This window comes from Erithacus rubecula, assembly GCF_903797595.1.
Source record: "Erithacus rubecula genome assembly, chromosome: 33".
Taxonomy (NCBI): Eukaryota; Metazoa; Chordata; class Aves; order Passeriformes; family Muscicapidae; genus Erithacus; species Erithacus rubecula.
Window position 1 is genome coordinate 1,386,843 of NC_136683.1, and position 71,570 is coordinate 1,458,412.

The window sequence follows — 71,570 nt, forward strand, 5'->3', positions numbered from 1 at the left end:
GATTTTTTGGGTGGGGCTGGTAAATTTTGTTGGGTGGGACTGGCAGATTTTTTTGGGTAGGGCTGGCAGATTTTTTTGGTGGGGCTGGCAGATTTTTGGGTGGGGCTGGTAGTTTTTTTGGGGCTTGCAGATTTTTTGGGCTGGAATATGTTTTGGGTGAGGCTGGCAGATTTTTGGGTGAGGCTGGCAGATTTTTGGGGCTGGAATATTTTTTGGGTGGGGCTGGCAGATTTTTTTGGGGAGTGGCAGATTTTTTGGGTGGGGCTGGCAGATTTTTTGGGTGGGGCTGGCAGATTTTTTGGGGAGTGGCAGATTTTTTGGGGAGTGGCAGATTTTTTGGGTGGGGCTGGCAGATTTTTTTGGGGAGTGGCAGATTTTTTGGGTGGGGCTGGCAGATTTTTTGGGGAGTGGCAGATTTTTTGGGGAGTGGCAGATTTTTTGGGTGGGGCTGGCAGATTTTTTGGGTGGGGCTGGCAGATTTTTTGGGGAGTGGCAGATTTTTTGGGGAGTGGCAGATTTTTTGGGTGGGGCTGGCAGATTTTTGGGGGGAGTGGCAGATTTTTTGGGTGGGGCTGGCAGATTTTTTGGGTGGGGCTGGCAGATTTTTTGGGGCTGGCAGATTTTTTGGGACTGGCAGATTTTTGGGGCTGGCAGATTTTTTGGGTGGGGCTGGCAGATTTTTTGAGGCTGGCAGATTTTTGGGGCTGGCAGATTTTTTGGGGCTGGTACATTTTTTGGGGCTGGCAGATTTTTGGGGCTGGCAGATTTTTTGGGGCTGGTACATTTTTTGGGGCTGGCAGATTTTTGGGGCTGGCAGATTTTTTGGGGCTGGTACATTTTTTGGGGCTGGCAGATTTTTGGGGCTGGCAGATTTTTTGGGGCTGGTACATTTTTTGGGGCTGGCAGATTTTTTGGGACTGGTACATTTTCTGGGGCTGGCAGATTTTTGGGGCTGGCAGATTTTTTGGGGGGGCTGTGACCCCCAATTTGGGAAGGCTGGTCTTTCCCAGGGCATGTCTAACCTGTTTTTTTGGGATGTTGCTCCAGGGTGAGCTGATACTGGGAAGGGGGACAGAATTTGGGATTCACCCCCCCAGGGTGTCAAATTTTTGGTGCAGAGAGGAGGAGTTTGGCAAGGAGGAAGAACACAGGGTGTGGCTCAGGTGATGTAGGTGCACACCCCAGGAGGAAATTTTGGGATGGAGCAAGACCCTAAATAATGGATCAAACCCAAATGAATGAGCAGGGCACAGTGATGGGGGTGAGCAGGGGGGGACAGGGTGACCCTGCTCAGCGTTTTTGGGGTCTGGCCTGGCTGTGCTGGATGTCTGAAGGAGGGTTTGGTGCTGGGCTTGTGCTCTGGGAATCTCTCAGGGTCCCTTGGGCTTGTTGTGTGTTTTGAGGTCACTGCCAGGGTTGGGGGGTTGGGGGGCAATGGGATTGTTCAATCCAGATCTGGGGGAGAGCAGGGTGAAGAGGAAACATGTTCCCTTTTTCCTTCTCCTTTTTCTCACTCCCCTCTTCCTCTCCAGAATAAATGCAGCAAACCCAGGGAAAAAGCAAATGTAAAAAAAAAAAAAAAAAAGAATCCATATTTTCCTTGAAAATTTTCAGCTTTTCCTCCCCTTCTGTTGTTTGGTTGGGGTGTTCCCCCATAATTTTGGGATTTCCCCCGTCACTTTGGGGTGTTCCCCCATCACTTTGGGGTGTTCCCCCATCACTTTGGGATGTTCCCCATGAGTTTGGGGTGTTCCCCATCACTTTGGGGTGTTCCCCCATCACTTTGGAGTGTTCCCCCATAATTTTGGGATTTCCCCCATCACTTTGGGGTGTCCCCCCATCACTTTAGGATGTCCCCCATCACTTTGGGGTGTCCCCCATCACTTTGGGATGTTCCCCATGAGTTTGGGGTGTTCCCCATCACTTTGGGGTGTTCCCCATCACTTTGGGGTGTTCCCCCATAGTTTTGGGATTTCCCCCATCACTTTGGGGTGTTCCCCATCACTTTAGGATGTTCCCCATCACTTTGGGGTGTTCCCCATCACTTTGGGGTGTTCCCCATCACTTTGGGGTGTCCCCCCATCACTTTAGGATCTCCCCCATCACTTTGGGGTGTTCCCTCATAATTTTGGGATTTCCCCCATCACTTTTGTCACCACTTCTGGGGGAATGGCCGTGGACTGTTGCATCTCCACCACCCAAAATGGTGAAAATTTGTCTGTGGGAGAGTCTCTAACAGCTTCACCTGAAGGTTTGCTCTGCTTTCCCTTTCCCGTGCTCATCCTTTTATTCCACTTTCCCCTCTCACTTCACTTTTTATTTTTTTCCTCTTTCTTTTCCACAAAAAAAAAAAAAAAAAAAAAAAAAAAAAAAAAAAACCCAACCAGACCCATAAATCAAGTATTATATTTTCACTACCTCCATCCATCACCCTTGTCCAGTGCAGGAAGCCACACTAGGGATGCAAGAGGGCCTTTCCCCCTTTATTTTTGGTTTTTTTTTCCCCTTTTCCCCTGGCAATTTTGTCTCCCTTCTGTCCCTCTGCCCCTCCTCTCTCTGATCTCTCACCTGTAGTATTTTACCTGGCTACTGTAACTGTAAATAGCAAGTTTCAATCTGTTAGCAAATGGTAACAGTACAGAAAAACTGGTTTTGGGGCTTGTTTTTTTTTTTTTTTTTGGGTTTTTTTTTTTTTGTTGTATTGATATGAAATGAGATTATATTTTTGTCAGAGTATATTGTAATAATACTGACTTTGGACATGGCCGAGTTGTACAGTGATTTCTTGTTTAACCCTTTTGGCTCTTCCTGTGCACCCCCTCCCCAGACCCTCCCTGCTCCCCAAATTTCCACATCCCAGATTTTTGGACAGAAGCAGCCACTTGGCAAAGGTGGTTTTTTTTTATGCCAGGGCTGTTCCCCCAGCGTGTCCCAGTGGCTCTGGAGAGGTCCCAGCACCCAGAGTGAGTTTTGGGCAGGTGCCAGCCCAGGTGTGCAGGGATTCTCTGGCTCCAGGCAGGTTTGTTCAACTCACCTTTTCTCCCAAGAGAGAAATCTCAGTTCTCTCTCTGTCTTCTCTTGTTTAAACCAGAAGAGGGTGGTGTGGCTCAGGCTGTGCCAGAGCTCTCTGAAAGGCTGCGATGGTTTTTTTGGGTTTTTTTTGGTTTTTTTGGCAGCAGAGATTGAGGATTTTTCCCCCACAGCATGTTTTTTTTACTTCAGGTGGGTTTTCTCAGCCAGATTTTCTTCTGCTGCCACTGAGATGTAGAGATTGGATCAGATCCTCCCTCTCTGGGTGTGAACCCACCAAAAAAAGCCAGAGAACATCTCTGCTGTGTCCTCCAGGGCTGAGCAGCCCCTTTGCAAATATTTTCAGGCAGATCAGGTGTTGAGGAGATTGAAACCATCGTGATTTGGGGTCGTGTCCTTCTCCCCCCTCCCCTTTGCTCCCCGTAGCTCAGTTAAGCAGGTAGGTGTTAAACTCTGGGGTGTCCGCAAAAAAAAAAAAAATTAGAATAGATCCTTTAAATGCACTAAAATTAAACAAATAAAATGCGAAATGCCCCCTGTCAGCTCCTCCGTGTGTGGATGTTCCCTCTCAGCCCGTCTGTACCGGCACAGGCAGCTCTGCACCTTCCCCAGGGTGCTGCACAGGTAGAAACAAAACAGGGCGTGCACTCCCCCCCCCCTCCCCGAGGAGTTTTATTTATTGTTTTGAGAAGCAATTTAAAAGGGAAAAGAAAAAAAAAAATTAAAAAAAAATTCTGTATCTATAATATATATATATATACATATATATATATTTTTAACCTTTTTTTTTTTTTTTTTCCTGATGCTCCTCCACCCGTGTGCGTGGGTGTGTGTGTGTGTGTGTGCGAGTCCAGCCCTCGGGGCGATGCAGCAGCAAGGGGAGGGCAGGGAGGATTTCTACCGAGAGCTTGTGGTATTTTAACCGGGATATTTGATAAATTCCACCTTTCTCTGGAGCGTTTGGACCCTCGGGGGGTCTGCGACCCTCCCGCGCCCTGGGGACACCATTCCCTCTCCTTATCCCCATTCCCTCCCCATTGACAATCAGTGGCTCCTTCCCAGGGACTGCAGCACGTGGTTGAGACGTCTATTTCGTTTTTTCAATATTCCTTCTTTTTTTTTTTTTTTTTTTTTTTTTTTTTTTTTTTTTTTTTTTTTTTTTGTGCTGTATGGTGATGCGTTATTGTATATTCCACAATAAGAAAAAAAAATATATTAAAAAAAAATGATGATAATAATAATAATTACCATGAGAAATTCTTAATGAGTTTTGTTTGGAAACTCTTTCACTATATTTGTTGTAAAGAGGTTTACTATTAAAAAGAGAAAAAAAAAAAATACACGTTTCTGATAATTTTTCCATGCCTCTGGCTCTTTCTTTCTCACTCTCACCATGGCAGGGTGATGCACCTGAGCACCCCAAAACACCCCAAAACACCCCAAAACACCCCAAAACACCCCAAAAACACCCCAAGCTGAGGCTCCCACAAGCTCTCCCAGCCTCCCTACAGGTCTTTGCCTTTCCCACCCAAAACTTTTCCTGGCACTGTTGGATCATCCCCAGGTGCCCAGTCAGGGGGATCTGAGGGGTTTTTTGGGGTGGATGCTCTGGATTCAGGATTCTGTTCTTGCAGGTAGAGCAGCATCACCTGTGTCCCAAGTCCTGAATTAAATTTTGGGCTGTTTGAACATTAAGGGGCTGGAGTGTGTCCAGAAAAAGGAGCAGAGCTGGGGAAGGATTTGGAGCCCCAGGAGCAGATGAGGGAGCTGGGAGAGGCTCAGCCTGGAGAAAAGGGGGATCAGGGGCTCTGCACAAGCCCCTGACACAGGGGACAGCTGAGGGTCGGGCTCTGCTCAAGGTGACAAGGGGAAATGGCCTCGAGTTGCAGTTTTAGGTGGGATATTAAGAAAATTCTTTCATAAATAAGGTGGTCAGGCACTGGCTGTGTTGGTGTCGCTGTCCCTGAAGGGATTTAACAGATTTTGGATGTGGCACCCGGGGACTTGCTGGGGGAACTCGGTGACCTCTTCCAACCTTAAAAATTCCACGTTCCTATAATTTCAACTAAACCATTCCATGTCATTCCCTACAAAAATCACCTTTACACCCCAAAACTGAGGCAGGGCAGGGGCAGATCCCGTTCTCTCCTGGGAGAATAAAATAAAATAAATAAAGCAGCGATGCTTTATTTATTTCCTTGGATGTTCTGAAAGCCGAGCTCCTCCCGGTGCCCCCGGTCCCGGTCCCGGTTCCGGTCCCGGTTCGGGGGGTCTGGGGGGGTCTGGGTGCGTTTCCCCGGAGCGGCCGCCAGGTGGCGGCAAAGGGCGGCGATGATTGACAGGTGTCAATGGAAATTTGGGTTGGGGGGTTCGGGGGGTTCGGGAGTTCGGGGGGTTCAGGAGGTTCGGAGGGTTGTGGGGGTTCGGGGGGTTCAGGGGGTTCGGGGGTTTGGGGTGGTTGGGGGTTCAAGGGATTCGGAGGTTTGGGGAGTTCAGGGGGTTGTGGGGGCTCGGGGGTTTGGGGTTCAGGGGGGTTGAGGGGTTCGGGGGGCTCGGGGGCTTTGGGGTGGTTGGGGGTTCAAGGTGTTCGGGGGTTTGGAGGGCTCAAGGGGTTCAGGGGGTTCGGGGATTCGGGGGGTTCGAGGGGTTCGGGGGTCTCGGGGGTTTGGGGGGGTTGGGGGGTTCAGGGGGTTCGGGAGTTCGGGGAGCTCAGGGGGTTTGGGAGTTCGGGGTGTTCTGGGGGTTCAGGAGGTTCAGAAGGTTCGAGGGGTTTGGAGGGGTTCAGGAGGTTCGGGGGGCTCGGGGGTCTCGGGGGTTTGGGGTGGTTGGGGGGTTCAGGGGGTTCGGGGATTCGGGGGTTTGGGGGGCTCGGGGGGTTCGGGGTGTTTGGGGTGGTTGGGGGGTTCAGGGTGTTTGGGGTGGTTGGGGGTTCGGGAGGCTTGGGAGTTCGGGGGGTTCAGAGGTTCGAGGATTCGGGGATTTAGGGGGTTCAGGGGTTTGGGGGGTTCAGGCGGTTCAGGGGGTTCAGGGGTTTGGGAGGGGGTTGGGGGGTTTCAGGGGGTTGTGGGGGTTCAGGGGTTCGGGCGAGTTCAGGGGCTTTGGGGCTTTAGGGGGCTCAGGGGGTTCAAGGGATTCAGGGAGTTTGGAGATTCAGGGATTTTGGGGGGTTTGTGGGTTCAGGGGTTTTGGGGGGTTTGGGGGGCTCAGGGGGTTCAAGGGATTCAGGGAGTTTGGAGATTCAGGGTTTTTGGGGGGTTTGTGGGTTTAGGGGTTTAGGGGGCTCAGGGGGTTCAAGGGATTCAGGGAGTTTGGAGATTCAGGGATTTTGGGGGGTTTGTGGGTTTAGGGGTTTAGGGGGCTCAGGGGGTTCAAGGGATTCAGGGAGTTTGGAGATTCAGGGATTTTGGGGGGTTTGTGGGTTCAGGGGTTTTGGGGGGTTTGGGGGTTCAAGGGTTTAGGGGGTTCAGGGGTTCAAGGGATTCAGGGAGTTTGGAGATTCAGGGGTTTTGGGGGGTTTATGGGTTCAGGGGTTTTGGGGGGTTTGTGGGTTCAGGGGTTTAGGGGGTTTGTGGGTTCAGGGGTTTGGGGGGTTTGTGGGTTCAGGGATTTGGGAGTTTTGGGGGTTCAGGGGGTTCAGGGAGTTTGAAGATTCAGGGTTTTTGGGGGGGTTATGGGTTCAGGGGTTTGTGGGGTTTGTGGGTTCAGGGGTTTGGGGGTTTTGGGGGTTCAGGGGGTTCAGGGTTTTGGGGGTGCCAGGCTTTGGCCATCCTGCAGCTGGGGTGCTCCAGCTCCCCGTGCTCTGCCCCCATTTCTCATTGTCTCCTGTGCTTTTTGGCTCGTTCCTCAGCGTGAAATGAGTAAAATCACAGAGATGTTTCTGATACGAGCTGATCTTGTAAATTGGCAGCTCAGAAACTCAACCCTGGGCACATCCAGCAGCAGGTGAGGGGGCCAAACCCTGTCCAAAAGAGAATTTGGGGATTTTGAGGAGCTGGATGTCACCTGGCAGCCAACACAAACAGTCCCATGTGGGGCTGATCCCATAAATCCCCCTCAAGAGGGGGATTCTGCTCCTCTGCTCAGCCTGGTGAGATCCCACCTGCCTCCAGCTCTGGGCTCCAGCACATGGAGCTGCTGGAGTGAGCCCAGAGCATGAGATATTAGAAATAAATTCATTTTTGTGGAGGTTGATGAGGCCCTGGAACAGGTTATCCAGAGAAATTGTGGTTTCCCCATCCCTGGAAGTGTCCAAGACCAGTTGGACACTCACCCTTGGAGCAGCCTGGGTTTGTGGAAGGTTTGTGGAAGGTGTCCCTGCCCATAGCAAGGGGTGGGATAAAGTGAATTTTATGTTCCCTCCCAACCCAACCCATCCCCTGACTGCTGACAGTGACAGCACCTGGGTGATTTCCAACCTGTGAGAGTGAGGAAAGCACCTGGGCCATCCCTGCCCTCCCTCCTGAGGCTGAGTTTGGAGAAACCACAGGGTTCACTCCCTGAGATTAATTCCCCACTCTTGGAAAAAGAGGGTTTGAAGAGTGGGATCAAACCCATCCAACTCTGAGAGGTTTCTCCTTGTGCTGAAAAGGGATTCTGCTCACCAGGGGAAAAGGGAGGAAAGAAAAAAAATCCTTTGCCCTGCTCACTCAGGCTGGGAAGGAGCTGGAGTTTTTCTTGCCTGCATTTCCAAATTTCAGTAACAGAAGAGCTGAAGTTTGGTTCCTCTCTATATTCAGGGTGATCCTTGGTCAGAGCCTCTTCCAGCTCCAAATCACTCCCCACAGCCACAAACTGTTCTCTGTGTGCTCAAAGAACAGTAGGAGAATAGAAAAGGAGTAGTAAAAGAACAGTGAAAAAGTTGTAAAATATTAAAGTTCTATTTTTAAATTTTTGAGATGTGGTTTCAGCACAGGAGAAGGAAGCTGGACTCAGTAATTTGAGGGAATAGAGGTAATTTTAATTTATTTCTGACAGTATTTGGTGTGAGCAGGATGCCTGGGAGAGCACCAAGTTTTTCTCTGTGGATTCCCATGCTTTGCACTCACACCCTGAGACAGTCCAGAAGCTCCAGAGTGTTTATTTTACACCCACCCTCCTCACACTTTGAAGTAGATTTAAGCAACAACAACAAAATTATAGTCCCAGTATAAATCTTTAATCAGAACATGCTTCCCCCTCCGAGCCTGCACTGCTGTGCACAATCAGAACTCCAATCAAAAGAAAGCAGAGTAAATTATTCATTGGGAATCTATTCCTGCATGGGAGACTCAGAGCAGAGTTGGGGTGTGTGGCTGCCTCAGGACTCCTCAGATTCACTCAGCTGAGCTGAGGCCACAGTGCCAAGGCTGGGAAAACCCCAGTCCTGGTTTGTCTGTCATTTTTGGGATTGATCCAAGGCTGGGAAAACCCCACTCCTGGTTTTCTGTGCCATTTTTGGGGGCTGATCCAGGGATGGACAAATCCCAGCTCCTGTTTTCTCAGTGTCATTTTTGGGGTTGATCCATGTCTGGATTGCCTCAGGGATGACAAACCCCTCTCCTGTTGTCTCTGTCCCATTTTTGGGGTTGACCCAGTAATGACAAACCCCACTCCTGGTTTTCTGTGCCATTTTTGGGGATTGATCCATGGCTGGAGTGCCCCAGGATGGGCAAACCCCACTCCTGGTTCCTCTGTCATTTTTGGGGTTGATCCAGGGATGGGCAAACCCACTCCTGGTTTGTCTGTCCCATTTTTGAGGGTTGATCCATGGTTGGGGTGCTCCAGAATGGGCAAACCCCACTCCTGTTGTCTCTGTGCCATTTTTGGGATTGATCCAGGGATGGACACACCCCACTCCTGGTTTCTGTGTCATTATTGGGGGTTAATCCATGGCTGGAGTGCCCCAGGATGGACAAATCCCATCTCCTGGTTTTTCTGTCCCATTTTTAGGGTTGATCCATGGCTGGACTGTCTCAGGGATGACAAACCCCATTCCTGGTTCCTCTGTGCCATTTTTAGGGGCTGATCCAAGCATAAAAAACCCCACTCCTTGTTTTCTGTGCCATTTTTAGGGGTTGATCCATGGCTAGAGTACTGCAGGATGGGCAAACCCCAACGCCTGATTCCTCTGTCCCATTTTTGGGGTTGACCAAGTGATGACAAACCCCATTCCTGGTTTGTCTGTGCCATTTTTGGGATTGATCCAAGGGTGGGAAAACCCCACTCCTGTTTTGTCTGTGCCATTTTTGGGGTTGATCCAGGGATGGACAAACCCCACTCCTGGTTTCTGTGTCATTATTGGGGGTTAATCCATGGCTGGAGTGCCCCAGGATGGACAAATCCCAGCTCCTGTTGTCTCTGTGCCATTTTTGGGGTTGATCCAGGGATGACAAACCCCACTCCTGGTTTCTCTGTCCCATTTTTAGGGGCTGATCCATGGCTGGGGTACCCCAGGGATGGTCAAACCCCACTCCTGGTTTCTCTATCCCATTTTTAGGGTTGATCCAAGGATGGTCAAACCCCTCTCCTGTTTTCTCTGTCATTTTTGGGGTTGATCCAGGGATAACAAACCCCACTCCTGGTTCCTCTGTGCCATTTTTGGGGGTTGATCCATGTCTGGACTGTCTCAGGGATGACAAACCCCACTCCTGGTTTTTCTGTCCATTTTTTGGGCTTGACCCAGTGATGACAAACACCACTCTCTCATTTTTGGGGTTGATCCATGTCTGGACTGCCCAAGTGATGACAACTCCATCTCTGCCTCCTCCAGCACTTCCTTCTCCTCCTCCCCATCCCATGGGATGTTGGTTTCACCTCCCCTCACACCAAAAAGTGTCTGCAGGGATTTACCCTGAGGAAACGAGTCCCCTGAGCCAAGGCAGCATCTCCCCATCCCTCCCTCCCTCCTCCTGCACACACCTACACAGGATATTTGTGGAAAGCCCAGCAGACTCCAAACCACACCTGCCCACCTCCCTGATGGGGCACAGAGGGCTGGGGAGGATCTAAACATTTAGAGTTACTGAAACTGTTTGGAGAATGGGCTTTTGGAGGTGGCATCATTACTATTATTATTATTATTATTATTATTATTATTATTATTCTCACAGTATTTATCCAAGGATCCATCTCTGCTGTGTATCTGACACATTGTTCTCAGCTGTCAGTGGAATCAAACCTTTTTTTTCCCTTTTCATTTTTTAATTTTTATTTCAGACTCACGCTCCACGGCACAAACTACAAAAACACATTTTAAAAACGGCCAAAACAGACAGGTCGAGACCTTCCTGCTAACAATCCTCCACCCCATCCTCGAAATCTAAAGCAGTGAAGGATTTTGCAGGAAAATAATGGATCATTTTCCCATTTACCCATGATTCAAGGATTAATAACTAATCCCATCAAAGGACATCTGCTTAGATTGTTCCTTGTCAGTGAAAGTAAATAGAGCCTTTTAGTCTTTAGACCTAAACTCCTCTGAGGTTATTATGCAGAGGAACCTCCTACAAGCTGCTGCTTTCTCTGGGGCTCCTGCTGTGACTAACCCTGGAGGGAGAAAGCAAACTTTGCAAGTCGCTGGACATAAAGGTTATTTGCTAGAATGGAGGAGATTTTGATGAGCTGAGACCCCGAGGCTGGGCTGGGGCAGGGGGCTGCAGCACGCCCAGCCCTTTGTCCTCCCTGCCTGGAACATTCTCACATTTGCTCTCCTTAAATGTTCCACCCTGTTCGCTGCTTCAGCACTTTGGGGGTTAAATGGGCAAATCGGGATTTGGGTTGGGTGTGGGTGTGAAATGCAGGTGAATTTGGAAATGGGGTTGCTCAGGGGTGGAGAATTTGGGGGGGGGACAGGGAGGGGGTGACATTTGAAGGGTGAAAAAACACCTTGGAACAATGAGCTGCTTAAGATTTGGGATGGAGACACCCCAAAGTGGCTGAGCCAAAATGTGAGAAAATTACCCCAAATGGGAAGAGCCCCGTTTCTTCTCTTGCCCAGCAGCAAATATTGCTGGCAGAGAAGCTCCCAGAGGGGAGATCCCTCCAGGTCACCTGGGGAGAGCAGATCCTGGTCGTGCTTCTCTCCTTCTGCCAACCACTGTTGGAGGGATGCATGTTGTAAGCATTTCAGAACATCTAAAATTAGATTTTTGTCTTTTTTTTCCCCCCTTTTACCAGAACACGGCTGAGTGTCTCATCCACCAACACCAGCTGTGGATTTTTTTTTTTTTTTTTTTTTGCTTTAGAAAAAGCTTCCTCAGAGATCCAGACAAAAAAGAAATGCTGCTCCACCCTCTCCCTGCCTCACACAAAATATGAGAGTAATTACAAACTGAGGCTGTGGGCTTCAAACCCAGACCTTGCTCTGGGGGCTGTTGAGGGAAATCTTTCCAAATCCAAATGGAAACCAGCCCCATCAACCTTTTTCCATGTGGGGAAAGCTGGTCCTGCTGTGCTCAGCCCTCTGGACCTGGTGCTGCCACAATCCAGACTCTGCTCCCAGCTCCAGCTAAAGGAACAATTGCAGGCAGAGCCAGTGGGAGTTCAAAAAGGAGCAATACTGAATTAAACCATGGCAATTCCCCCTGATTTTCTGCTGCTTAAAGGTGCACGCTGGGAATGTTTAAATATCCTTGTTATCCCCCCCTCCCCTCCCTTGAATACCTAGGGAACATTTTTTTTTTTTTTTAACGAGCTGGGCTGTAATCAGCCCAGTGTTCGTGCCAGGCATCTTTTACAAACAGCCATTCTCCAAGCCCTTTGAGGCAGAAAAAAATAAAAATAAAAATCACCTGCTGGATGGAAAGCTCCAGGCTGGGGTAGGTGCTGGGGAGACACTTCACCCAAATTTTTTTTTTTTTTTTTTTACCAAGATGGAATAGAACTCCTTGCCAGTATAGAAAGAAGGAGTTTGGGTATTTAGTTTGGGGTTTGTGGGTTTTCCCTGGTTTGTTTTTTGTTGTTTCATGTTGGTTTGAAGGTGAGGATAAGATCACATCTGAGGTTGAGATGATGTGATAGAAATTAATTTGTTTGTTTTCAGGTTTCAGCCCCTTTTCCCCTCTGTAGCTGTTGAGTTTCTTGGCTTTGAAATCACCAAGTTCTCTTCAGCCTTTGGGGTGAACTATTCAAATATCCTGAATTACTAAAACCACCTGAGGTAGGAAGAACTTGCTGGGAGGAGTTAGGTAGAAACCATGAGACCTTCCAATTTTTTTTTTTATTATTTTTGCAAGGAGGGTTTGTCTTGCTGTGGGTTTTTTGCTTTTTTTTTTTTTTTATTTTGTTTTTTTTTGGGCATTTTCTTTGTCTGGGGAAGGTAGAAAAATGCCATCCATGGAGAGGAGGTTGGCACCAAGACAAAAGGATTTATTGAGAAATTCCCCTTCCCCTGAACCCACCAGCTCTGATCTGCACCCCAGATTTTGAGGTGACAGGGATTAGCTGGCAAAATCTCAAAAAAAAAAAAAATTTGTATTTAATGTCCAGGAGCCACACACACACTCAGAGGTTGTGTGGACACCGCTTGTCTAAAGTGCAAAAAATACTGAAAAACCCCAAAATCCTCTTTGACCCTTATGTGGAATTTCTTACAAACCTCCCACACGGAGTCTCCCTGAGCTGGCAAACAAAAAAAAAGAGGGAATTTCCTTTAAAAACTCACACAGGGAATCTGCTCCCTGCACCCTGTGGAGCCTCAAAGATGCTCAACAGTGTCCAGGGAGCTCCTGGATGGTTTTCCCCGATGGGAAAGGGCATTTTGCAGAGGTTATTTTGAATTTTGCAGAGGTTATTTTGAATTTTCCAGAGATTATTTTGAATTTTTCAGAGGGTGTTTTGCCCCCACAGCATCGCTGTGACTTCAGGGATAAACCCGGGGGGACTCGGGGGTCGTTCCTCCCTTTTCCCCTCGTGCTTACAACCCAAATCTTCCTGCGAGGAGTTTAATTTGGGTTTTCTGGAGGGTTTAAAAAAAATTTTTAATAACTGCTCCGTGCGGGGGAATGGGGGTGCCGTTCCTCCGCCTGCCTCCCCCGGGACACCCAAAAAAATCCGAGGTTCAAAATCCTCCCGGATCAGCCCAGACTGACCCGCCCTCGCAGCCCGGGATTTGTTTTTCAGCAGAAACTCCCTTTAAAAAATAAGTTTAAATCGCCAGTTTTGCGGCATTAACGCCCCTTTTAATGCCCGGTGACAGCGCTTGGCACTGGAAAAATAAATGGGAGATGAGACGGGCACAAAATTCCTGAGCTGGAGGAAAAGGTTGAGTGCCTTCCACTGGAGAGAATTCCGAAAAAAAATGGGATAAATTTCTCTACAGCTCTGCTCCAACCCCTCCTTTTAAAGTTCAGTAGCAGAGAAAATAAAGAGGCGCTTTGAGACCCAAAAAAAAAATGAACATCTGTCCCGACGCCACTTTCTTTTATTGCTACTTTGGGATTAGGAGGGGGAAAATAAGAATCTAATTTTTCTTTTTTTTTTTTTTTTTTTTTTTTTTGAGCATAATCTGGTGGGCGAAGCCGCGGATGGGGAAGTGATGCCAGAGGCTCTCGGGTCTGCAGTAAAGATGGGAAAATGCATTTTTCTGCAGGGAAAAAGGCTCATCCCGTTGGCCGTCGGTAGCTGAGAATTTGCCAAGAGAAGGGGGAAGAGAAAGGGGAATTTTAAATTTTTTCAGTTGCTTTTCCATACAGTGTTTCCTGCGTTTTCAAACTCACGGGATGTTTGCAGAACCGTCGGCTAAAATTAATAATAATAATAATAATAATAATAATAATAATAATAATAATAATAATAATAATAATAATAGTAGAAACCAGGACGTAACACACGGTCGCTGCGGCCGCACATGATGTTCATCAGTTCTGGCCATTGGCAGTAAATAAATGAATTTGTAAAATGTAATAATAATAGATTTTCATTTTAAAAATAGCAACAAACCCTGGTGACTCGGGAATTAAAGAGGAATGGGGCAGAGGAATGAAGAGAGCAGCGACCCGGACGGGGCTGTGAAAAGCGGCTCAGCTGCCGAGGTGGGAATGGAATTGCAGGAAAGGGCTTTTCCCGAATATAAATATATAAAAAATTAGAGTTAATATTTAAAAAATGGAAAGAGGGAAGGGAAGAAACACCCGCAATTCCTTCTGTTTCCACGTCTCCTGCGCTTGCCAGCAGGAATAACTCGGAGCCGGCCGGAGCTGTGCCACCCCCACCCCCGAGGAGGTTTGGTTCACTTTGGGTGTTTCTATTTATATTTTTATCACTTCAACTGAACCACAAAATACTCTCGGTGTTAAGGAATTGATCCCTGATTTTGCGTTCATTCTCGTTGTTTGAGGGTTTGAACGGGCGGGCAGAAAGGAGAAAATGTTATTTATTAAGGGGGAAAAAAAATTAAAATAATTCTGAGTTGGGAAGAAAATAGCTGAACTTGAAAAGGGCGTTATATTTTAATACGCCGTGTTTACGGCTTGTGCAAGGAGGGAAACAAAGTCAATTCCCAAATCGAGGGGGAAACTCCGTCAAATGCCACGGGCGAAAAAGCTGCCCCGAGCGAAAATCCCTCTCCTTGCGCTCCTGACCCCCCAGCTTTAATCAGCATTCAGGAAATGCCAGGGAGATTTTACCCTTAATCTCTGCTTATTTAGCAAAAAAAAAAAAAAAAAACAAACCCAAAAAACAAAAAAAAACACACCCTGCGACCGCAGGTAACTCGCGTGTGCCGGGGATCTCCGCTTGATTTTGTTATTAATAAAATGCAAGAAGTCAGGATTACCTTTAAAACACTCCCTGGGGCCGGGGCAGGAGCGTGTCCCCGAATTACCGGGTTATTCCCGGTGCTGAGGGCACCGAGATGTTTTGGGAGAGGAGGAGGAACTCCCTTCACTCAGATCGCTCCGTTTATATCAAAGGGATGAAAAAAAAAATAAAATAATTTATTGGAATTAAGGAGTAAATTCGGAGCGGCCGCACGGGCCCCAGCCGCGCGTGTCTGCGCCCCCCTCCCAGCATTTTGCGCCCCCGCGGTCGTGCCGATTTCCTTTAAAACCACCCAAATATCCTCAAACAACCTTTTTTTTTTTTTTTTTTTTTTCCATCATCCCCGTTCCCCTCATCCCATCTCCCACCCCCAAACGCTGCGTTTCCCTCTCCCCGCGCCTCGCTGGCTGCGGGAGAGACAGAGAGAGAGAGAGAGAGAAAAAAGAGAGATGTTGCCATATTTGCATATATGGTAATGAGCTCCTAATTGCCAGGCTTGCTGCGCTTTGCTGATCGATTTCGAGCGATTCAGAGGTTAAGGAAGCTTGGAAATAGCGCGGCTCTCAGCTCCCCCTTCCACCCCCAAAGCCCCCACGCAGCCCCCCCGCGGGATGGAGCCGGCTCCCCGCATTTGCATCCCAACTTTTTTGAACTCTCCCACGTACAATTTACGTATCGGCTACGTGGAGGCTCCTCGGCCGCTCTTAAATATCCTTACGCCGGGCACTGCCCCCCGCTCCTCCGGCTCCGGGCTCGAGGCCACGGCCAAAAACCGCGGGCAGGTGAGGGCAGGACAGGTGAGCATAGGGCAGGTGAGGTAGGGCAGAGTGGTTGGCAGGGTGGGTTGGCGAGCTGGCAGCACCCGCTGGCCACCGGGCACATCCCCCGGCCCTAGGTGGGTGAAGAAGGGTGCGAAAGGGAGGCCGGGGTGAGGAAGAAGAGAAGCCAGGGGTGAGGAAGAAGAGAAGCCAGGGTGAGGAAGAAGAGAAGCCAGGGGTGAGGAAGAAGAGAAGCCAGGGTGAGGAAGAAGGGAAGCCAGGGGTGAGGAAGAAGAGAAGCCAGGGTGAGGAAGAAGAGAAGCCAGGGGTGAGGAAGAAGAGAAGCCAGGGTGAGGAAGAAGAGAAGCCAGGGGTGAGGAAGAAGAGAAGCCGGGGTGAGGAAGAAGAGAAGCCGGGGTGAGGAAGAAGAGAAGCCAGGGGTGAGGAAGAAGAGAAGCCAGGGGTGAGGAAGAAGAGAAGCCAGGGGTGAGGAAAAAGAGAAGCCGGGGTGAGGAAGAAGAGAAGCCAGGGGTGAGGAAGAAGGGAACCCGGGGTGAGGAAGAAGAGAAGCCAGGGGTGAGGAAGAAGAGAAGCCAGGGGTGAGGAAGAAGAGAAGCCAGGGTGAGGAAGAAGAGAAGCCAGGGGTGAGGAAGAAGAGAAGCCAGGGGTGAGGAAGAAGAGAAGCCAGGTAACCCGGGAGAAAGAAGGGAAGCCGGGCCGCGCTCCCCCGGGCCGAATATCGCCCACCCACCCCCGCCCCGCCGAGCCCCCCGCAGCCTCCCGCGCCCCGCTCAGCCGGACAAACAATGTGAGACTTGGAGGAACAAAAGCGGCGGGGCTTGGGTTGCTGAACACGTCTGAGGCCAGACGAGCCGCGCGATTTATTGGACTCGGTGAGAAAACCATAATAAAAAAAAAAAAAAAAAATAAGGCGGGGGGGATGAGGGGCGGAGGGGGGAGAGGACTCTCAAAGCGTCTTTATTATGGGCTGGGGGCAGCGGTGGAAGATGCACCGGGAGCGGGTCCAGGGCCGGCTGCGGGCTCGGAGTTTCTCCCAAAGCTCCGGGGGTAGGGGGATCTTCCCTCCTTTCTCTTTTTCCTCCCGTCCCGCGGCATCCCGCATCCAAGAAAGTTTGGGGATGGCCAAGAGCATCCCCCCACCCCTCTCTGCTTTTCTCCGGGCCCGCGGGTGACCCAGACCCACTTTGGGTGAGGAGTTCACTTCTTTCACCTTCTCCCCGGTTTGATAATCCCGATTTGGGGGCTGCAATCCCCCGTTCTGCTTCGGACAGTTCCAGGTTCTCCACGCGTGGAGTTCCACGGGGTTTGGAGCTTTTCTCGGGGGGATTCTCGCTGTGTGTTGGGGGAAGGCAGAGGAACCCCCAAATCCTCATTCCTTCCCCGCGGGGAGTGGGCAGCAGGGACACGGAGGGTCCCCTGGACAGGATTTTGGGAGGGGTGCGAACAAAACTCGCGTGGAAATAACCCCAGCGCGAAGATTCTGCACATCCTCACCCCCAGGCACGAATCCTCCCCCGCCTCGCCAACTTCTCCTCCCGAATTTCGGAAATTTCTCACAGCAAGGTGGGAGCCGCTCCATGAATACCCCTGAATCCCATGAATTTCTGTCGCCGAGCGGCCCCGCTAATGCTCCCCCTCATCAGGCCCTGAAGGCATCCAAATTAAATGGGTTTAGGGTTTTTTTTTTTAGAAGTTATTGAAGCCAGACGTGATGCCTCGGCCAAAATCCATCTCTCGATTTCAGCGGGCCCGGGTGTTCCCGTCTTGCCGCCGATGGAAAACCCTCGTGGCTTTTTTATATTTTTTTTTTCTACCAAGAAACCCTTAATCTTTATTTTAATTCTTATTTTTATTTTAATTTATATTTTAGTTCTTATTTCCCATTTTTTTTTTTTTAAGTTTTGTTTTATTGCTTTTTTTGGTCTCAAAAAACCTCATCCTTGCAGTCTGCTCTTGATTTTTTTTTTCTCAAAGCGAGGAAGAAGATGCGCTCAAAGAGAGGGGAAAAATCAACCCGAGCTTATTTTGGGCTGTTTTTTGGGTCTTACGTGGATTCCCGGCTCTGCAAAAAAAGCACCGGGTCAGGTCCTGCCCAGCTCCATTTTTAGCCCCCGGAAATTAAGTTTTTATACATGAGATGGTGTGAGTGGAAGTTTTAAGGCTGGAAATCCTCAAATCTGCCGTTTTAAAGGAGATCCCGCCATCGCGGCTGTTTGGAGTTTGGGTTTGTTTTTTTTTTCCCCTGAAAGATAGCAAAGCAAGGCAGATTTTTATTTGTTAAGACACTCAAAACACACCAGAGCATTTTCCGCAAATCGCTCGTGCCCCTCCCTAAATCCCCTCAGATCGGGCTGGTTCTAACGAGATATTAAATAAAATTAGAAATAAAAATGCACCGTCATCGGGGTAATCCCTGGGTGAATCCGAATTTGAAAGCGAAATCTCTGTCTTTGCAGCTTTTTTTTTTTTTTTTTTTTTTTTCCGGGATAAATCTCAAAATTCTTCGTGTTTCTTCTTTTTTTTTTTTTAAAAAAAAAAAAAAAAAAAAAAAAAAAAAAAAAAAAAAAAAAGATTTCTGGAAGGGACAGAAATAGAAATTCAGAGAAAAAAAAAAAAAAAACCCGTGAATTTAATAAAGAGGAGAATAAAAAGTGCCCTTAAAATACCATCTCAGCGAGGGTGGGGAATGGTTAAATTCGGTCCCAGAGCTCCTCTGTGCCTTCTCTTCCAGGAGAGCCCGGCCCGGCTCGGCCCCGCTGAGGAGACGCCGCTGGCACGGGGAGCTCGGCCCAGGTGGGTGCTGGGGACCCACGGGGGGAGAAATCACGGGGAGAGCCCACCCTGGGGTGCAGGAGGGGTCGGGGAGGGTGTTTTTCCTCCAAGAAGTTGGAGGTTGTAATTTGGAAAAGGGGGTGAAGATGGGGAGAATTCCAAAGGGTGCTGCAGCCCCCCTCCTTTCCCCACTGAGTTTTCCCAAAATCTGCTTTTTTTTTTCCCCCACCTAAGTCTGGAAGTGGATGAAAGAAAAGGGGAAAGGGGTAACACAGCAACCCCCAAACGCTTTTGGGAACCAGGCAGGAGACCTCGGGGAGGGGCTGTCGGTGGTGCAGAGCCCCCCAGGATATTTTGGGGCTATTTCCACATCTTCCATCCCCCTTTCCCCATTCCCAGGTAGGGCTGTAAGTGCTGGGCCTGATGGGGGCCAGACCAGTGTGTTCCCATTTTCCCAGTGGGGGCAACTGGGAGAGAGGGTGCTGCACTGGGAGAATCCAGCTCCAGACAAGAGACAAAAGCCATGAGCAACTTCCCAGTCCAAACTCATAGACCAGTAGGAAAAAAAAAAATAATTCCAAGGCAAAGAGAACTTTAGGAGAAAATGAAAACACCTAACCCCAAATCTCTGTTATTGTTCAAGGAAAAATCATGGTGGTTTTTTGGGGGGATTTATTTTTTTAATGGGATCTGTATTGTAGCAGGAAAATCAAGGGGTAATTAACGGTGGGGTTGAAACCACAGGAGTAAAACAGCATTTGATTCCATCTGGGATCTGTGTACTGCGGCCTGGCGCTGGTGGGGAGTGGGGTTCCCCTTCCCCCCGAGAGGGAATCCGGGGAGACCGAGCCTGGGGGGGCAGAGGAGACGAGTGGTGGCCGATGGTGCTGAGGGCGATGGCGATGAAGGGCGCCGCGAAGATGATGATGGTGATGATGATGATGGTGATGGCGGTGAAGCGGAGAACAGCGGAGATGGGGCAGGCGGGGGGTGGCGCACGGTGCTGGGGGGGGCGATGGCGAGGATGGGGGTGACAGCTTGGGGGTGCGTGTGTGGGGACAGGGGGGGACGCGGCCCCTCCCCAGCCCATTGATGAAGCGGGCAGCGCTGCAGAGGGGTGGGAACCTTGCTGGTGACGTCAGGAGGGCGCTGGCCAATGAGAGGCGGCGGCGAGGGCCGGAGTGTGAAAGCATGAATGAAAAGTGCCGCGCGCCGCTCCCCCCGGCGCAGAGGCTGCGGGCAGCGGCTGCGGGCAGCGGGTCCGAGCCGAGCCGAGCCGAGCCGAGCCGAGCCGAGCCCCGAACCGAACCGAACCGAACCGAGAAACCCCCGCGGTGAGGCTCCGAGCCTCCCCCGCGGCGCCGAAAGGGTGAAAAGAGGGATGCAGGTGAAGGAAGGATGGAGCGGAGCAGGTCACCGGGCGGCGGGAGGGATGCGGGAGGGGGAAGGAAAGGGATGCGGGGCTCCCCCTGGGGTGGGGGAGAGGATGGAAGGGTGGAGGAGAATGAGGGTTCTTCCCCCCCCCCCCCCCACACCATTCCCGGAGAAAGAAAGGATGGAGGGAAGCCTGGCCCCCGAAGCAAGGACGGAGGGATGCGAGAAGAAGAAAGGACGGAGGGATACGGGGAGAGGGAAGCGAGGGATGCGGTTCCCTGCTGGGGGAAAGCGCCGCTCTCCCCCCCGAGCGAACGCGGGGACGCGGGTCCCGCTCCCTGCCCGAGATGCGCGGTCCCTGCTCAGGGCCGGGGTCCTGAACCGCGAGCAGGAGTCTCTCCCTTCCTTCTTTCCTCCCTTCCATCCCTTTCATCATTTCCTCCGTGTTTTCTGTGTTTATTCATCGCGATTCCCTCAGATCTTGGCTGAATCCAAAGCATCGCAAGTTACTATTTATATTTAACCGGCAGGTTTTTCTCGCAGTCATTTTGTTTAGAGAGCGTTAAACGCATTTGTGGGTGGGGAAATGTCCTTTCGGTCTTTTATGCACATTTTAAGTTGCGGGTGCAAATTATATTTGCTTTGATTATCGCCAGTTTGAACGCATCGATTTGATAGTTATTAAAAATAATGTGGCCTTAATTCTCGGCACCTGCAGAAAAAAATCATTTGGTTTGCAAATGAAATAAATTGAAACTCGGCAGAAAATAGGAGCCCTTGCGTGGTTATCCTGTAATTCTGCTCCAAATTTTGCCTGTCCCAGTGATGCTCTGGACTCTGGGCTGCAGGAACAGGGCCAGGGCTGTAGCTGTGTGAAGATATTATGGATCTGGCTGCTAATATTTGCATCTCTTTTTATTCGTTTTCCTCCCCTCGTTCCTTCCTTAAAAGCCACGTGCCCCCCGAGCCCCTGGAGAAGAGGAGGTTGGTTTTTTTTTTCCTGCTGATGCTGTAGACTCCAGGGGTTGGTTGTTATCTTTGGTTATCTAGCTGTATGAGTGGTGTCGATTCTTCATAAAGCTAGATAACCGAAAGTAAAAATAACCCCATTACACGCCTGAGGAGGATGTGGAGAAGAAAGGAAATTCATCAAAAAGGAAGAGGAGGAAAAAAAAAAAAAAAAAATTAAAAGAGAGGAGAGAAAAAAAAAACCAACCCAAAAAACAAACCAAAACGAAGAGAAAGGAAATCAGAGGCGGAAAAAAATGGGGGAAAAGACAACTTTCAGAGACTGGAATTAAAACCCGAGGTAGGATTTTTTTTAATTTTTTTTTTTTTTTTAATTTTTTTTTTTTTAAAGAACCTATTTACCTCCTGTGATTTTAAGAGTTTACTGATTCTGGGCATGTGAAGAAACCATCTGTGTTGAGAAAGACAAAGATGTTGCCACTCTCTCCTCGGCCGTTAACTGTAATTGAATTAACAAAGTAAAACTTCCAATCAGATTATGAATTAGTTTAAGTCCAGGACCCAGACTACAGATCAAGGATGAACTTTCATTGCATAACCAGTCGTAGAGCATCAGAGAATCCATAAATCAATACAGATTACTGTGTTGGATTATCTGTTTAATAAAGCAGCAACAGAGCAATGTTTATTAATGGTTATTTTGCAAATATGAGTGCTGGATTCTTGTTCCTTTTTTTTCTACTTTCCCTCCCCCCTCTTCCCTATCTGTTACACAGATCCATATATTTTTCTCCCTGACAGCTCTAACTTGATATCAGTATTAGAAAGAAGGATATGGTGATTTTGGAAAATGGTTTCTTGCAGTTTTCTTTGTTTTTTCTTCCCTTGTGTCTCTATCCAAATGCTTTCTTTCTTCTTTTAACCCTTTGTCTACGGAGGTTTCTTTGAATGGACTCAAGGTTCTAATTTGGGAAATTACAAAGGATATATATATATATATATATAAAAATAACTTGTGTGTGGAACCTCATGAGACTAATTTGGACAACTTGATTTTGCTTAATTTATCTTCTCTGCAAACTGATGCTGGTTCTTATCTCTCTTTAATGGATTATGCATCAACCTCTTCCTTATGGAAACTGGGATTTTTTAATCTGCTCTGCCACAGAGGGAAATTTTGAGTCAAAGAGGTGAACTGGGTGCTTCCCACTTGCTTTTAATAATCAGAACTGGGTGCCTGAGATGCCACCTACAAAACACAGCAACCTATTTGAAATCTTAATCTTGGTTAGAAGAACACAAAGATCTCATGTTGGATTAAGATAAAATAATATCAGAACGGTGATTCCAACGAAGGGGAAAAAAAAAAAAAAGAGACTTTAAAATAATAAAGAGCTAATGTGGGTGATGGCACCTGAACTAATTTTGGAAAGGAGCAATTATAGCTTTTTTGTGGCTTTATGAAAACCCTCTTGTGAGAAATGTAGAAATGAGCTGCCTTTTGACCTGTGCTGGACCCGCTCGTTTTGCTCATGTGCTCATTGAGATCTTTTGAAAAAAAAAAACCCAAAAGGGCAGAAGGAACTGCCCCTGGCACTTCATTCAGGGACAGGGCTGGGTGTGATGTGAAAGATTGATCCTGCTCATATGATTGCTTGAAATTAATAAACAAGATATTACTCCCCCTCACCCACGGCCCTGTAATTCAGAATAATTTAGTACATGTGGTAACTGGGAGTTGTGTTAATGATCTGCTTAGGGAAAAATCTTTTTTTCCACCTTCCCACTGAGCTTCACCTGGGTGCTGCCATTGCTCTGCAGCCCGTGTTGACAGTGGCAGGGATGTGGGGAAGTTTTTTTAGGGAGATCTTCTTGGATTCCTTGTTCTCTGTTGCCATCCTGCTGCTCTCCTGGCCAGGTGGTTTGTCCCCAGTCAGAGATGGACATTGCAGAGGAGCAGGAGATTTGTTCCATGGGCAGGGAGAGCCTTTTCCAAGGAAGGGGAGGATCCTCCCTGGATGCTCAGACCCTGAGGGTGAAGCTGCACACCCTTGGCTTTGGTGACAAAGAGGTGACCAAGCTCTGCATGTGGAGCTCTTCTCATTCATCCTGCCAAGGCAGAACGAGCCAGGACAGCTCTTGATGCTCCAGCTGGGTGGTTGCCACTCCAGCCAGGCTGACAGCACCAAAATCAGGGTGTGCAGGGGTGCAGTGGCTCCTCTGGGGACAAGGGATTCTTATACTGGTGAGCACCACGTGCCATCCACATTTTCTTCCCTGGAGGAGGGGGAAAAGAGCCTTTTCTCCAGTCAGGGGCTGGGATTGGTGCTGTGTGAGCAGCTTTTGGTGCTCCTGGGTGTCCAATCCTGCTCTGTGCAGCACAGGCTGGTGTTGATGGTGTCACTTCTTGGCTGTAACAAAAGGACCAGCAGGAGTGGGGGGGATGTAAACTGGGACAAGGGAGAAACTCATCCAAGGATTGAGTGAATCAAGTGTGGAAGGGCCCAGAGCCAGGGGCAGGAGGTGCCTGTGCTGGTTGGTGATGGAGAGGGTGGGTTTAAAACCCACCAGGCCTGAGCTGGCTCTCTGCAGCTTTTACATCTCACTCCCAGCTGCAAAAATCTCCCTTTAAAATGCTCGTGATGCCCACATGGCACCAGGGACATGGTGACAGTGTGGGGCTCAGTGCTCATCTGCCATCCCTTTGTGTGCCAGCCTGGCAGGGAAATGGGAATTCCAGCCCTCCCATTGCCCCTCAGCCCTTGGGCTTCCTGGTGCCACGAGCTTTTTTAAAATTTTTAAAATTTTTTTTAATTTTTTTTCTGCAGCCCCTGAGGTCTGTGTGTGCTGTTTGAGCACATCACTCTTTGGCTGGCTGGAATTTCTGTTTAATTCGAGTTTTTGTTGTTGTGGGATAACCACTTCCAGTGAAGGGAGTGTGGTAACACTCTTGCAAACAGCTGATTTTTGATTTTTTTTCGCCTTTTTTTCTCCCTGATTTAGTGCTGGAGTGCAGCAGCAGTAAGCCCTGTGTGTTTTGCATGACGTTGATCCAAATTGCAGTTTACATGTGGCCGTTTAAGCTTGCTTGGGCACTGTGATTTGACTGGTTAACACTCAGCACTGTCTGCTCTGCTCTCCCTTCTGGCCATGTAACTGCTGGAGACATTAACAGGAGACACTTTTGTATGTTTGGGAGGGAGGTATCAACTCTCCACATCATCCTCTTGCTTAGCAGCAGTTTGGAGTTAAAAAAAAAAAAAAAAAAAAAAAAAAGGAGCAAATGTAATGTTAATTTTTCCATGATTTAGTGAGCCAGTGTGGAATATGTATTATATACAAATATAATTGTTGAAAATTACTAATTTCACTCAGTTGATCCTTTAGCTTCTGTCCTTAATGCTTGTGTTGGCAGGGCAGAAATGCAGCAGAGCAGTTTGTTGCTGAGGCCAAAATCCTTTTGCACAAATGATGTGCTGGGGGTCAGGGGAACTGGCAAAAAGGCAGAAAAACTTGTGCTGGTCCATACTGCCAGTGGGTGTGAACTTTGACTTTGTGGTGGATAAAATATGTTTATTTTTTGCATTTCATATTTGAAAATTCTCAGCCCTAAATGGCAAAAAGTAGCTTAATAATATATATATATCTTTAAAATCATTATTTGGTGGTATTTGAGGAAAATAGACATTTCCTCATTGAGGGATTTTTTTTTTTTTTTTTTTTTTGCTAGAATTTTACAGTTTTAAAATGAAAACAAAGCCCTTCAAGGTACATGAAGTGTCCCTTGTCCTCCAGGCACAGTCCCATGGGTTGGGCAGGTGTGGAGTGGCACTGCAGTGCCACCACAAAGAAATCACACCAATCTGATAACAAATTGCAATGCATCCGTTCAATTTTGAAATGCATGGATAAAATCCCTTCCCACAAGCAGTCGCAGCTGGGTTTGGAGGGAGAGGGGATGGTTTTTAGAGATGCTCTCACAGCATTTTAGAGAGCTCTCACAGATGCTCTCTCAGAGCTCTGCTCTTTTTGGGGTGCTGGTCAAACTGGATTTGGCGGGGGGGATCTCCGTGCCAAGAAAATCAGGAGGATTCTTGCCACAGGGTCAGAAATTCTGATTGAATCCTCCAGCTGCCCCGACCCGGGCTGAGAGGGGAAGCACATCTTTGTGCTGAGAACAGAGTGTTTCCTCTTCAAACAATCAGGGCTTCAAACCCCTGAGCATTTTCAAGGGAGTGATTTTTATGTCGGGATTATGATAAATCGGCTGAGTGGGCGCGCTAAGCCGCCATAGGAATCAGATCAGGCCCTGCTTTAATTTCAGCGAGTGGCGGCTGTGTGGGAACGGAGGCTGGGAATTAACAGTCTGGCCTCTGCCCTTCTCCGGGATCCCTCCTGCTCTCTCCAAGGTGCTGGGATCATTTTTTGGTGTGGCCAAACCGATCCCATTGCATAGCAGAAAAGGCGATTTCTCGAATTACAAGGGTGCAAAAAGCGGTGCTGGATGATGCCGCTGCCTCTCCTCGCCCTGCCCGGGGGAAGAGGGTGACAGTGGCCGGAGGGAGGTACAGCTGGAAGGAAAATCACCATCTTTGTGGTCCTCAGGCTGCTGGGAGGAGACGGGCAGGTGGCTGAGATGCAGCCGGGGTGATCGGATGTGAAAGCGGAGCCGCGGCTCTCGCCGCCCGCGCTGGCAGCTCCGCTCTCCCCCCATCGCCCTCCGCAGGTTTTGCTGGCCCAGGTTTGTGTCACGGGAAAACCCTAAATATAATCCTGGGGCAGCATTCCGGCTGGTCCGAGATTTTCAGAGATGGAAATAGAAAGGGACGTGTGCGTGTGAGTGGCGACAGCTCCTCTCGCCATCCGAGCTGGAGCTGGGGAAGGGGTGGCGGCCCCGGGCACGGGCAGATCTGCAGGATCTGCTGGCCCCTGGATAATTTTGCAGGAAAAGATTGGAAATTTTTTTAGGAGAGGAATGCCCCGGGATTATGGCTGAAAGCTGCAAGACTGGTGGGGAGGTTTTGGAGCAACATTCCTGGTTGAATCCAATTCTGATTATCAGTGGATCACATCCTCTTGTTCACTGTGTGACTCCAGGATTTATCCTGCTACAGCTGAGTGCAAACTCAGACCTGGCATCTGTGAGTAATCCTCACCCAGCAGCCACAGCCATGGCTTGAACTTGGACTTTGACAGGCCGGGCTAGGTGTAAAAATAATTGTAATTCCATTTTCAAGGGTTTTAATATTGCTGGAGCAGGGACAAAAGGGGTAGTGCCAGGATGCTGGTGGAGGAGGAGGGGACATCCATGTTGGGTGCATCTGCTGGCTTTGAGGTGGAGCTTGCTCTGGGATAGGGAGAAAATGCAGCTCCAAAGAAAGGGGGGAAAAACTGATGATTAATAATTGTTGGGAATGAAAAAGTCTGGATACTCACAGGTGATGGATTGGCCTGGTTTTGAGCCCTGTGTGGCATCAGGGGGTTGTTGGCTCATCTTGTGGCCTTGCATTGTTTAGGTTAAGGCAGGTAACGCAGATTTAATTTGGTCTTCAGCAAGAGCTGGTAGCTCATCTTTTATTAGAAAAAAAACCCCAAACACTTTTCTGGATCAGTGTGTGAGCTCTGGGAAAGGGAAAGGGGGTCCCTCAAATCCTCTTCACCCTTTTGGAGGCACTGAATGCTCTTTGGGAAGGAGGAAGGGCTTTGTTTCATCTCCCCTTCCATCTTCTTGCAAATTTCTGCTATTTTTTTTGAACGAAATATTCAGCTTTTACAGTATTTCACAGGAGTGCATTGTTCTAGGGATTCCTGGGCTGAACCAAGCAGGAATATTCCTGAGCCAAACAACCTTCCTCTGGCATCAAGCAGGCACCAGCTGCTCGGGAGGAAAGTGCTTGAAACCCTACAATTATGGGATAATTTATTCCAAGAGAGTTTCTTGGCTTTCCCTTCCTGAGCTGGAGAGTTTACATCCCCTCCCTGATCCTTGGAAAAATGTTGCTGGACTTGGATGTTCTTGTCACCTGCTCCTCGATGGTGCTGGGAGCAGGGACAGCAATTGGCAGGAGCTTGGGTCTGGACAGGGGGGGAAAAAAATCCAATTTTTCTGGAATTTGTTTTGAATTTGCCTCCACGACTCTGCTTGTGGCAGAGGAATCACGTTTTTAAAAAGATCTGGAGGGCCACCAGCTTCCACAGGCACACATATAGAATGGAAGTGGAAAAACGATGGGGAATTAACAATATAACTGAGATTATTCAAGGGAATTAGGCACGTAATTCACTCAAGAACTTTGATTAATCCTGCAGGGCACTGTCAGAATCCTGAGGACTTTTTTTCCTGCTGGGGTCTGGCCAGAAGGAGCAGCAATCGACCCCTCTGGACACCCCACAATTTTGCAAACTCCACTCCCTTTAATTTTTTTTTTTTTCTTCTTCCCCTTTGTTTTCCCTTTGAACAACAAACCCCACTAACACGTTTTCATTTTTTTTTATTTTTCACGAAAAAAAAGATCTTTCCAAATTAAACCCACCCGTGTGCATGGCTGGTTTCTGGAGGCAGAGCTATGCATCCCCTGCTCTAGAAAATCACTGATTTTTTTTTTTTTTTGAATTTTTTTTTTTTTTTTTTTTTTTTGGAGCTGAGGCTGTGACAACATCGGGCAAAACTGGCAGAGATGCCAGAGTGAAATCAAGCTGCCTCCCTCCTCCGGTGCGAGCAGGTTGCCATGGAGAACCGGGATTATTCTATGTATACAAGCTGAGGGGGAAATATCATAATTTAACAACAACAACAAAAAAAATTAAAAATTTAAAAATTTTTTCTTTTATTGAACATCAACACCCAACCTCGGGAATCTCCAACCTCCATCCCCTCCTCCCCTTTTCCATCGGACTCTTATCTCCAATAATCCCCCCCTAAGAGGGTTTTCTGCTTGTTATGACACCCAGTGAAAGCGTGGGAGAAAGATCTTTTCTTCGCCCTTGTCCTCCACAGCCAGCCACTAGCCTGAATGGGAGGCTTTTTTGTGTCTGTGTGCCTGACTAATTGAGCTGAAGGACTTGCGTCTGGAAGGGTTTGAAAGGGACTTTTGTTGCCGATTCGGAGTTTGTGGAAGGAGAATGAGCCGTGCTTTCTTAGGGAACGCGGGTCCTGGGCAAATTTGACTCTCGAGTGATCACGCCTCGCAGTTCTTTGGGAAAATTAATAAAAAAAAGAAGTGGTGGGGTTGGGGGGGTTTTTTTGTGTGTTGTTGTGGTGTGTGGATTTTTTTTTTTTTTTTTTTTTTTTGGGGTAGACCCCAGGCGCTGGAGAATTGAGTCTGGCAAAAAAAAAAAAAAAAAAAAAAAAAAAAAAAATCTGGCCATGGAAAATTGGCTGTAAAGAAAAGGGTGAGATGAGTTAAAAATAACAGTACTCAAAGCTCTCCAAAAATAACAGTATCGAGAGCACTTGCCTCCAAAAATAACAGTATCGAGAGCTTGCGCTTCCTGCATTTTTTAAAAAAAAATCCTGATACTCAAAAATCCAGATTTTCTCCACCATTCCATGGGAAATTGTTTTGTGATCCACATCCCGAGTGATGAGCACCAGTTATCACAAGGCGGTTTAAGTGGCTGCTGAAAAAAATTTTCTTTTTTTCCTCTTGGCCTTAAAATGAGTTGGGATTTTTCCCTAAAAGTGCTTGAATTTATTTTTATTTATTTTTTTTTTTAATTGGTGTGAGGTGATCCCCAGGTTTAGGACTTGAAAGGTTCTTTTCCATTGGGAAGTTTTTTAAAAAAAATTATTTATTTTTTTATTTTATTTTAGGGCTTGGTATCTTCTGCCACACTTTTATTCCCACCACAAAATGTGGTTTTTCCACATTTCAAGGATATTTTCTTGTTGCCTTTGCTGATTTTTCATGATCTGGATTTGTTCAAAGACATTTTCCAGACTTTTCCCCATGGTGTGACCATGAGTGTCTCACAAGGAAAACAAATTTTTGAGGCAGAAAAACTTCTTGGCATCTGGCAAAAAATGGACAGTGAATTTTTAAAGTGGTGAAAAAAATGGGGAAAAAAGTGACTGGATGGTCTCACATCATTCCTGTTGTTTATTTTTTAGGATTAATCTCAATGAGAAGCTGCTTGAAATGATTTTTTAATAATATATTATAATTTATTGTCGAGAAATATATTTCCACTGTAATTTCTCAAAAAAATTCTCTCTCTCCTTCACCCCTCTTCCTTCATCCCAGAGATTTTGCAGACAAAAAAAAATTATTATTATTGTGGAAACTGCCAGGGTCCATTCCCTCCCCTTCAGGTCCAGGGTGTGTAATTGATTTTTTAATAATTTTTGATTTTTAATAATTTTTAATGGGTGATGTAAATGCTCTCAGTGCCTCATTTCCCACCCCAAAAAAATGCAAAATGCAGTTGGGTGTTTTCAGGAATTTCGCAGGATTCAAGGATGAGGGGAGAAAAAATCAGAATAAATGAGATGTAAAAATGAGCAATGAAGGAAAGGGGAGGTGAATGAACAGAGGACATTATAAATAAATAAATTTTAAAAAAACAACAAAAATTTAAAAATCACTTTTGGAGATGGAGTCAAACTCTTTTACATGTAACTCCACTTGAATTTTTTTTTAATCCAGTAATTTTTGCATCATTTTTTGGCAATATTGTGCTAAACCCAACTTTGGTTTTTGTGTCCTGCAGCTCGAGGTCAATCCTGTCACAGCCACGGGGACACACCTGAGACTCCAGGTAATATTGTTAATGCATCCTGTCCAAAAAAATTACAATTTCTGATAATTTCTGATAATTTCTGACAATTTCTGACCATTTTCAGCGTGAATTTGACTTTTTTTTTTTTTTTTTTTTTTTTTTTTGTGGTGTGTGTTTGTTGCTTTTTAAATTTTTTTTATATGGTTTCCAATAACTAATTAAAAAAAAAGAAAGAAAAAAAAATCCCACCCAATTCCAGTTTTGAAATGATGTGTGTACTTGGAAATTGAGGCTTGGAGTTAAAATCAGAGGAGGGAAGTAAATCCTATGTTTTAAAAAATATATTATTTATTATTTATTTATTTTTAATTTTTTTGTTTGTTTGTTTTGTTTTGGATTTTTAAATTTTTTTAAAATTTTTTAGGGAAATGGGTTTGCCAAAATACACACCTCAATTATATTTTTACCCTCTGCAGAAGCTTTATTGTGCTAGAATCAAAATAATGAAATAAAATGGGCTTTTTTTGTTTGTTTTTTTTTTTTATTTTTAATAACTGACAAGGAATTCTGCATTTCAGAGCACAGCAAACTGACTCTGAACCAATAATTTTTACTGTGTCTCAAACCAAACCCCTAAAATTTGGGAAATTCTTCTCCTTGCACAGATTATTGCTGCTGCACTTACCTTACAACTCAGAGATTTTGAGTAGATTGGGGAAAAAAAAAAAAGTGAAATATAAAAGGAGATATCTAAAATAACCAAAAAATCAGATTTTTGAACAGATAAGGAATAATTCAGCAAAAATCAGCTTTATTGTTGGGAACCAATACAACATTGCTATAAAATATTTAGAATATTTTCAGGGATGCAGATTGGGTGCCATCATTGCACTGGGGGAAATTGTAATTTAATTTTTTTTTCTCTGTGATAACAATGGGGGGAAAAAAAAATTCGAATTTTGGTGTGTTTAGTGATTTTGGTGGCTGCAGAAGAGCTCAGGCTCCAAGGCCTGTTCCTCTTCCTCCCCTTCCTTTTATTTTCTATCCTTTATTGCCTCACCTCATATTTACTTAATTTTATTTTTTTATTTATGTCTTCATTTTCTTTTTTCTTAATATTCATTTTCCTTAATTTTCCTTTTGATTTCTCTTTTCTTTTCCCTCTTCCTTCCCTTTTCCTTCCCTTTTTCTTCCTTTTTCCTTTCCCTTTTCCCTTTCCTTTCCCTTTCCCTTTCCCTTTTTTTCCTTTTTTTTCCTTTCCCTTTTCCTTTCCCTTTTTTTCCCTTTCCCTTTCCCTTCCTTCCCTTTCCCTTTCTCTTTACCTTTTTCCCTTTTTTTTTTTCGTTTTCCTTTCCCTTTTCCTTTCCCTTCCTTCCCTTTTCCTTCCCTTTTCCTTTCTCTTTCCCTTTTTTCCCTTTCCCTTTTCCCTTTTTCTTTCCCTTTTCTTTCCCTTTTCCTTTTCTTTCCTTTTCTTTCCTTCTCTTTCCTTCTCTTTCCTTTTCCTTCCTTTTCTTTCCTTCTCTTTCCTTCTCTTTCCTTTTCTTTCATTTTTTTTCCGTCTCTTTCCTTTTCTTTCCTTTTTTCCCTTTTTTCCCTTTTTTCCTTTTTCCCTTTTCCCCCCTTTTTTTCCCCTTTTTCTTCCCTTTTTCTTCCCTTTTTCTTCCCTTTTTCTTTCCTTTTCTTTCCCTTTCCATTTTATTTCCTTTTCCCTTTCTTTTCCTTTTTCTTACCCTTTTTCTTTCCCTTCTTAATATTTCACATCCCTCTCATTTCATCTTTCCTTTTCTTCTTGCTTCTCTATTCCCCCCCTCTTTGTTTCCTTTCCCCATTATAATTTCCATTTTTTTCCCCCCAAAATTTCATATTAAACCTCCTTTCTCTCATCTCCTAAAAAAGAAGCAGCAACTTCTCCCACACCAGAAAGATTTTTATTATTACATTGGCAATTTTCCTGATATTTTATCATCCAGAGGCGCAACAAATTGAGGAGGGGGTGAAAAACACAAAACCCCAAAGAAAACACCAAAGCTCTTGTAGGAGAGGAAAGAGTTAATCCATTAGAAATTCCGAGCCCTTCTTCCGATAGTTAAACCTGATTTGCATGCATTTGCATAATGAATGTCATTTGCATTCTCGGAGCTTGGCTACTTCTGTGGGAAAAGTCAAAGCGGGATTGCGGGGAGGGCAAAGAGGGGGGTGGCTGAAGAAAGAAGGGAAGATTTTTTTTTTTTAATTTTTTTTTTTTTTTCCCCTCATCTTTACCCCTTCACCATCCTCACCCAAATGTTGGGGTTTTTTTTTTTTTTTTTTTTCCCCTAATTTCCTCCATCGAGGCCTTGCTGCCTCTGCCTCCCACACAAAGCCCAACATGGCCGGCTAGGCCGCACAAGGCCCAGCTCATCCTCTGCCGCTTCCCCCCCTTCCCCTCCTCCATTTCTGCCTCTAATTCCATCTTGGCTGAGGGTGATGGCGGCGGGGGCGCCCCCCAGACCCTCCCCTGGGCCGGGGACATGCGTGCTGAGGGGGAAGAACAGGTGCCAGCCACCATTTTAGGCAGCCGGTGTGTAAAATGGCGGATAGGCCTCGGGCCGGGCCTGTGAGTGAGGGAGGGAGAGTTGGAGGGGTTTGGGTGGGGTGGGGTGGGTGTGAGGCGGGGGGGTGGTAATATGGGATGGATATTATGGGATGGGATGGATAATATGGGATGGGATGGATAATATGGGATGGGATGGATAATATGGGATGGGATGTGATGGGATCAATGGGATGTGATGGGATCAATGGGATGTGATGGGATCAATGGGATGGGATCAATTGGATGGAATGGGATGGGATCGATGGGGTGGGATGGACATGAAGGAATGGGATGGGATGGATGGATGGATGGATGGATGGATGGATGGATGGATGGATGGATGGATGGATGGATGGATGGATGGATCCTATGGGATGGGATGGATGGATCCAATGGATGGATACAATGGATGGGCATGAGAGGATGGATGGGCATGAGGGGATCTATGGGATGGGATTGATGGGATGGGATCAATGGGATGGAATCAATGGGATAGGATTAATGGGATGGGATCGATGGGATGGGATGGACACAAGGGGATGGATGAACACGAGGGGATGGGATGGACATGAGATGGGATGGATGGGACAGGATGGACACAAGGGGATGGGATGGACCTGATGAGACAGACCTGATGATGGGATGGGATGGGATGGGATGGGATGGGATGGGATGGGATGGGATGGGATGGGATGGACCCAATGGGATGGGATGGATCCGATGGAATGGATCCGATGGGATGGGATGGATCCAATGGGGTGGGATGGAATGGGATGGGATGGATCCAATGGGATGGATCCAATGGGATGGGATGGGATGGATCCAATGGGATGGGATGGGATGGATCCAATAGGATGGGATGGATCCAATAGGATGGGATGGATCTGATGGGATGGATCCGATGGGATGGGATGGATCCAATGGGGTGGGATGGGATGGGATGGGATGAGATGGATCCAATAGGATGGGATAGGATGGATCAAATAGGATGGGATGGATCCAATGGGATGGGATAGGATGGATCCAATACGATGGGTTGGATCCAATGAGATGAGATGAGATGAGATGGATCCAATAGGATGGGATGGATCCAATGAGATGAGATGAGATGAGATGGATCCAATAGGATGGGATGAGATGGATCCAATAGGATGGGATAGGATGGATCCAATAGGATGCGATGGATCCAGTGAGATGAGATGAGATGAGATGGATCCAATAGGATGGGATGGATCCAATGAGATGGGATGAAATGGATCCAATGGGATGGGATGGGATGGATCCGATGGGATGGGATGGGATGGGATGGGATGAGATGGATTCAATGGGATGGGATGAAATGGATCCAATAGGATGGGATGGGATGGATCCAATAGGATGGGATGGACCCCCTGGCCATGCCCAGGTGCCACAGCCTGCCCACTGTGCCTCATCCTCCAGAGGCCCATCCCAGCCTCACCATTGGCATTTGGAATTTCCCTTTTTCTGCCATTGCTGGGGCATCACAGCCACAAAACCCCCCAGTCAACCCACACCCCAAAATCAGCCTCTCTTCATCTCCTCTCCAGGTTTTACACATGGGAATGGCACCAAAGGCAGCTCATTCATATTTTTTTGCCATTTAAAAAAAAAAACTATTGTTCCAAATACCCTCCATGCCTCCTTGGGACACTGTGTGGCTTGGCTCCATAATTTTTTCCTAGATGCACAAGATGATATTTCATTCTTTGTGTACTGTGATAACATTAGCCAAACAGCTGTTTAATTTTTTTTTTTAACCCCTCCTCCCTCTTTTGAACTAGAAAAATTCAACAGCATCATTTTTCCAGTTGCTGAAACCATTTCATGGCTGTTTTAAAAAAGGGGGGAAAGAATCAATGCAAACCAAGAGTGACTTCACCCCCTCCTGTGCATGAGAGGCTTCACCTGGTCCAGGTGATCTGTGGGCACAAAGTTATTGTGCTCAGGTTAATCTAAGAGAGGGGAAAAAAATCTCTTCACACAACTGCTGAGGTGGGAACTGATTAATTTTACTACAGCCCTTGAAATATATTGGGATGTTTTATCTGAAGACCCATTGCAAGAAGTTTGTGGTTTAGGTGAAAATCTTGGTTTGTTGCTCTTTTTCATTTCTCCCCATCCCTCTGTTGCCATGAGACCTGGAAACTTAAAAGCCTAAACATGCTAAGTGAATTTAACCCTGGCGTGACAGGAATTTTGCAAGCTGATTAAAAACCCACCTCAAAATTTATCCCTAGGAGAAAAACAAATCACATTTTTTTTTGCTTGCAGGCTGATTCCACAGCCCCAGACACACCTGGCTGCCCCACTGGGTTTGGCTCTCAGTCCCTGGAGGTGTCTGTGAGGTGGGAAAGGACTGGAAAAAGGGGTGACTGTCACCTCTAAAGATTTTTATCTGGAGCACTGAAGGGTGTGGGGCCACGTGCTCCCCTCTGCCTGCCAAACATGCTTAGTCAGGAATGGGAAATACTTCCCTAAAACTTACAAAAATGCACTAAGGCTCTTAACTCTTGGGCTAAGCTGCAGCTACTTAGTCCATTTCTCACTGCTGTTATTTATAAACTTCAGTCTGTGCTGGGGGATTTCTTTTCTTCCTTTCTTTTTTTTTTTTTTTTCTGTTTTTTTTTTCCCTGGATGGGGCACAGGAATTGGAGCTGGAAGGAGAGGATAGGTATATTATTCAAATGCAATTCTGTAAGGATGCTCCATCCAAAGGGCTGCTCAGTTTGGGTATTTTCAAGCAGTGCTGGAGTTTTGCCACTTGGTTCTTGCAGCACACAGGGTGAATCCTGTCAGGTTTTTCCTTTAATTCAAAATTCTTCCCTCAATGAGGCTCTTGCTGGTGATCCTGGGCTTGGGTTTGGCTTTGAGCACTCACTGGAGACAAAGAAAGAATAAATAAGGTGATTTTTTGTTGACATAGATTTAGAGTTTTTGGTGCTGCTTGTAGCTTTGGGCTATTGGAGTTGGTTTTGCTGCATGCAAATTCTCCTCATTCCACTTTTGAGTCAGAAGCGTGGCTGTAATCTCCTGTCCTGGTGTAATCCAGCCAGTCTGACATTTAACAAAGTTAAATTTAATGAGTTCCCATCCTCTTTTCTCTCTCTTGACAGGGGGTTCACCACACATGATGCTCATTTTCTGGCTGACAGGTCTCTGGCCCTGGTGAGAGTTCACTGGGGATATCCTGGTAAGTGGGTTTTATAAAATTGTGATTTTTTTTTTTTTTTTAAGGCTTTCCCTAAGCTCTTACATTTGGTCTGGCACTATCAGGTTGCTGGGATGGGCTGAGTGTCCCCATGGCAAGTGCTTGGGGACTGGAGGGGGAAAAAAAAGGTCACCAGCACCTTTTTGTTGATCACTCTTCCCAAAGCCTCAAACATCTGGATTTTTTTCCTGTTTAACATCTTTTTTTGTGGGTTTGTTAACTCACATTGCCCAGTCTCATCCACAGGAACAAAAGGTTCTTTTGGGCTTCTTTGTGGAGAGGGGTTAAATGGGAAGAGGATAATCAAGGTGTTTCTGTTCTGTTTGGTTTTTAGCTCAATTTGTCTCATTATTACATCAACCAGGAGTGGGGGTTATGTGGAAAAACTCACCCTCCAAAATCCATGAGCCATGAGGAGCTGCCAGCAAGACTTTGACTTGGGAGACCCTCAGCAGAAACCCCTGACCGTGGCTGATCCTCCTGATTCTGGCAGATCCTGGAGCACCGTGTGGATCCTGATTTACACCAGCACCAGCTGAGGACACCAGGACATCCCCACCCTGCCACTGCACACCCTGGTGAGCCTAAAATCTCTGTACTGGGTCCCAGAGGGGTGTGGGGAGCTGAGGGATGGGATGGGCAGGTAGAGCCCACAGCAGTGGGAGAGGTGCTGGGAAGGGACAGTGGTTTTATTATTGAGGAGCAGCTGAAACGGGTCCTTTGCCAGTGGTCAATTCTGAATCACAAACTCTGCATTGTTTCTGAGTGTGTTCAGCACATTTCCCTTCTCCCTCCCCTCCTCCCTTTCCCTTTCCTCTCCTCTCGCCCTTGCACAAAGCTGTCATTGTGCAGGGGGACTTGGTGATGGCAGCGTTGTTATTTGGTCAGGAAAAAAAAAAAAAAAAAAAAAAAAAAAAAAAAAAAAAAAAAAAAAAGAAAAGAAAGAAGTGAGGAGGGGGGGACCCAACAAGGTGAAGAGGTTTAAATCAGCTTAGCCCAAATGCCAATTAAAAACCAAAGAGGATTAGGCTTGTGATCAGCAGAATAGACAGTCATTGTACCCCGGAGGAGGTTCCCCCTCCCCAGGCCCGACTCAGTGGTGCAGGTTTCTGCTCCCTGGGCAAAGCAGAGCAGGGCAGGGCTGCCCCTGCCCCCGGGGCTGGGCGTGCCCCCACCAAAGCACTCGGCAGGGCAGAGCTTTCTGCTGCAAAGACCCTTTCTCGAATTTTTTAAAGAATTATGTCTTGCCTTGAGCTCGGCAGAGCAAGGAGAGGTTTCCACCTCTCTGCCAAGGGGAAGGTCTGCCCTGGAATTAGCTCTTGGGTTGGAGCATCCTTTGGTCAGGGGTTGGTGAAGGGTCCCTGGGGGTCTGTCCCCATCTTGCCAGACCCCCACGTGCATCTCAGGTGCTTGAGGGTTCTCTCCAGCTGTGGGACCTTTGCTCCAGAGCATCACCTTTGTCCCCAGGCCGTGGTGACAGAGTGCCAGGACCATCACACAGGTGTTACTCCAGCTGGATATCCAGGGATTAGTTCCCTGCTCCATGGCTGGAGATGTGGTGTCAGTGCTCTCTGCCTGGCTGGGTTCTCTGTGCTGCTCACTAACCTCACGAAATCTCAGGTAGCCAGAAACTGTGGTGCTTGCAGCCCATTCACCTGTGAGAGGAGCCCAGGCTGGCTGAGCTGTGTCTGGGTCTGCTCAGACCCAGAGTTTGGCTCACCCAGCTCTCTCCCAGCTGGTGAAAACTCCAACAGCATCGTGGTAACAGCAATCAGGCTGTGGCTGTGACCATTTCACTCCTGGCTTTACTAACAGCAAATCCCCTGCAGCCAGAATGGTGTGAAAAGTTTTGCCAGGACAGGAGTGCCCAATGCCACACTGGCTGCTTAAAATGTGCCCTCACTTAGCTAGAAATGTAATTCCAGACTAACTACGAGGCTGTTTTGTAAAGGGAAGTTGCCAAGTGTAGGTGGGAGCTGGGATTAAGCAGGGAGAGGTTTAAGGGACATCAGCAACAAGCTCAGGTGGAGCTTGAGCATCTCCATGTCTGAGTGGGGGTGAACAGGCTGAGCCCCCTCCCCTTTTACCCTGGCAGAGATGTGCAGAGACCCTCCTGCACACCCATCCTGCCTCTTCTCAGTGTCTCTGCAAGGTGAATCCTTCCTGCTAATGGGGACATCTCCTAGCCGAGGTGACCTTGGGGCTGGGTGAGTCCCGCTGTCCTGCAGGGATGGTCCAGCTCCAACCACCTCCTGGAAGAGCTGATTCCTCTCTGCTCAGTCCTAGAAGGAAAATTCTCCAGCCAGAGGGAAGAAAAAGGGAGGGAAGGGGCTTTTCCTTGGAGAACAGAAGGAGAAATCCTCTTATTTCTGGAGCAGGAGCTGCTTCTCTCGCATCCTGGCCACGGCTGGAGGACACAGCGGGCTAAGCGCTGGGCGCTCAGGGGATGCAGAAAGCAGAAGAACCGCGGAGCAGAGGAAATAAACCTTGAGAGCACAGAGGAAAGGCAGCAGGGGATGCTACGGACTGGGATGTTTCTCCTCGAGAAAAAACCCCGGTGCCCAGCAGTGCCCGGCGAGCTGCAAGATCAGCGCGGAGAGGGCAGCATCCCCTTTTCCCCGCGGCTTTGCCGTGTAATTTATGATATGAGAGAGAGCCCCATTGTCTGAACCCATCCTGTATTTTGTATTTTTTTTTTTTCCGTGCAGAGGGGATTTTTTTGGGCCTCTCTTCCCAGCCCCCCGCTGTGTCTCCGCTACTGTACGGTTGCTATGGGGCTGCTCCCCCAGCCTCGGCTATGCCGACCCCATCTGCACCCCGAGCCCGCTGCCGCTGCCCCGAGCCCGACGTGCCGAGGGCCTGGGAATGGGGCTTTGGGCACAGCCAAGTTCACGGCCAGCGGAGGCATTCAGCATTCAAGGGTGGGAAAAGGGGGGGGGGGGGGGAAAGCGAGATCTGGGGGCGTTTTGGCTTCATTCTCCCTTCCCTTTCAGCGCCGGCAATGTCCTCGGTGCATACAGATCCCCCCGTCCCTTTCTCCTCCTGACAAGTGCGCACATAAATAAATTACCCCACCGGGCGAGTGTGGAACAATCTGTCCCCTAAATTCTATTCATCGCCAGACAGGACTCATTATTCCCCCGATTAAAGCCGCTGGAGTAGCTTGCAAGGGTTACAGTTACTCTGTCAAACTGTAAATAAGACACTAAAAATAAAGGGCGCTGGCGAGAGAAGGGGGAAAGGGAAGCCAGACTAATGCCTGCTGCTAGGGAAACCGAATGAATCCCTAATGACGCCTGTGTACAAACTGCAAATAATGAAGGAAAAGTGACAAACAGACCTCAGCCAGGCTGTGGCAGAGGGGACCAACTCAGCCCTTCCTCCAGGGACCCCTTTCCACAGGGTGTTTCTCTCACAGGAAGGTTTGGCTCTTGTGGGTGTGTTTATTTTTTAGGCACAGAACCATTTCTGGCTGAACTCACATTTTGAGGTTGTGGGGAAAAAAGGTCGATTGGTCCCAGCAGCAGCCCCCAAAGTTTAGTTTGTGCTCTGGTGTTAGGACAGCTCAGAATTCTGACCAGGGGGTTAAATCCATCCTTCAGCCCAGAGCCCTGGGTGATGCAGCCCCTTCCCACCTGCACAGGTCACCACCCTGATGCTGAGAAGGAGATGCTGAATCCCAGCTCTGAGCAGTCTGGGTCTGCTCCTCATGCTGGGATAGATCACAAGGGAGGATGTTTCCAGCCCTAGAACCCCTTTTTGGATAAAATTTTTGAATAGAATTTGGTCTCTTGCCTGTCAGCAGTGATAGGGACATTTGCCTTGCAGCAGATCCTTTTTTTCTCCTTTGATATCTCAGAGCTGAAGAAATGAGGCACAAAAATCAGGCTTGTTGTGGGTGTTTCTCAGTTCCAGAGGGATTGAAATGTGAGTTTTATTTCAGGTCCTGCTTGGACTATTCCCACCACCCTCAATGGGTGAAATGCTGGAATTCTCTGTGCTGCTTGGGGAGATATTTTGATTCACACTCTCCCCAAGATGGAGCAAAAAAAGCTCTGAGCTGTGTCCCTGAAGGTGGATTCTTGTTCTCCAAAGGACAGCACAGAGCAGGGGGGGGGTCCTGGTTGGACTGGGCAGATTTTGGGATGCAGATTTTGGGATGCAGATCAGACCAGGCTGGACACTGAGCCCTCATCCCCTACATCTGTGTGGATGCCTCAGTGCACTCCCACCCTCCCACAGAACCTGCAAGTGCTGGGGCCTTTCTGGAGCTGATCTGCACCAAGGAAGGCTCAGCCAGGAGCAGGGGGGAGCAGCAGATGTTGGTGATCCCTGGGGATGCTGTTCAGCACAGCACCCACCTCCTCTCCCTCCAGCAGCAGAATTTCAAGGGACCTCATGCAACCCTCTGCTCTGCTTGGGGCTTCCACAAGGCTCAGACATCTTAAAAGGGATTTTTTCAGCTAGTCTGGAGCCCAGCATTTCCCAGTCAGGTCAAACCTAGGCTTAGCAGATTTCTTTCCCTTCTGTCTTAGGGGAAACAAACCCATTCCACCTACAATTGCTGGCTGTGAGGCCTCATGACTTTGAAACAACATTCCTGGGGCATTTCTGATGTCATGGTATGTACAGAATTTCAAACAGAGGCACTTGGCTCCACATCTGCCTGTGCTCTCCCTGCTGGACTCTGTTATCTGGGAGAAGGATGGATCTCCAGGATGGAGAATTGCCATTGGGAATTCTGGTGTCTGTGCAGCTCCCACAGACTCAGGGAGGGGTGTGCAGGTGGTGCTGAAGGAATAAACTGTGCTCCTGTCCCTCCCCTGCAACATTTACCAGCTTAGCTGGAAAAAGAGCAAATTGAAAAAAAGTCTCATAACCAGCCAGACCTGAGCAAGTCAAACCCACCCCTGGGTTGTCCTGGTGCTCCTCAGCCATGGCAATACCTGCTCCTGGAGTTTGATTTTAGAAGAATTTTGGGTTTAGGGAACCTCATGGTATCCTGGGTTGACCCCAAGGGTTTTGCTCTCTTACCAGGAAAATCTTTTCTTGAAGACTCAAGTGCTGGGAGCAGCATTGAGCCAGGGATTAAATTGGGAATTGACTCAGGAATGGCCTGAACCTCTTGGGTCACATTTTCCAAGGTTTCTATCAACCTGTAAAAACAGGATTATCACTACTTTTTAATGGAATCCATTATTTCCCCTCCATGTGAATCACCCAGTGCCAGAAACTGAAGCTTTACTGGGGTGTTTGATGAGTCTGAGCAAAGCACATCCTTGCCAGATTTGCCCTGTGGCCACCTGGAGAGGTGAGGACAATCAGAATCCTTTATTTCAGATATCTTCACAGCAGTTCTGAGAAGATCCTGTTCCTCCTTCCATTTCCTCAGGACACCTGATTGTGTTTTTTCATTTCCTCATGGATGTCATGTGAATATATCCATGAACCAGCTCACTCTTGAACCTCCAGAGATGCCTCAGCAAAGTCCAAAGAGCTGTGATTCACTCACACCCTTCCCTTTTCCAAGCATTAGGATGAAGCAAATACCTTGATTCAGGTTTAATCCTCAATCCCTGATTCTTCAGGAGTCTGCTGGCACACACACATTTCAGTAATAGCCAGGTAACTCACAGAGCTAAACCACTCTGGCTTTTTATATTTTTTTTTTTTTCCATTATAACCTCCTTTTAAAGCAGGTTTAAATGCTTCCCCACAGGCTCATGCAAAGGCTGTTAAGGGCTTCATTTGAATAAATAAGGGCAGAGGTAGAGGAGGAACATCAGCAGAACCCCCTGGAAACTCAGCAGCAGCCATGGCAGCAGTGGGCTGGTGAGTGGAGAAAGGCCTCCATGTTATATATTCCATAAAGTAGAGTAATTAAGTATTACTAGTTTTGATGACTTCAAACAGAGTGACTCCAGGAAATAAGCCCCTTCTTTATAATTAGTGGGATTTCCTCTGCATCAAACGGAGAGATTGATTCTTTAATCTGCTCACATGCTTTTGATTTGGTCTTTCAGCTGCTTGTACCAACTGCTTCTACTCCCTGCTCTTGCAGATAAAACCTTGCAAAGGAGATTTTAGGAAGGCATGACCTGAGTTGAGGTCCAGGATTTTCTTTGTGTGTGGCTGTTTTGTGTATTCCTAATTTGCCAGAGGTGATGATCATGATGATAACAATAATAAAAAAAAAACCAAAAAAACACAGACATGGGTTTTAAACATTCATCTATGTTTAGGTCTAATAATTGGGTTTGGAGTTTTATTTATTGTCTTCTGAGCACTCTTCTTAGCTCTGGCTCATGCTCTTTAACACCTGAAAAGGTAATTTTGGCTTCCTGACCCAGGTGGACTACAAAATATTTCTCTTGTAAGAGCACACAGCCAGCACCAGGCTGGTCTGTCAACATTCCAGGGCTGGATCTGTGCAGAGTCCCTTTGGAGTATTTCAGATGTTGGACCTGATTCAGTCCTAAAAACAGCAATTTGGAAAGCTCTGTCTGAAATTAAATGGATTGTGGTTGCCCCGTCCCTGGAAATGTCCAAGGAGGGGGTGGAACAAAATGAGCTTCAAGGTCCCTTCCAACCCAAACCATTCCATAATTCTATGAAAATCTCTGCAAATGTTGCTGTTTTCCAAATGAAGAGTTCAGGAGGGAATGGGAACTTTCCCCCTGCCCCTGGTGGTGAACAACCAGCTCCTTCCTGGGGTCTCCATGGGGTCAGTGGCATGGACTGAACCTCCCAAGTGCTGCTCCCACCTCCAAAGCAGCTCAGACCTTGAATCATCTCAGCAAACAACCCCTGGGTGGATTTCCCTGTGGCATGTCAGGTTCTTCTGGGACTCCTGAGGAGACAAAAAGGAGAGAAAACTGTTTCCCATCCACCTGGAAATGTGCAGGATGAGCAATGGAAAAGGCTTGAGGGATGAACAAGAGGGTGAAAACAGAACAGTGGTTCAATTTATAGGGCAGGGAGTGGGTTGATCACCCAAATTTGGGGTGGGAAGGGAGACACAAAGAGAGGAAACTGCTTCCCATCCACCAGGAAATGTGCAGGATGAGCAGGGGAGAGACTTGAGGGATGAACAAGAGGGTGAAAACAGGAGAGTGGCTCTGTTTATAGGGCAGGGAGTGGGTTGATCACCCAAATTTGGGGTGGGAAGGGCAGAGTTGAAGGGATGGAACACCCTGAGCTCACCTGAGCAGCAGCAGCAGCAGCAGCAGCAGTGGTTGGTATGCCCTGCACAAACCTCCCCTGGTCGAACACAGATCGTGTAATTAGAGAGCCGGTGAATACGTAACAGCGCATTATGCAAATAGTGATCAAAATCACTGTTTTCAGCAGAAATGCCTGAAGATCAAGACAGAAGCTTCATGCAACCTTAATTTAATCTGGTCCTGCAGGAGTGGGGAGGTCTGATGGATGACCCAACCTTGTGTTTAGCAAGGCTGGGGTGGGAGGTGGGGGGGGAGGAGTGGTGGAACATGTAAAGCAAGGGGGAAACAGCGCTGCAATCGTGTTAGCAAATAGGAAAATGGCAGAAAGTGATTTTATTTTTCTTTTAATTTCAGGTGAAGAATATAAAGCTGGAAGAATAGGAAAAATTAAAAAAAAAAAAAAAAAAAAAAGAAGAAGGAAAAAGAGTCTCCAACCCCAGGAAATCTGTGTTAATTGCTTATGAATGTCTCTGTCTAAAAAATTATCGAATTGATGTTGTCGTGCTTTTTTTTTGACAGCCTGTCTGTTACATTTTTTTTTAAAATATTCATGCACTGAAATCTAATTACTAGGCAAATTTAATGATAATGAAATGAAGGCACTTTAGCAGAAAGCATAGGGCCTTGTTAATGTTTTCTCAGCCTCTGTCTTGTTCATATTTTAAAATTTTTTTTCTTACATTTTTTTTCCTTGCATATTAAAAAAAAAAAAAAAGATTGCTGAAAATAAAACTCAGATTGCTGATAATGTTTGTGGTGGCTCTGTTTGTAATGATGGGGAATTTGCAAGGTGATTAAAGGTGTTTTGCAAAAAATCAAATGAGCCTAACCTAATCAGATAAGCCATGAAATATTATTATTATTAAGGGGGGTAACATTAAGAACTTTAACAAAGATGAAAAATCTCAAGCACTTTCAAAGGTCCCTCCAACACCTTCCCAGACCTGAGTGAACATTAAGCCAGGCCTGGATGATTGTAGGATGCATGTGATGGGTGGAGTGTTGGGAAAAATCAGGATTTGACAGAAAAGTCTGACAGATTTGTGTGTGTAAGAGAAAGATCTTTGAATGTAGGATCTGAAAAAGGAATAGAAATAAAAGCAAATTTTGATATAGAGGGAAAGAATTGTCCAGCCAGATTAAAGGGATAATAAAGAAGAAAAAAGTTTGTAAATAAGTGAGTTAGAAAAGGTTTTTACAACTCAGAGGAGAAATCCACCTCAAACTGAAAATGTTTTCCATCAAGCAAAAAGATTTTACATGCAAACAACAAAAACAATGTTATGAGCTGAAAAATACCCTGAGAATTTACATGTAAGAAAATTGGAAAAAAAACCCTCTTGGTTAAACTGCAATGTGCAAAAATTTTGTGATTGGGAAACAGTAAAATAAATATAAAAATGTTGAGACTAATAATAGGGCATGTGTGATGGTTACAGAGTGTGTGTGATGGTTACAGTGTGTGTGTGATGGTTACAGTGTGTGTGATGGTTACAGTGTGTGTGTGATGGTTACAATGTGTGTGTGATGGTTACAGTGTGTGTGATGGTTACAGTGTGTGTGATGGTTACAGTGTGTGTGTAATGGTTACAGGGTGTGTGTGATGGTTACAGTGTGTGTGTGATGGTTACAGTGTGTGTGATGGTTACAGTGTGTGTGTGATGGTTACAGGGTGTGTGTGATGGTTACAGTGTGTGTGTAATGGTTACAGGGTGTGTGTGATGGTTACAGTGTGTGTGTGATGGTTACAGTGCGTGTGTGATGGTTACAGTGTGTGTGATGGTTACAGTGTGTGTGATGGTTACAGTGTGTGCGTGTGATGGTTACAGTGTGTGTGTGATGGTTACAGTGTGTGTGTGATGGTTACAGGGTGTGTGATGGTTACAGTGTGTGTGTGATGGTTACAGTGTGTGTGATGGTTACAGTGTGTGTGTGATGGTTACAGTGTGTGTGTGATGGTTACAGTGTGTGTGTGATGGTTACAGTGTGTGTGATGGTTCCAGTGTGTGTGTGATGGTTACAGTGTGTGTGATTGTTACAGTGTGTGTGTGTGATGGTTACAGTGTGTGTGTGATGGTTACAGTGTGTGTGATGGTTACAGGGTGTGTGTGATGGTTACAATGTGTGTGTGATGGTTACATTGTGTGTGTGTGATGGTTACAGTGTGTGTGATGGTTACAGTGTGTGTGATGGTTACAGTGTGTGTGATGGTTACAGTGTGTGTCTGATGGTTACAGTGTGTGTGATGGTTGTAGTGTGTGTCTGATGGTTACAGTGTGTGTGATGTTTACAGTGTGTGTGTGATGGTTACAGTGTGTGTGATGGTTACAGTGTATGTGTGATGGTTACAGTGTGTGTATGATGGCTACTGTGTGTGTGTGATGGTTACAGTGTGTGTGATGGTTACAGTGTGTGTGATGGTTACAGTGTGTGTGTGTGATGGTTACAGTGTGTGTGCGATGGTTACAGTGTGTGTGATGGTTACAGTGTGTGTGATGGTTACAGTGTGTGTGTGATGGTTACAGTGTGTGTGTGATGGTTACAGTGTGTGTGTGTTACAGTGTGTGCGTGTGATGGTTACAGTGTGTGTGATGGTTACAGTGTGTGTGTGTGATGGTTACAGTGTGTGTGTGATGGTTACAGTGTGTGTGTGATGGTTACAGTGTGTGTGATGGTTACAGTGTTTGTGTGATGGTTACAGTGTGTGTGATGGTACAGTGTGTGTGATGGTTACAGTGTGTGTGATGGTTACAGTGTGCGTGTGATGGTTGCAGTGTGTGTGTGATGGTTACAGTGTGTGTGATGGTTACAGTGTGTGTGTGATGGTTACAGTGTGTGTGATGGTTACAGTGTGTGTGATGGTTACAGTGTGTGTGTGATGGTTACAGTGTGTGTGATGGTTACAGTGTGTGTGATGGTTACAGTGCGTGTGTGATGGTTACAGTGTGTGTGTGATGGTTACAGTGCGTGTGTGATGGTTACAGTGTGTGTGTGATGGTTACAGGGTGTGTATGATGGTTCCAGTGTGTGTGTGATGGTTACAGTGTGTGTGTGATGGTTACAGTGTGTGTGATGGTTACAGTGTGTGTGTGATGGTTACAGTGTGTGTGATGGTTACAGTGTGTGCGTGTGATGGTTACAGTGTGTGTGCGATGGTTACAGTGTGTGTGATGGTTACAGTGTGTGTGTGATGGTTACAGTGTGTGTGATGGTTACAGTGTATGTGTGATGGTTACAGTGTGTGTATGATGGCTACAGTGTGTGTGTGATGGTTACAGTGTGTGTGTGTGATGGTTACAGTGTGTGTGATGGTTACAGTGTGTGTGTGATGGTTACAGTGTGTGTGCGATGGTTACAGTGTGTGTGTGATGGTTACAGTGTGTGTGTGATGGTTACAGTGTGTGATGGTTACAGTGTGTGTGTGATGGTTACAGTGTGTGTGATGGTTACAGTGTGTGCGTGTGATGGTTACAGTGTGTGTGCGATGGTTACAGTGTGTGTGTGATGGTTACAGTGTGTGTGATGGTTACAGTGTATGTGTGATGGTTACAGTGTGTGTATGATGGCTACAGTGTGTGTGATGGTTACAGTGTGTGTGTGATGGTTACAGTGTGTGTGATGGTTACAGTGTGTGTGTGTGATGGTTACAGTGTGTGTGTGATGGTTACAGTGTGTGTGTGATGGTTACAGTGTGTGTGATGGTTACAGTGTTTGTGTGATGGTTACAGTGTGTGTGTGATGGTTACAGTGTGTGTGATGGTTACAGTGTGTGTGATGGTTACAGTGTGTGTGTGGTTGCAGTGTGTGTGTGATGGTTACAGTGTGTGTGATGGTACAGTGTGTGTGTGATGGTTACAGTGTGTGTGATGGTTACAGTGTGTGTGTGATGGTTACAGTGTGTGTGTGATGGTTACAGTGTGTGTGATGGTTGCAGTGTGTGTGTGTGATGGTTACAGTGTGTGTGATGGTTACAGTGCGTGTGTGATGGTTACAGTGTGTGTGTGATGGTTACAGTGCGTGTGTGATGGTTACAGTGTGTGTGTGATGGTTACAGTGTGTGTATGATGGTTCCAGTGTGTGTGTGTGGGTTACAGTGTGTGTGTGATGGTTACAGTGTGTGTGATGGTTACAGTGTGTGTGTGATGGTTACAGTGTGTGTGATGGTTGCAGTGTGTGTGATGGTTACAGTGTGTGTGTGATGGTTACAGTGTGTGTGATGGTTACAGTGCGTGTGTGATGGTTACAGTGTGTGTGTGATGGTTACAGTGTGTGTGTGATGGTTACAGTGTGTGTGTGATGGTTACAGTGTGTGTGATGGTTGCAGTGTGTGTGTGATGGTTACAGAGTGTGTGTGATGGTTACAGTGTCTGTGATGGTTACAGTGTGTGTGTGATGGTTACAGTGTGTGTGTGATGGTTACAGTGTGTGTGATGGTTACAGTGTGTGTGTGATGGTTACAGTGTGTGTGTTGGTTGCAGTGTGTGTGATGGTTACAGTGTGTGTGTGATGGTTACAGTGTGTGTGTTGGTTGCAGTGTGTGTGATGGTTACAGTGTGTGTGTGATGGTTGCAGTGTGTGTGATGGTTACAGTGTGTGTGTGATGGTTACAGTGTGTGTGATGGTTACAGTGTGTGTGTGATGGTTACAGTGTGTGTGTGATGGTTGCAGTGTGTGTGATGGTTACAGTGTGTGTGTGATGGTTACAGTGTGTGTGATGGTTACAGTGCGTGTGTGATGGTTACAGTGTGTGTGATGGTTACAGTGTGTGTGTGATGGTTACAGTGTGTGTGTGATGGTTACAGTGTGTGTGTGATGGTTGCAGTGTGTGTGTGATGGTTACAGTGTGTGTGATGGTTACAGTGTGTGTGTGATGGTTACAGTGTCTGTGATGGTTACAGTGTGTGTGTGATGGTTACAGTGTGTGTGTGATGGTTACAGTGTGTGTGATGGTTACAGTGTGTGTGTGATGGTTACAGTGTGTGTGTTGGTTGCAGTGTGTGTGATGGTTACAGTGTGTGTGTGATGGTTACAGTGTGTGTGTTGGTTGCAGTGTGTGTGATGGTTACAGTGTGTGTGTGATGGTTACAGTGTGTGTGTTGGTTGCAGTGTGTGTGATGGTTACAGTGTGTTTGTGATGGTTACAGGGCGTGTGTGATGGTTACACTGTGTGTGTGATGGTTACAGTGTGTGATGGTTACAGTGTGTGTGTTGGTTACAGTGTGTGTGGTGGTTACAGTGTGTGTGATGGTTACAGTGTGTGTGTGATGGTTGCAGTGTGTGTGTGATGGTTACAGTGTGTGTGTGATGGTTACAGTGTGTGTGATGGTTACAGGGTGTGTGTGATGGTTACAGTGTGTGTGTGATGGTTACAGTGTGTGTGTGGTTCAGTGTGGTGATGGTTACAGTGTGTGTGTGATGGTTCAGGGTGTGTGTGATGGTTACAGTGTGGTGATGTTCCAGTGTGTGTGTGGTGATTGTTCCAGTGTGTGTGTGATGGTTACAGTGTGTGCGTGATCGTTACAGTGTGTGTGTGATGGTTACAGTGTGTGATGGTTACAGTGTGTGTGATGGTTACAGTGTGTGTGTGTGATGGTTACAGTGTGTGTGATGGTTACAGTGTGTGTGATGGTTCCAGTGTGTGTGATGGTTGCAGTGTGTGTGTGATGGTTACAGAGTGTGTGTGATGGTTACAGTGTGTGTGATGGTTACAGTGTGTGTGTGATGGTTACAGTGTGTGTGTGATGGTTACAGGGTGTGTGTGATGGTTACAATGTGTGTGTGATGGTTACAGTGCGTGTGTGATGGTTACAGTGTGTGTGTGATGGTTACAGGGTGTGTGTGATGGTTACAGTGTGTGTGATGGTTACAGTGTGTGTGTGATGGTTACAGTGTGTGTGTGATGGTTACAGTGTGTGTGTGTGATGGTTACAGTGTGTTTGTGATGGTTACAGTGTGTGTGATGGTTACAGTGTGTGTGTGATGGTTGCAGTGTGTGTGTGATGGTTACAGTGTGTGTGATGGTTGTAGTGTGTGTGTGATGGTTACAGTGTGTGTGAAGGTTACAGTGTGTGTGTGATGGTTACAGTGTGTGTGATGGTTACAGTGCGTGTGTGATGGTTACAGTGTGTGTGTGATGGTTACAGGGTGTGTATGATGGTTCCAGTGTGTGTGTGATGGTTACAGTGTGTGTGATGGTTACAGTGTGTGTGCGATGGTTACAGCGTGTGTGTGATGGTTACAGTGTGTGTGATGGTTACAGTGTATGTGTGATGGTTACAGTGTGTGTGTGATGGTTACAGTGTGTGTGATGGTTACAGTGTGTGTGATGGTTACAGTGTATGTGTGATGGTTACAGTGTGTGTATGATGGTTACAGTGTGTGTGATGGTTACAGAGTGTGTGTGATGGTTACAGTGTGTGTGTGATGGTTACAGTGTGTGTGTGATGGTTACAGTGTGTGTGATGGTTACAGTGTGTGTGTGATGGTTACAGTGTGTGTGTGATGGTTACAGTGTGTGTGATGCTTACAGTGTGTGTGTGTGATGGTTACAGTGTGTGTGATGGTTACAGTGTGTGTGATGGTTACAGTGTGTGTGTGATGGTTACAGTGTGTGTGATGGTTACAGTGTTTGTGTGATGGTTACAGTGTGTGTGTGATGGTTACAGGGTGTGTGATGGTTACAGTGTGTGTGATGGTTACAGTGTGTGTGTGATGGTTGCAGTGTGTGTGTGTGATGGTTACAGTGTGTGTGATGGTTACAGTGTGTGTGATGGTTACAGTGTGTGTGTGATGGTTACAGTGTGTGTGTGATGGTTACAGTGTGTGTGATGGTTGCAGTGTGTGTGTGATGGTTACAGTGTGTGTGATGGTTACAGTGCGTGTGTGATGGTTACAGTGTGTGTGTGATGGTTACAGGGTGTGTGTGATGGTTACAGTGTGTGTGTGATGGTTACAGTGTGTGTGATGGTTACAGTGTGTGTGTGATGGTTACAGTGTGTGTGTGATGGTTACAGTGTGTGTGATGGTTGTAGTGTGTGTGTGATGGTTACAGTGTGTGTGATGGTTACAGGGTGTGTGTGATGGTTACAATGTGTGTGTGATGGTTACAGTGCGTGTGTGTGGTTACAGTGTGTGTGTGATGGTTACAGGGTGTGTATGATGGTTCCAGTGTGTGTGTGATGGTTACAGTGTGTGTGATGGTTACAGTGTGTGTGCGATGGTTACAGCGTGTGTGTGATGGTTACAGTGTGTGTGATGGTTACAGTGTATGTGTGATGGTTACAGTGTGTGTGTGTGATGGTTACAGTGTGTGTGTGATGGTTACAGTGTGTGTGATGGTTACAGTGTATGTGTGATGGTTACAGTGTGTGTATGATGGTTACAGTGTGTGTGTGTGATGGTTACAGAGTGTGTGTGATGGTTACAGTGTTTGTGTGATGGTTACAGTGTGTGTGTGATGGTTACAGTGTGTGATGGTTACAGTGTGTGATGGTTACAGTGTGTGTGTTGGTTACAGTGTGTGTGATGGTTACAGTGTGTGTGATGGTTGCAGTGTGTGTGTGTGATGGTTACAGTGTGTGTGATGGTTACAGTGCGTGTGTGATGGTTACAGTGTGTGTGTGATGGTTACAGTGTGTGTGTGTGATGGTTACAGTGTGTGTGTGATGGTTACAGTGTGTGTGATGGTTACAGTGTGTGTGTGATGGTTACAGTGTGTGTGTGATGGTTACAGTGTGTGTGATGGTTACAGTGTGTGTGATGGTTACAGTGTGTGTGTGATGGTTACAGTGTGTGTGATGGTTACAGTGTGTGTGTGATGGTTGCAGTGTGTGTGATGGTTACAGTGTGTGTGTGATGGTTACAGTGTGTGTGTGATGGTTACAGTGTGTGTGTGATGGTTACAGTGTGTGTGATGGTTGCAGTGTGTGTGTGTGATGGTTACAGTGTGTGTGATGGTTACAGTGTGTGTGTGATGGTTACAGTGTGTGTGTGATGGTTACAGTGTGTGTGATGGTTACAGTGTGTGTGTGATGGTTACAGTGTGTGTGTTGGTTGCAGTGTGTGTGATGGTTACAGTGTGTGTGATGGTTACAGTGTGTTTGTGATGGTTACAGGGCGTGTGTGATGGTTACACTGTGTGTGTGATGGTTACAGTGTGTGATGGTTACAGTGTGTGTGTTGGTTACAGTGTGTGTGGTGGTTACAGTGTGTGTGATGGTTACAGTGTGTGTGATGGTTGCAGTGTGTGTGTGATGGTTACAGTGTGTGTGATGGTTACAGTGTGTGTGTGATGGTTACAGTGTGTGTGTGATGGTTACAGTGTGTGTGATGGTTACAGTGTGTGTGTGATGGTTACAGGGTGTGAGTGATGGTTACAGTGTGTGTGATGGTTACAGTGTATGTGTGATGGTTACAGGGTGTGTGTGATGGTTACAGGGTGTGTGTGATGGTTACAGGGTGTGTGTGTGATGGTTACAGTGTGTGTGATGGTTACAGGGTGTGTGTGATGGTTACAGTGTGTGTGATGGTTCCAGTGTGTGTGTGATTGTTCCAGTGTGTGTGTGATAGTTACAGTGTGTGCGTGATCGTTACAGTGTGTGTGATGGTTACAGTGTGTGATGGTTACAGTGTGTGTGATGGTTACAGTGTGTGTGTGATGGTTACAGTGTGTGTGTGATGGTTACAATGTGTGTGTGATGGTTACAGTGTGTGTGATGGTTACAGTGTGTGTGTGATGGTTACAGGGTGTGTGTGATGGTTACAATGTGTGTGTGATGGTTACAGTGCGTGTGTGATGGTTACAGTGTGTGTGATGGTTACAGGGTGTGTGTGATGGTTACAGTGTGTGTGTGATGGTTACAGTGTGTGTGATGGTTACAGTGTGTGTGTGATGGTTACAGTGTGTGTGTGATGGTTACAGTGTGTGTGTGATGGTTACAGTGTGTGTGTGTGATGGTTACAGTGTGTGTGTGATGGTTACAGTGTGTGTGTGATGGTTACAGTGTGCGTGTGATGGTTGCAGTGTGTGTGATGGTTACAGCGTGTTTGTGATGGTTGCAGTGTGTGTGTGATGGTTACAGTGTGTGTGATGGTTGCAGTGTGTGTGTGATGGTTACAGTGTGGTGATGGTTGCAGTGTGTGTGTGATGGTTACAGTGTTTGTGATGGTTACAGGTTGTGTGTGATGGTTACAATGTGTGTGTGATGGTTACAGTGTGTGTGTGATGGTTACAGGGTGTGTGTGATGGTTACAGTGTGTGTGTGATGGTTACAGTGTGTGTGATGGTTACAGGGTGTGTGTGATGGTTACAGTGTGTGTGTGATGGTTACAGGGTGTGTGTGATGGTTACAGTGTGTGTGTGATGGTTACGTGTGTTGATGGTTACAGTGTGTGTGTGATGGTTACAGTGTGTGTGTGATGGTTACAGTGTGTGTGATGGTTGTAGTGTGTGTGTGATGGTTACAGTGTGTGTGATGGTTACAGGGTGTGTGTGATGGTTACAATGTGTGTGTGATGGTTACAGTGCGTGTGTGATGGTTACAGTGTGTGTGTGATGGTTACAGGGTGTGTATGATGGTTCCAGTGTGTGTGTGATGGTTACAGTGTGTGTGATGGTTACAGTGTGTGTGTGATGGTTACAGTGTGTGATGGTTACAGTGTGTGTGTGATGGTTACAGTGTGTGTGATGGTTACAGTGTATGTGTGATGGTTACAGTGTGTGTGTGTGATGGTTACAGTGTGTGTGTGATGGTTACAGTGTGTGTGATGGTTACAGTGTATGTGTGATGGTTACAGTGTGTGTATGATGGTTACAGTGTGTGTGTGATGGTTACAGAGTGTGTGTGATGGTTACAGTGTTTGTGTGATGGTTACAGTGTGTGTGTGATGGTTACAGTGTGTGTGATGGTTACAGTGTGTGTGTGTGATGGTTACAGTGTGTGTGATGGGTACAGTGTGTGTGTGATGGTTACAGTGTGTGTGTGATGGTTACAGTGTGTGTGATGGTTACAGTGTGTGTGTGTGATGGTTACAGTGTGTGTGTGATGGTTACAGTGTGTGTGATGGTTACAGTGTTTGTGTGATGGTTACAGTGTGTGTGTGATGGTTACAGGGTGTGTGATGGTTACAGTGTGTGTGTGATGGTTGCAGTGTGTGTGTGTGATGGTTACAGTGTGTGTGATGGTTACAGTGTGTGTGATGGTTACAGTGTTTGTGTGATGGTTACAGTGTGTGTGTGATGGTTACAGGGTGTGTGATGGTTACAGTGTGTGTGATGGTTACAGTGTGTGTGTGATGGTTGCAGTGTGTGTGTGTGATGGTTACAGTGTGTGTGATGGTTACAGTGTGTGTGATGGTTACAGTGTGTGTGATGGTTACAGTGTTTGTGTGATGGTTACAGTGTGTGTGTGATGGTTACAGGGTGTGTGATGGTTACAGTGTGTGTGATGGTTACAGTGTGTGTGTGATGGTTGCAGTGTGTGTGTGTGATGGTTACAGTGTGTGTGATGGTTACAGTGTGTGTGATGGTTACAGTGTGTGTGTGATGGTTACAGTGTGTGTGTGATGGTTACAGTGTGTGTGATGGTTGCAGTGTGTGTGTGTGATGGTTACAGTGTGTGTGATGGTTACAGTGCGTGTGTGATGGTTACAGTGTGTGTGTGATGGTTACAGGGTGTGTGTGATGGTTACAGTGTGTGTGTGATGGTTACAGTGTGTGTGATGGTTACAGTGTGTGTGTGATGGTTACAGTGTGTGTGTGATGGTTACAGTGTGTGTGATGGTTACAGTGTGTGTGTGATGGTTACAGTGTGTGTGTGATGGTTACAGTGTGTGTGATGGTTACAGTGTGTGTGTGATGGTTGCAGTGTGTGTGATGGTTACAGTGCGTGTGTGATGGTTACAGTGTGTGTGATGGTTACAGTGTGTGTGTGATGGTTACAGTGTGTGTGTGATGGTTACAGTGTGTGTGTGATGGTTACAGTGTGTGTGATGGTTACAGTGTGTGTGTGATGGTTACAGTGTGTGTGTGATGGTTGCAGTGTGTGTGTGTGATGGTTACAGTGTGTGTGATGGTTACAGTGTGTGTGTGATGGTTACAGTGGTGTGTGGTTGCCAGTGTGTGTGATGTACAGTGTGTGTGTGAGGTTACAGTGGTTTGTGATGGTTACATGTGTGTGTGATGGTTACAGTGTGTGATGGTTACAGTGTGTGGTTGGTTACAGTGTGTGTGGTGTTACAGTGTGTGTGGATGGTTACAGTGTGTGTGGATGGTTGCAGTGTGTGTGTGATGGTTACAGTGTGTGTGATGGTTACAGTGTGTGTGTGATGGTACAGTGTGTGTGTGCTGGTCTACAGTGTGGTGTGATGGTTACAGTGTGTGTGTGATGGTTACAGGGTGTGAGTGATGGTTACAGTGTGTGGTGATGGTTACAGTGTAGTGTGATGGTTACAGTGTATGTGTGATGGTCTACAGTGTGTGTGTGATGGTTAACAGGGTGGTGTGTGATGGTTACAGGTGTGTGTGTGATGGTTACAGTGTGTGTGTGAGGTTACAGGGTGTGTGTGATGGTTCACGTGTTGTGTCCATTGTGTGATTGTTCCAGTGTGTGTGTGATAGTTACAGTGTGTGCGTGATCGTTACAGTGTGTGTGTGATGGTTACAGTGTGTGATGGTTACAGTGTGTGTGATGGTTACAGTGTGTGTGTGATGGTTACAGTGTGTGTGTGATGGTTACAATGTGTGTGTGATGGTTACAGTGTGTGTGTGATGGTTACAGTGTGTGTGTGATGGTTACAGGGTGTGTGTGATGGTTACAATGTGTGTGTGATGGTTACAGTGCGTGTGTGATGGTTACAGTGTGTGTGTGATGGTTACAGGGTGTGTGTGATGGTTACAGTGTGTGTGTGATGGTTACAGTGTGTGTGTGATGGTTACAGTGTGTGTGTGATGGTTACAGTGTGTGTGTGATGGTTACAGTGTGTGTGTGATGGTTACAGTGTGTGTGTGATGGTTACAGTGTGTGTGTGATGGTTACAGTGTGCGTGTGATGGTTGCAGTGTGTGTGATGGTTACAGCGTGTTTGTGATGGTTGCAGTGTGTGTGATGGTTACAGTGTGTGTGTGATGGTTGCAGTGTGTGTGTGATGGTTACAGTGTGTGTGATGGTTGCAGTGTGTGTGTGATGGTTACAGTGTTTGTGATGGTTACAGGTTGTGTGTGATGGTTACAATGTGTGTGTGATGGTTACAGTGTGTGTGTGATGGTTACAGGGTGTGTGTGATGGTTACAGTGTGTGTGTGATGGTTACAGTGTGTGTGTGATGGTTACAGTGTGTGTGATGGTTAGAGTGTGTGTGTGATGGTTAGAGTGTGTGTGTGATGGTACAGTGTGTGTGTGATGGTTACAGGGTGTGTGTGATGGTTACAAGGTGTGTGTGATGGTTACAGTGCGTGTGTGATGGTTACAGTGTGTGTGTGATGGTTACAGGGTGTGTGTGATGGTTACAGTGTGTGTGTGATGGTTACAGTGTGTGTGATGGTTACAGTGTGTGTGTGATGGTTACAGTGTGTGTGTGATGGTTACAGGGTGTGTGTGATGGTTACAATGTGTGTGTGATGGTTACAGTGCGTGTGTGATGGTTACAGTGTGTGTGTGATGGTTACAGGGTGTGTGTGATGGTTCCAGTGTGTGTGTGATGGTTACAGTGTGTGTGATGGTTACAGTGTGTGTGTGATGGTTACAGTGTGTGTGTGATGGTTACAGTGTGTGATGGTTGCAGTGTGTGTGTGATGGTTACAGTGTGTGTGATGGTTACAGGGTGTGTGTGATGGTTACAATGTGTGTGTGATGGTTACAGTGTGTGTGTGATGGTTACAGTGTGTGTGATGGTTACAGTGTATGTGTGATGGTTACAGTGTGTGTGTGTGATGGTTACAGTGTGTGTGTGATGGTTACAGTGTGTGTGTGATGGTTACAGTGTGTGTGTGTGATGGTTACAGTGTGTGTGTGATGGTTACAGTGTGTGTGTGATGGTTACAGTGTGCGTGTGATGGTTGCAGTGTGTGTGATGGTTACAGTGTGTGTGTGATTGTTACAGTGTGTGTGATGGTTACAGTGTGTGTGTGATGGTTGCAGTGTGTGTGTGATGGTTACAGTGTGTGTGATGGTTGCAGTGTGTGTGTGATGGTTACAGTGTGTGTGATGGTTACAGTGTGTGTGTGATGGTTACAGTGTGTGTGATGGTTACAGTGTGTGTATGATGGTTACAGTGTGTGTCTGATGGTTACAGTGTGTGTGATGTTTACAGGGTGTTTGTGATGGTTACAGTGTGTGTGTGATGGTTACAGTGTGTGTGTGATGGTTACAGGGTGTGTGTGATGGTTACAGGGTGTGTGTTGGTTACAGTGTGTGTGATGGTTACAGTGTGTGTGTGATGGTTACAGTGTGTGTGTGATTGTTCCAGTGTGTGTGTGATGGTTACAGTGTGTGTGATGGTTACAGTGTGTGTGTGATGGTTACAGTGTGTGTGTGATGGTTACAGTGTGTGTGTGTGTGATGGTTACAGTGTGTGTGTGATGGTTACAGTGTGTGTGATGGTTACAGTGCGTGTGTGTTGGTTGCAGTGTGTGTGATGGTTACAGTGTGTGTGTGATGGTTACAGTGTGTGTGTGATGGTTACAGTTTGTGTGATGGTTACAGTGTGTGTGTGATGGTTACAGTGTGTGTGATGGTTACAGTGTGTGTGTGATGGTTACAGTGTGTGTGATGGTTGTAGTGTGTGTGTGATGGTTACAGTGTGTGTGATGGTTACAGTGTGTGTGATGGTTGCAGTGTGTGTGTGATGGTTACAGTGTGTGTGATGGTTACAGTGTGTGTGTGATGGTTACAGTGTGTGATGGTTACAGTGTGTGTGTTGGTTACAGTATGTGTTATGGTTACAGAGTGTGTGTGATGGGTACAGTGTGTGATGGTTACAGTGTGTGTGTTGGTTACAGTATGTGTTATGGTTACAGTGTTTGTGTGATGGTTACAGTGTGTGTGATGGTTACAGGGTGTGTGTGATGGTTACAGTGTGTGTGATGGTTACAGTGTGTGTGATGGTTACAGTGTCTGATGGTTCCAGTGTGTGTGTGATGGTTACAGAGTGTGTGTGTGATGGTTACAGTGTGTGTGTGTGATGGTTACTGGGTGTGTGTGATGGTTACAGTGTGTGTGATGGTTACAGTGTGTGATGGTTACAGGGTGTGTGATGGTTACAGTTTTTGTGTGATGGTTACAGGGTGTGTGTAATGGTTTTTCAAACCTCCATACTTCCAGAAAACATAAAATTATTTTATATGTGTGAAGCTGTTTCATGCACACCTCTCATTAAAAATAAAACCTGTCCTGAGTGGACTCACACACAGATCACCCAGATCTTCTGAGCTCTATTCATTCTTCAAAGTGATTTTTTTTTTTAAGGAGCTGCACCCCTGCAGAATTGTTTTAATTTTCACTTATTTCTCCCCTTAGCAATCAGGTTTGTACCTTGACTCTGTGGCAGCAAATAAATCACATTTTCCACATTCCAAGCTCTTGAAATATTTGTAAACCTCGCCCTTTTTTTTTTTTTTTTTTTTTTTTTTTTTCAGGGAAGCTGCTGCTGCCAAATTTTGGTCTGTGGTGGGAGAGGAACAATATTAATAATATTATGGGTTGAATCCCTTTCAGAAGGAGCAGCCACCCTCATGAACAGCCAAACCACAAACCCACCTTAGGGAATGCTGGATTTTGGGATGGAAGGCTTCTCCCTGCCTTTGGTTTGGGCTGGAGCATCCCAGCAGCAGCAGAGCTCTGTGTGATGTCCCTTCCCTGGGCCAGACCCTCTTTTTGGTGTTTTTGGTAAGGGGAACCCACTAATCCCATTAAATGGGATGGAAGGCAAGGTGGGATGAGTTAAAAGTGGCTGTGGAGCTCATGAGGGTTCTCCTGCATTTCCATCAAGGCCACAAGAGGAGAATTTGGCCCTCTTATTTATTTATTTTTGTAGCTTAAGCCTCTGGAGAGAGTGCTGCAGAAATTCCCAGGGGGTATTGGTTGGCAGAGATCCCATAAAAACATCCCCCCCCCCAAAAAAAAAAAACACCCAGAAATAACTCAGTAAAACAAAGCAACGGATTGTTCAGCCAACTAAAATTACCAGCACGTCAAATAAAATATGTACAGCATTAAAATAAAATTTGCATTGCAATAATGCTTTATTAAGCACATTAGGAGATTAAAAGAATCAACCCATTTGTTCCCATTCACGTTGCGTCAGGATTTGCATTTCTTTTTTTTTTCTTTTTTTTTCCCCACCTCCAGCTCGTTTGGCGAGTCATTTTCTCAACGAACCCTGCAAAAGCTCTGCCCCTAAAAGAAGGTGTGTGTGTGTGTGTGTGGATATGCCGAGGGTTTTTTTTTTTTATTTTTAAAATCAAAGCACTTGACTTGGTGCTGTTTGTCTGCACGAGCGTGCAGCAGAGGAGGGGGTAGGACGGAGAAGAAAAGATTTGTCTGCTTCCATCGCAGCTAAAATGGTTAATTAAGACAATAGAGTCTCTATAACAATCGGGGCCGGGGCTGTGAATGCTTGTCTAGACTCTATAGTTCAGCTGCAACTTCTCTGTCGGAATTTTAACTTGCCCCGGCTCATTTCCCCTCCCTTCTTTCCCCGCCTCTCAGCTCATGTCCATAACTTCTCTTTTCTCTTTTGTTTGGTTTTTTTTGGTTTTTTTTTTTTATCCTTAATCAATCTTTTGAAGGGATAGGGCTTTGGATTGACAGCACGGCTCTGCCTTCCCAGCGCCAGGACGGGAGGAGCCTTTGTTGGGATCGCTGGGACTGGCACGGGACAGCCCGGCTGAGAGGCTGGAAATAGGAGAGATTTTATCTTTATCCTTGGAAAAAGTGGGAAGGAATTGAGGAGACAGTTCCCTGCACCCCCCAGGAGTGACATTTCTCTGCTTTTTGCAGATCAGGTTGTTTTAAACTGGGGCTGATCTTTCTCTGGGGCACGGGACAACCCGGCTGAGAGGCTGGAAATAGGAGAGATTTTATCTTATCCTTGGAAAAAGTGGGAAGGAATTGAGGAGACATTTCCCTGCACCCTCCAGGGGTGGAATTTCTCTGTTTTTTGCATCCCAGGTTGTTTTAAACTGGAGTGATCCTTCTCTGGGACAGGGGACAACCCGGCTGGGAGGCTGGAAATAGGAGAGATTTTATATTTATCCCTGGAAAAAGCTGGGAAGGAATTGGGAGACATTTCCCTGCACCCCCAGGGGTGGAATTTCTCTGTGTTTTGCATCCCAGGTTGTTTTAAACTGGGGTTGATCCTTCTCTGGGGCAGGTGGAGCTCAAGAATTGCCACTGGTTCTGCTGGGCAAGGTGTCACTTGATAACAAAGTCACCTGGCTGCCTTCACCTGGTGGAATTTTGGATATTGCAAGGAGCCGCTGTGTCCCCAGTGAGCATCAGCTCAGAGTCACAGCTTCCCCCTGAGCTGTTGGAGACACCTCAAGTGACACCCAGATTTTCCACTCCCAACATTTTTTTAACCTGCCCTTTTCGGGGATGGCATCAAAATTATCCTCCAAAAAAAATTATCCTAAAAAAAAAAAAATTATCCTCAAATAAAGGGCATGCCAGGATTTCAGCTTGCAGCAGAAGAGTGTGGTGAAATATTTGGAGTTCTGAGACCAACCTAAAGCCTCCCAGAGGAGGAGAAGGATGAAGCAGCCACCCCAAAACCCAGGGACGCTCCCCAAAGATGAAGTGTGGCTTCCCCCAACCACGCCACATCAGGATTTCTCTATTCCACCACATTTTTGGGGGGGCTCAAACCCCTTCTTTCTCTCATGCAGGCAGAGGCTGCAGAAGGTGTCTAGGTGGCTTTAAAGGCAGCCTGAAGTGGCTGCAGGCAGATAATGGCATGCACAGCAGGAGGGAACCTCTCTGGAGGAGGATGTGGGGATGCAGCCACACGCTTGAAATATGGAGGAGATTATTCCAAGTGCATACATGCAAATGAGGCCAGTCTGCAGACAGGAGAGACAAAAGGTCATTAGCTTCCCATGTAGAACCCTTGGTGCAGGGCCTAATTTACTGTCTTCCTCACCCTTTTCTACAGATCTTGCTTTTTTTTTTTTTTTTTTTAGGCTTAGAAGGGTGAGATTTTGGGCAGGTTTGATGGGTGTTGGGGAGCTCGGGGTTTGTTGGATGTTGTAGTGAATGCACAGAGTGGTGCAGGAGTTCAGCTTTTCCTCAAAAGCAAATTTTGGAGGCTCATGATATTGGTTTTATGAATTGAGGTGTATTTCAGGGTTTTCTGGAAGATGAGATTCCCCTGGTTTTTCCCCCCCTCCCAAAAAATCACAAATGTCTGCTTGCCCCAAAGCTTGCTATCAGCTCTGGTGGAATTTTTGGCACTGGATTTTTTGGGTGAAGGTGGATTTTTGTGGCCAGAGATGTGGCATCACCCAGAGATCCCCCCAGCACCCACCCCCTGTGGGTGAAACGTGGCTGAGCCTCACCCAGAGCCAGATCTGAGTGCTCAGAACATCCTGAGCAGAGCTGGATGCTCTTTCTGCTCTTTTTTTCTATGCAATTTAGGAAGAGTTTGATATTTCAGGAGCTCCTTTCCAAACCCTTCCAGGTGCTGCTGGGACATTTGGGTGGATCCAGCCCAATTTGCTCCACCAATTCTTACACAGGGAATATTTAAATATTGAATTTTACCCACTCTGCTCCCCGTGAAGGAACAAAATTAAACCCCCACAGGACATTGTGGGGTGAGAAGGGGATGGGTGTAGATGGGGTGGGGGGTCTCTGGGTGCTGTAGTTTAGCTGAATTCCCTCCATCCCTGTCTCCCCCCCCACCCCAGCCCGGGGGGGATTGAGAGTTTATTCACGCACTAATCAAAGTGACATGATGGTCGTGGCAGACTAAAGCCATTCACTCCCCGAGCTGGCGAGGTCGGGAGGTCGCCCAAGTTCACAAGAATGGGGTTTTTTGTCATGCAGATGAGCCAGACGAGCGTGGCAGGGTCCCCGCACGGTGACGATGTGCCGGCATGGGCTGGAGTGGGGGCTCCTGTGACCCCCCCCGGGGCATGGGGACCCCCTGTGACACTCGTGGGGTGGGTGTTGTGAGTGTGGGCACAAATAGAAGGGGTGAGGTTAACAAATTATTTAGGGTATAAACGTCCTGGCAGTGTTTTTGGGGAGTCACCCAGCACCCCCTGCCCAATGTGGGTCTGGGGGTTTTGAGTGTCCCTTCCTTGTCAGCTCAATCCTGGAGGGATTTGGGAGCTCTCTCCCCTCCTGTGGGGGTCACCTGAGCTGTCAGAGGTTTTGCTGTTCTCCTGGAGATCCCTGCAGGTGCCAGGGGGAAGGGGAGATGCTGCTGTTGCAGGAGGATTCAATCCTGAGATGACAAACTGCACCTCTGAGCATCCCCAGCCTCCCCTCCCTCTCCCACAGCCTGTGCAGGGCCCATTTGCTGGTTTTACAGATGTGATGACAATTTTTGCACCTCTAAAGCTAAGCAAACCCCCCCCACCACCCCCCAACCCCAACCCAATTTTTTATAATTGGCTCTTGACCAAAATGAGAGTTTCTTTGAGGGTGTTTGGAACAAAGCACGCTGATGGAAGGGGCACCCTGAGCCACAAAAGGCCTTGGCTTTGATCCTTTCTGCTTTTATTGGCACTGGAGGTAAAATAAATGGTTTAAAAATTAAATTGGTGAGAGGGTTTTTTTTTTTTTTTTGAAATTTAAGCAGTGCTTTCACAGATTTGAGGCAGTGACTGTGCTCAGGCACCTCTGTGGGCACTGGAGTAAGCAAAGAGGAGTGAGGTCAGTTTAGGGTTGAGAACTGCTCTGGCTAAAAACAAAAGCTAATCAATTTGAGCAACACTGATTCCTCTTTTTTTTTTTGTGCTGGAATGGAAATCCTTGGGAGGAATTATCCAACAAAATTAAATCCTGGGGGTGGGGGTGGGATGGGACATGACGCCAGTGGAGGAGAATTTGTTAAAAAACACCAAGAAACAGGGAGGTTTTCCCTTTTTGGGAGTGAAAACTCAGGTTATAACCCCAAAGTGCTGGGTTTGGACTAACACAGTTGGACTTGTGAATGTGGAACATCCTGGGGCTGTGCTGTGGTGGAATAAGGGCTGAGCTGTGCAGGGCAGGTTGAAATTCTGCCACAGATGCAGGATCTCTGCTGGCCTCCCCTGATAGAGAGATATGGGCAGTGGCAGGGCATGAAATCTGCTTGAATTGGTGACTCCTGCCAGCTGATGTGCCTGAAATGACTAAATTACCTCTGAGCTGCCCCAAGGATTCCCTGGGCTGGGGAGGGAGAGCTCAGAGAGGCTCTGCCTGTGTTGAGGGGGTGAGTTTGCTCAGCAATTTGGGGGAAAAAAAAAATCTGGTTTATTCCTCTTCAAATCGTGCCTCACTTATAATTCCATCTATATTTGAGGTGTGTTCCATGGAATTTTTTGCTGCTGTTCAAGCTGGAAACTTCCTGCTCAGCCTGGTTTTGTAAGGACAGGGATGGGTGTGTGCCCAAAAATGTCTCTGCCTCCCAAAAACTCCCAGTTGGGATCCACTGGCTGCAGCTCCATCTCCATCCCATGGGGAGGAATGATGGAGAAGAGCAGGCTGGAGGAGTAAGGAGGGATTTACTCCCACATTTCCTCATATTTGCTTTTTAAAAATTATTTTAAGGAGCCTGTTGGTGCTTCCTTGGTGGCATTTGGGGAGATGGAGCTGCAGGAGGCTTGATGGTGAGAACCAGGGCAAACAGAAAATGAACCAGAGAGGGACCATCTCCCTGGGACAGAGAAAGGGAAAGCACAGGCACAAAGAGGGTGGGCTTTCTTCTCTTTATTTTTTTTTTCTTTTTTTTTCTTTTTTTTTTTTTTTTCTCCCTGGTGGAATACAATGTGATGAATTCAGAGCCACCCTTTAATATACTTTCAGCTGAACAGGGGTTTCTATGGCAGCAGGGAGAAACCAGGCAAGCCCTGAAAAGCTGTTTGTGCAGAGCTGTGCCAATGGCATTTTGTGGTGAAGGTGCCAGACAGGGGAACACTGCACAGCCACTCATCACTCAGTGACAGCCCTGTCCCCTCCCCAAGTGCCACCCCAAAACCTTTTAATGCCCTCAGACTAAAAGGGGTGGCAGCTCCAGCATGGCATGGCACCATTGTGGCAGCAAAAAAATAAAAAATTAGGAGGAGCAGGAGGTAGAAATATCCCCAGGCAGAGAGGAGGAGCAGGGTTTGAACATCCCTTCTGCTCTGTCTTGGTTTATTCCCTGTGCTTGGAATTGTTGTCCCAAAACAGAACCAGCTGAAAGGGTTAAAAAAAAACCAGTTTCATGGTTTTGTCTTCACTGCTGGCAGGATTTGGGTGGTGACAGTGGCATTTTGGGAGGGGCAGCCCCTGATCACCCATCTTGGCACGATTTTGCCAAAATCTCCAACATCTCGGGCATCCTCCTCCATCCTCCTTCCCAGCATCAGCTGCTGCTCCAGCTCCTCCAGAAGAATTTTGGTTTTTCTCCAAATCTCTCTGTTTCATGAAGGTTTGGAGGCTGAGACACAAGTGCTGCCCCTCAGGTTGGGTTTTTTGGGGTTCTGGATATTGCACAGATTAAATCCCCTCACCACAAAAAAAAAAAAAAATTCTCCAACTTTCTCTTTTCCCCTGGGTATTCCCACCCTTAATCTTTTATTTTTGTTGTTGAGAAAATATTTAGAGTGAGATTTTTCCAGCCTGAGGTTCCTGTAGATTCAGGGCTGATCTCATTAAGACAGCAGGAAGGGGTAGAGGATGTTTTAAATTCATTGGTAATACTTGAAGTTTTTCTTCTCTTATCCATCCCCCTTTTTCTTCCACTTCTGAAGAAGAACAAGAGATGAAACTTCAATGTTTTCCTCAGAGTGGAATTGCAAAGTAAATTACTTTAAACTCTATAATGCCAAATATTAAAATGAAAAGTGATTTTTATTTTCTCATTTTGGGTTCTCATAATTCTCATTCTGGGTTCCTCAATTCTCATTTTGGGTTCCTCAATTCTCATTTTGGGTTCTCACAATTCTCATTTTGGGTCCTCAATTCTCATTTTGGGTTCTCAATTCTCATTTTGGGTTCCACAATTCTCATTTTGGTTCTCACAATTCTCATTTTAGTTTCTCACAATTCTCATTTTGGGTTCTCAATTCTCATTTTGGGTTCCTTAATTCACATTTTGGGTTCTCTCAATTCTCATTTTGGGTTCTCACAATTCTCATTTTGGGTTCTCACAATTCTCATTTTGTGTTCCTCAATTCTCATTTTGGGTTCTCAATTCTCATTTTTGTTCCTCAATTCTCATTTTGGGTCCTCAATTCTCATTTTAGGTTCTCAATTCTCATTTTTGGTCCTCAATTCTCATTTTGGGTTCTCACAATTCTCATTTTGGGTTCTCAATTCTCATTTTGGGTTCTCAATTCTCATTTTGGGTCCTCAATTCTCATTTTGGGTTCTCAATTCTCATTTTGGCTTCTCACAATTCTCATTTTGGGTTCTCACAATTCTTTTTAGTTTCTCACAATTCTCATTTTGGGTTCTCAATTCTCATTTTGGGTTTCAAAATTCTCATTTTGGGTTCTCAATTCTCATTTTGGATTCTCTCAATTCCCATTTTTGTTCCTCAATTCTCATTTTCGGTTCTCAATTCTCATTTTGGGTTCTCAATTCTCATTTTGGGTTATCAATTCTCATTTTGGGTTCTCAATTCTTATTTTGGGTTCTCAATTCTCCTTTTGATTCCTCAATTCTCATTTTGGGTTTTCACAATTCTCATTTTGGGTTCTCAATTCTTATTTTGGGTTCTTCAATTCTCATTTTCGGTTCTCAATTCTCATTTTAGGTTCTCAATTCTCATTTTCGGTTCTCAATTCTCATTTTAGGTTCTCAATTCTCATTTTGTGTTCCTCAATTCTCATTTTGGGTCTCACAATTCTCATTTTGGGTTTCTCAATTCTCATTTCGGGTTCTCAGAATTCCCATTTTGGGTTCCTTAATTCTCATTTTAGGTTCTCACAATTCTCATTTTGGGTTCTCAATTCTCATTTTGGGTTCTCACAATTCTCATTTTGGTTTCTCACAATTCTCATTTTGGTTTCTCAATTCTTATTTTGGTTTCTCACAATTCTCATTTTGGGTTCTCAATTCTCAGTTTGGGTCCTCAGTTCTCATCTTGGGTTCCTCAATTCTCATTTTGGGTTCTCAATTCTCATTTTAGGTTCTCACAATTCTCATTTTGGGTTCTCAATTCTCATTTTGGGCTCCTCAATTCTCATTTTGGGTTCTCAATTCTCATTTTTGTTCCCCAATTCTCATTTTGGGTCTCAAAATTCTCATTTTGGGTTCTCAATTCTCAGTTTGGGTTCCACAATTCTCATTTTGGTTCTCACAATTCTCATTTTAGTTTCTCACAATTCTCATTTTGGTTTCTCAATTCTCATTTCGGGTTCTCAGAATTCCCATTTTGGGTTCCTTAATTCTCATTTTAGGTTCTCACAATTCTCATTTTGGGTTCTCAATTCTCATTTTGGGTTCTCAATTCTCATTTTGGTTTCTCAATTCTTATTTTGGTTTCTCACAATTCTCATTTTGGGTCCTCAATTCTCATTTTTGTTCCTCAATTCTCATTTTAGGTTCTCAATTCTCATTTTGGGTTCTCAATTCTCATTTTGGGTTCTCAATTCTCATTTTAGGTTCTCAATTCTCATTTTGGGTTCCACAATTCTCATTTTGGGTTCTCAATTCTCATTTTGGGTTCTCAATTCTCATTTTGGGTTCTCAATTCTTATTTTGGTTTCTCACAATTCTCATTTTGGGTTCCTCAATTCTCATTTTAGGTTCTCAATTCTCATTTTGGGTTCCCCAATTCTCATTTTGCGTTCCTCAATTCTCATTTTGGGTTCTCAATTCTCATTTTTGTTCCTCAATTCTCATTTTAGGTTCTCAATTCTCATTTCGGGTTCTCACAATTCTCATTTTGGGTTCTCAATTCTCAGTTTGGATTCTCACAATTCTCATTTTGGGTTCTCAGAATTCTTATTTTGGGGTTCCAGTTCTCATTTTAGGTTCTCCCAATTCTCATTTTGGGTTTTCACAATTCTCCTTTTGATTCCTCAATTCTCATTTTGGGTTCTCAATTCTCATTTTGGGTTCTCTCAATTCTCATTTTGGGTTCTCAATTCTCATTTTGGGTTCTCAATTCTCATTTTGGGTTCTCAATTCTCATTTTTGGGTTTCCATCAGTCAGGGCTGGAGGTGTCTCTGGGAGCCTCTGCTGGCACCGACCCTGGAACTGCAGGAAAAAAGAAACCCCAAATTCCAGGTGGGTAAAAATCCCAAATTCCAGGTGGAGAAATAGAAAAACCAACAAATTCCAGGAGGAAAAAAAAAAAAAAAATCCAGAAGGAGAAAAAAAAAATCCCAAAAATTCAGGAGAAGAAAAGAAACCCCAAATTCCAAAAGGAAAAAAAAAAAAAAAAAAAAATTGAGGAGGAAAAAAAAAAAAAATTCCAGGAGAAAAAATAAAATAATAAAAAAACAAATTCCATGAGAAAAAAAACCAAATTCCAGGAGTTAATTCTTTTAAATGGAACACAGGAATTCTGTTAAACTTTTGTCAAGGAAAAAAAAATAAAATAAAATCAATATTTTCTTGTATCTAAACTAAAAAAAAACTTCCTTGAGTAACCCAGTTCCAAACAGGAAAAAAAAGATTATTTTTCTTTTTTTTTTTTTTTTTTTAGCATTTGGCACAAATATAGAAAAAAAAAAAATTGAAAATATTTTGATGATATTTTAATATAACTAATTGCTGTGCGATTCTTTAGGTAGGAAAAATAAATAAATTAATTTTTAAAAAAAGTAGATATGATGAAACATTAATTAATTAATTAATCTTTGATTTAAGGATAAAGAGTTCAGTTGATATTGAGGTTTTTAAAATCGTGGCAAAGAACAGAAATATCCTGTAAAGGAGGAAAAAATATATTTATTAATAATTATTAATTATATTTATTTAGATATAGATATATTGATTAATAAAATATTGATAAAATGATAAAATAATTAATAAATATTTAAAATCTATTAATAATATATTCATAAATTTAATATTAATAAAATTAATTAATTTTTTTTAGGTTTTTTTGTGCAGAGTTTTCTTATCCTGCTGCTCCTCCCCTCCCAAACCTGGCTGAGGGTTTTAATTATTAATTTTATATAAAGGTGATGAATTCTAAAAAATTAATAATAAATAATTAAAAAAAAAAAGTGGTGATGCCTCAGAGAAAATAAAGTTATCAGTGGTTTAAAAATAAATATAAATCTTTGTCATTTCAATTTTTTTATATCTGATGATACGTGTGTGTGACTTCATCCTCTTCCAAATAAAATTTTAATTTTAATTTTTTTTTTTAATTTATTTTCTAAAGGAGGAATTAGGAACAAAAAGGGTTCAGTCAATAGAAAAATAAATTTATCCTGAGATTTTTCTTACTTGGGTGATGTCAAACTCTGTAAAATATTTTTTTTTAATTTTTTTTGGGATGCAGAATTTCCACACAGCGAAAAAAAAAAAATTTATTCAGATTGAAATTTAATCTTCAAAAAGATTTTAAATTTTTTTTTTTTTTTAATCTTCAAAAAGAGTTTAAAAAACATTAAAATCCATTTTAAAATCTCAATTTTGTAGGCGTTGCCCTTGTCTAAATGATTTTTTTTTCCTGATTTTCTTAATTTGGAAATTAAATATTCAGTGTCAAAAATGACACTGGGGAGGGAAAACTCTGGTATTGAAAAATCCAGAATTTTTTTTTTTTTTTTTTTTTTTAAATCTGTGCATTGCTGACCTAAAATATTAAATTTTTTTTTTTTTTTTTAATCTCTAAATTTCTGCATTGGTGACAGTAAAAAATGGATTTAAGGACACAAAATATTTAATTTTTTTTTTTATTATTCTCTAAATCTGTGCATTGCTGAAAGTAAAGAATGGATTTAAGGACCCACAATATTTAATTTATTATTTTTTTTTATTCTCTAAAGTCTGTGCATTGTTGACAGTAGAAAATGGATTTAATGACCCAAAATATTTAATTTAATTTTTATTTTAATTCTCTAAAATCTGTGTATTGGTAAAGTAGAAAATGGACTTAAGGACCCACAATATTTTATTTATTTATTTATTTTTAATTCTCTAAAATCAGTAGAAAATTGATTTAAGGACCCAAAATATCTAATTTATATATTTTATATTTTATATCTATTTTTATATATAAACAAGATTCCATCAAATTTAATAATTATTTATATGATATAAAATCACTTAGTTGATATCATGTTTGCACTAATTCTAATCAAATAGTGGCTGAATATACCAGAAATAAAAAATTGACAAATTTGAAGGGGTTTTTTTGGTGAAAATAAAATAAAAACAATCTAAGTGCAGGGTTTTCTAAAAGAATTGTGCTGTTAAAAAAAAAAAAAGTAATAAGAATAAGAATAAAAAATAAAAAATAAAAATAAGAATAAGAATAAAAATAAGTATAAAAATAAAAATTAAAATAAAAATAATAAAATAAAAATAAAAATAAATTAGTAATAATAATAATACACTTCAGATTTAATCCCTCTGATTACAAATATAGGATCTGTCTTTAGAATATTAAAAAAAATGAGACCAAAATTTAAATCACATTAAAGGATCAAATGGAAATCTTAAATTCTACTTAAATAATTATTTTTTTTTTTTCTGCAGGTTTTTGGGGGGCTGCAGCTGGGACACAACCTCGTGTCTGTATTTTATTTTATTTTATTTTATTATTTTATTTTATTTTATTTTATTTTATTTTATTTTATTTTATTTTATTTTATTTTATTTTATTTTATTTTATTATTTTATTTTGGGGGTTTTTTTATTTTATTGGGGTTTTTTTTTCTGAAGTTTTTGGGGGCTGCAGTTGGGACAGGCTCGTGTATATTTTATTTTATTATTTTATTTTATTATTTCATTTTTTTCTCTGCAGGTTTGTGGGGCTGCAGCCTCGTGTGTGTATTTTATTTTATTATCTTATTATTTTATTTTTTTTATTTTTTCAGTAGCTTTTTGAGTGGGCTGCAGTTGGGACACAGCCTCGTGTATATTTTATTTTATTATTTTATTTAATTTTTTCCTAAGTTTTTGGGGGGCTGCACCCTCCTGTGTACATTTTATTCTATTATTTTATTATTTTATTTTATTATTTTATTTTTTTTCTGCAACTTTTGGGGGGGCTGCACCCTCCTGTGGATATTTTATTCTATTATTTTATTTTTTTTTATTATTTTATTTTTTTCTGCAACTTTTTGGGGGGCTACATCCTCCTGTGGATATTTTATTTTATTATTTTCTTTAATTATTTTATTTTTTTTCTGCAGTTTTTTTGAGCGATGGTTGGAGGGAGGGACCCGCCGGCACCTCCAGCTCAGAATTTTGGGACATTTTACCATTTTTCTGGCTAAAATTTAAAATAAAAACAACAAAAAAACTTAAAAACAAAAAAGAAAAAAAAGAAACGTGACCCGTTTTCCACCTCCCCACCCTCCAAAACTTTTTTTTTTTTTTTTTAATATATAATTTTTTTTTATTCCGTGCTGGTTTTTTTTGGTTTTTTGGTGGTTTTTTTTTTTTTTCCCAGAAACGCTGGAGGAACTTTCCACGAAATTATTTTTTCAAGAGTTGCTGCGTTTTTATCAGTCCAAACCAACCAAAAAAAATAAAAATAAAATTTAAAAAATTCACCCTCCATTCTCGCTGTGGATATTTTCATTTTCTTTCCGATTATCCCCAAATTTACCAGAGATAACAGACAGGAGGAGGGAGGGGAGGGGGAAAAAAAAAAGCAATTAAATTAATTTATAATCTCGCATTTCATTAGAAAATGCAAAAATAATAATCGCGTCCAGCAGGCGGGGGCGGGGGGGGGAGAAAAATAAAAAAATAAAATCACAAATGAAGATTATAAAATAAGCTTTTTTTTTTTTAATTTAATTAATTGATACGCGGCTGATCAGAGTAACCCCAGAATTACGAGCGAGGCGAACACAAATAGAAATAAAGAACAAAAAAGTTGGGTTTTTTTTTTGCTTTTTGGGTGTCACTTTTGGGGTTTTTTTGTGGGGATGGGGTGAGAATGAGGAGCAGCCGATTCACGACAAAGCAAAAAAAAATTAATTTACAAACAAAGTTTTGCGGCAGAAAAAAAAAAATCCGAATTGGATTCACAGGAGCTGAGTTGTTTTATTCTGATTTAAACGCAAAATCTGCAGAAAATTGGAATTTGAGGGAGGGGCACAAAGAGCGGTCACTCCTTTTAAAATATTTTTTTTTCTCTTTTTCTTTATTTTTTAATTTTTTTAAAATTTATTTCCGGATTCGCTCCCCCCGGCGCTGCCTCTCGTGGGTGGGGGGCGTGAAAAAGTTCCCGAAACTCCCAAATTCTCCCCAATTCTTCCCATCCCAACTTCAGCTTCGTTTTTTACCTTTTTTCCTCTCGATTCTCCATCCCCTCAAAAACGCACCGAAAAAAAAAAAACCTCTTTAAATCGATCCAATCCGTATTTTAATTTAATTTTTTTTCCCTTTTAAAAATCGTTTAAGTGGATTTATTTCCCCCAAAAGGGGAAGAAGGGGAAATTTGGGGGAATATATTGAATTTCTGGGTTTGTTGCTGCCACACGCTCAGATAAATTTCTTTTTTTTTTTTTTTTGTTACCCGGGATTTATCAGGTCAAGCAGGATCCCGTTTTTAAGCCAGTTACTAAATGTAATTCTTCCACTTTGTCTCTTAATTTAGCAAACGAAAAAAAAAAACAAACCAAGAACAATAAAACGAAAAAACAAAAATCAACTTTTCGCTGGGATATAAACGGCAGCGATGGTTTCAGAAGTTAAAAAATAAATAGGGGATTTTAGCAATTTTATTATTTCTGTCACTGATGTTTGCTCATTTGTGGAATGTATTGGAGAAATGTTTGAATGTGCTAAAATTTACTGATTTAATTAGAAATTATTTTGATAAGATGCCGTGTTTGAAATTGAAATTTAAAATACGTGAAAAAAAAAAAAAATTCTTAACAAGGTTTTTTACAGGGTGCTGAGCTGGTGGGAACCAATTTAGCTCCTTTGTGTAGCATCATCCCAGGGTATTTCCTATTATTCTTAGGAATTTGGATTGATTCTTGATTGTGAACTAAACATTTTCTTAGTGTTCTCATTTATTTTCGCTTGAAAAAAAAATAAAATAAATAAATCAAAATAGGAGTTTGTGTTTTGGAACTTATTCCATGCATACACAGAAATAAAAATCTCAGGTGCGTGGTTGAACAAAAGTTTTTAAACACTTGTCAGTCTTGCTCAAAAGCAGTTTTAATTGCAAAATAATTAAAATATTAATAATTTCTGAAGCTGGTGGAAATTTTCAGACGGTGATTAAAGCAAAAAATAAAAATTGTGGGGAGTTTTTACTTTTTAAAGATAAATAGTGTCTTTTAATGTCCCTGCTCAGCAGCATCCACAGCAAAGTCGTGCCAGCTGTAATTCAAATATTTTTGTCTCTCATTAAGATAAAGGGAGAAAAAAAAAAAAAAAATTAAAGAAAACAACAACAACAAAAAAAACTTTAAAAAGTTTTGAGAAATTTCCTTAGGAAAAATACAACTATTCCCAGGGATTCAACTTGTCGCCTTGCTCCAGGTGCAAACTGCACGGGACAAGAAAAATCAACACGTTTTATCACCCGATATTTTATCACCTAATCAATGGGGTTTTTTTTAATGCGCTGGAGGATTTTGGAAGGATCAGCTGAGTTTGAAAGGGCCGGGTACCCACAGCAGAGCTGCACAGGATCCAGTGGTTTTAACCACATTTCAGGCTTGATTTATTTTTTATTTTTTATTTTTCACAATTTGTCGCATTTCCAAAAGCAGCTCCAGCATGATTTGGGTGTGGATTTCACCTACCCCTATCACAACTAAGGATGATATCACAACCCCCCCCTAGCTAAACACAAACTCCATGATGCTCAACCATC